The 72,089-nt window shown below is 39.1% G+C and overlaps 3 protein-coding genes across 4 annotated transcripts; 1 reads left to right on the top strand and 2 right to left on the bottom strand.

Annotated features, from left to right (window-relative positions):
* Window positions 1–24,590: 24,590 nt before the first annotated feature.
* On the bottom strand, window positions 24,591–26,970 carry LOC311287709 (C-type mannose receptor 2-like; the record flags this gene model as incomplete). The annotated part of the gene is made up of 4 exons (XM_084404724.1): window positions 24,591–24,995; window positions 25,160–25,513; window positions 26,479–26,841; window positions 26,934–26,970. 4 exons carry the CDS (start codon window positions 26,968–26,970, stop codon window positions 24,634–24,636), a joined length of 1,116 nt encoding a protein of 371 aa, XP_084260850.1. The 3' UTR covers window positions 24,591–24,633.
* Window positions 26,971–32,128: 5,158 nt separating this feature from the next.
* On the bottom strand, window positions 32,129–61,400 carry LOC311287707 (macrophage mannose receptor 1-like; the record flags this gene model as incomplete). Its single annotated transcript, XM_084404722.1, has 4 exons — window positions 32,129–32,937; window positions 33,102–33,446; window positions 60,918–61,271; window positions 61,364–61,400. 4 exons carry the CDS (start codon window positions 61,398–61,400, stop codon window positions 32,576–32,578), a joined length of 1,098 nt encoding a protein of 365 aa, XP_084260848.1. The 3' UTR covers window positions 32,129–32,575.
* Window positions 55,346–71,623, top strand: LOC311287701 (uncharacterized protein). 2 transcript variants are annotated; one of them, XM_084404715.1, is made up of 9 exons: window positions 55,346–55,394; window positions 58,221–58,430; window positions 66,933–67,135; window positions 67,274–67,370; window positions 67,886–68,021; window positions 68,518–68,853; window positions 69,915–70,074; window positions 70,911–71,064; window positions 71,524–71,623. In XM_084404715.1, the coding sequence occupies exons 3-9, from the start codon at window positions 66,937–66,939 to the stop codon at window positions 71,558–71,560; spliced, it is 1,119 nt and encodes a 372-aa protein (XP_084260841.1). In that variant the 5' UTR covers window positions 55,346–55,394; window positions 58,221–58,430; window positions 66,933–66,936; the 3' UTR covers window positions 71,561–71,623. The 2 variants fall into 2 exon arrangements, with proteins under 2 accessions (XP_084260841.1, XP_084260842.1); XM_084404716.1 differs by lacking the exons at window positions 55,346–55,394; window positions 58,221–58,430 and adding an exon at window positions 62,463–62,950.
* The last annotated feature ends 466 nt before the right edge of the window (window positions 71,624–72,089 follow it).

Here is a 72,089-nt window from a genome sequence, read left to right as displayed (position 1 = left end):
ACTTAACTGACACTGGCAAATCGATTTATAAAAGAACCCCACTCCTGGTACCAAATTTTGTTGCCAGTTAACAAAATAAATTAATTGACACTGAATCACGTTTTAGATTGGCTTTATTATTCTCTATTTATTGAATCACTTGTTTAAATTTCCTTTAAGCTTTTCAATGCTCTGAACTGAATGGTTCAACAAATAACAGGTGATTGTTTGGAATCACTCAACCTCAAATACTAGATTACACTATTCAAGTGTAGAAACTCAAAATGTATAGTTATCAAAACAATATCTTTACAGAAATACCAGTAAAGCCTTATAAAGTGTCAATTTCTTGAAGTACAAATTATTACAAATGTTAGGGCACACTTTCGGGGTGAAACAATACACTTTGAAAGCAAACAAACACGGTAGTGGCACCCTACAAAAACACAAAACCACTGTCAGCATTTTCATCATGTGCATTAAAGCACTATTTCACAAAAAAAAATCAAATATAACATACACAAGACATTATGCACCTCATTCACATTTGTTTAGCACATACACATTACATTAAGAACTTACCGAACTCTTTTATAAAGACTTCGTAATGCTGGTCACGTGCATCAATCAAACATCTCCAGCCATCTCGAACTCTAACCACCAAAATACACAGTATACATACACAGAATGAAACGAGCATAGCCTATTACACCAGATTAAATGATGATTATTACATTTACTTACATAGAACGTAAGTTATGACTATAACTATGGATCTATGAGACCGAACGATGACCGTCACCACGGTCTTACCTTGAATGACGCCATTCCTCCGCCTATCCTCGAGACCTAATATCAACAATGTCAGGTGACTGACCTTAGGGGTTGGCTATATAACATCCAGGTGAACCAACCACTTCCTCTTGCCTGGAACGCCCAGCTCGTCCCGAGTGACAAGGGATGGTGACGGTCATCGTTCGGTCTCATAGATCCATAGTTATAGTCATAACTTACGATCTATTTCGACCTCACTCAGACCGTCACCACGGTCTTACCTTGGATGACTTATACCACCAGGGTCACGAGGGACTAGTATATTTTCCCTCCCCTGTTTACTTAGCGACAGATAAAACAGCAGACCCCAAAGAATTTGGATTTGCAACATTAATTCTATAAAATCTCGTAAACGTGCATGGGCTGCTCCAAGAGGCTGCAGCACAGATGTCTGAGAGCGCTACCCCCTTCAGTGCTGCCCAGGAAGTTGCCATGCTCCTGGTAGAGTGAGCAACCAGATCACCAGGGATAGGTAGATTTTGGTTGACATAAGCTTGTGAAATTGTATCCACTATCCAATGAGATAATCGTTGCTTAGACACAGGTTTGCCTGCACACTTCTTGTCAAAACATACAAATAGTTGTGTGTGTGACTGTCGTAATTGATGAGTACGCTCAATATATGTGTGCAATGCTCTAATAGGGCATAGAGAAAAATGATCCAGCTCTTCACCTGAACAAAGGGGATCTGGATGGAAAGCATCAAGCTCAATTACCTGATTTATTGTGCTAGGTTTAAGGACCTTGGGTAGGAATGATGGGTTTGGCCAGAGAAAAACCCCTGTTTTTTCTGCCTTCCATCTCAAGCAGTCTTCACTGACTGATAAAGAGTGCAATTCACCAACTCTCTTAGCTGAACATATCGCCAGTAGGAATACTGTTTTCCATGTCAAGAACTTGAGATCTGCTTGCTCCAAAGGTTCAAAAGGTGCTTTGGCTAGTGAGTGTAAGACAATAGAAAGGTCCCAAGCAGGTGATCTCATAATTTTCCCTGGTCGCAAACGTTTTGCACCTTTGAGAAATTGAGACACCAAAGGGTGTTTGCCAATATTTGCACCATCCACTAACACATGGAAGTGTGAGATGGCTGCAATGTAGACTTTTATGGTATTAACTGATTTCTCAGAATCCATCAATGTTTGAAGAAAACGAAGAACCAAACTGGTGTCACACTTGGCCGGATCTAGTTGTTGGTCTTGACACCATGCTGAGAATATTCGCCACTTGCTAGAGTAGTTACTCCACGTAGATGGTGCCTTAGAACTATTTATTGTCCTTAATACAGCTTCATCCAAATCTTCAGAGAGGGACTGAGCAAGGGCCATACCCATAGTTGAAGGGTCTCTGGACTTGGGTGCCAGATTTGTCCCTCCGCTTGAGAGAGGAGATCTGCTCTCCTCGGTAACTGCCAAGGGTAACCTTGGACCAAACGTACAAGGGTTGGAAACCAATGCTTCTTTGGCCATCTCGGGGCCACAAGTAAAACCTTGTGACGGCCCAAAGCTACCCTGTTGAGCACAAGGTGGATCAAAGGTAGAGGAGGAAAAGCGTACAACAATTCTTCCGGCCATTCTTGAGATAGTGCATCGATCCCCAAGGGGCCTCCCTGGCTGTTCAGAGAATACCATAGATCGCAATGAGTTGTCTCTGTGGTCGCAAACAAATCGACCTTTGCCATACCGAAATGCCTCCATATTAATTTCACCACGTCGGGATGGAGACGCCACTCTCCCGGGAGAGGCCCAGTTCGAGACAGTAGGTCTGCTGCTCTGTTTGCTACTCCCGGTATGTATACTGCTCTGAGTGATGAGAGCTTCGGAAATGCCCAAGAAAGTAGTTCCTTTGTCACCTGGAGACACCGCACTGATCTGGTGCCACCCTGGTGATTGATGTGGTACACTGCAGACATGTTGTCCGTTCTCACCAAAACATGTTTGTTCTGCAACAACGGGAGAAAAGCCCTCAGGGAGAGATGGACTGCCCTGAGTTCCAGCACGTTGATGTGCTCTGTGGTCCAGGGGAATTTCCAGTGTCCCCTGATGGACCTGCCTTCCCAAACTGCTCCCCACCCTGTTAGAGAGGCATCTGTCGTTATCACAGACCGCCTCGCTGGGATGTTGCCTAGAGGAACCCCTTGTGATGGTAATGTCTTCCAAGGGTGTAACATTTGGATACACCTTCGTGTAACCTTTATCTTTACATGTCTGTGAAATTTGGGATGTAAGTGAAAGTTGTTCAACCAACGCTGTAGTGGACGGGCTCTGAGAAGGCCGAGTGGGACCACAGTTGCTGCTGCTGCAATCATGCCCAACAATCGCTGAAATTGAATTAATTTCATTCTCTTGTTCAGACGGAATGACTGAGTAAGATTGACCAACTGTACCACTCTCTGGGGTGATAGAGTTGCAGTCATCAGTTGGGAATCTAGCGAAATTCCCACAAACACTGTCTGCTGTCTGGGACTTAGATTGCTCTTTTCCCAGTTCACTTTGAACCCGAGAGACTGTACATGTTGAAGCACCATTTCTGTGTCCTTCGTGACTTGACTGCGAGGAGGAGCACAAATTAGCCAGTCGTCCAGGTATGATAGAATCTTCAGACCTGCACACTGAAGAGGACGAAGGGCTGCTGAAACCACCCTGGTGAAGACCCTTGGAGACAGAGACAGGCCAAATGGAAGGACCCTGAACTGATAAACCCGATCTTGGAAGGCAAAGCGAAGAAACGGGCAGTGATCCTGACAGATGGGTATGTGGAAATAGGCATCCTTTAAATCTATGGAAGTGAACCATTCTCCCAGTTCTATGGATTCCAGAATTTGTGTTGTAGTCAGCATTTTGAAGGGCAACACTTTTATGAATTTGTTCAGCTTTCGTAAGTCCAGAATGGGTCGAAGTCCCCCGTCCTTCTTTGGCACTAGGAAATACTTCGAATAGAACCCAGTGAGCTGTTTGCTGGTGCTTATCTGTACAATCGCTTTTTTTTGAAGTAAAACTGTGATCTCGTTGGCCAAAATTTGTGCCTGGACTGGGTCTCTGACTATGGTCATATGAACCCCTGAAAAAGTAGGAGGGCGCCGCCGGAACTGTATCCTGTATCCTGTTTTGATGGTGTCTAGAACCCAAGGATCTGATGTTACCTTCTCCCAACTGTCCAGGCACAGTTGGGAGCATTCTCCGACGACTCCGAGACTGCTATGCCTGGCCTCCCCGGGGTTTGAAACCCCTGGAAGTACGCCTCTTAAGTGGTCCTCCCCTGACTGGATTATGAGCCTGGTCGGTTTGGGGAGCCTGGTAAAAAGGTCTGGTTCCTCGATCATGGAACTGGTAACCCCTAGATCGTCCTCTGCCATACCCCCAAGTTTCTGAACGAGGAAAGTGTGGGGGCTGAAAAGAATGAGTAGCCCTATGGCCATATTTGGTAGGGCCACCAAATGTTTGCTGAACTGACTCCCTTCTGCGTCTTGCCTGATCAGCAGTATCCAGTAAAGCCTGTGAATCAGTATGAAATATCCGACCTGGAACCACTGGCATATTAGTCAGATCCTTCCTAATAGCGTCAGGTAAAGATGTCTGAGCCAACCAGATTTGTCTTCTAGCTAAAATTGCTGAAGACATAGATGCCCCTATGTCCCTGGTAAGCTGTGAATGTGTGATGAGTGCTGTGTCGATCAAATTCATCACATCACGATCTTCTTTATTAACGACTTTTCTTAAAGCAGCCAAAACTATTGCTAAAGCATTTCCTGAACGGGCTGCCCGAGTAGCTGCGTTATATGCTTGGCTCATTATCCGGTCTGTCTTTTGGCACTCCTTACCGGGACAGCGAGGATTGTCAGTAACCTTATCAGGTCCCAAAGCGGTTAAAGCTGCGATTTCTCGCTCCACTGATGGCATGTTCCCCATACCACTCTCAGGAGGGTAATCCAACTTAACAAACCGTCTACAACCTGCATTAAACTGGGGTGCAGCTTTTGGATTATTCCAGGCTTTCCTCAGCATCTGGGAATAATCCTCAGCTACAGGAATTGACACAGTAGGCTGTGCAGGGGAAATACTTGCCCATACACCTTGTGTGGGGGCTGGAGCTGTAGCTTCTCCCTGAGCATCAAGACCCAGGATCCTTGCTGCACTTAAAATGCGTGAAAGAACGTCAGAATGCAGGCTTCCTTCTGAAACCTCAGACCTGGATTCATCTTCCTCGTTTTCATCTGCATTCTCCTCACTACCATAAAGGGAGTTATTTGCATGCAGTGACACGGCATCCGTATAATCATCCCTCTTTTCTTGACGTGATGTCAACTCATCTCCAGGAGAGGGTGCAGCCCGGAGTGCAGATGGCTGTGTGCTTACTGAAGAATTACGTGTTTCAAGCTTACCAGCTAAGTCACGTAATGCTGCCAAGATTTGCAACTGAGTGTCATCCTTGGGCTCTTGAACTACCGTGACCCTCTCCCGTTTATCCGGAGGCATGTCAGAACCTGAAGACCTGATGGAATCATCAGGCTTCTTGCGTTTATGAGAGGAACTACTGGGAATAATTTCTTTATTACCACCAGTTAGAAGTTTTGCTCTTTGCACTCTTTCCTGCAAAGATAGCTCTATTGCAGCTGCACAGGGATTTTCGATATCGTCTAATACATGTTGCATACCCAAACAAGAGGGGCATTCGCGATGCCCATCTCTTGGGTGTATGCTAGTTTGGCAAAAACGACATTTTGAGTGACTCATGACAACAAGCCAGAGGTCAAATCACTCATATAATAATGGTCTATAAAAAAGGAAAATTAACAAAAGATTAACTGTAATGAATCACAGTATTTAACTAATTCTTTGAAGTTGAACTGCAAGATTCCCAAACAACTCAGCATTTAGTTAAAAAACAAAAAAACAATAATGCCATAAACAAATAGATTGTGACGAATCACAGATCATTAATCAAATCAAACACTTCCTTAATCTGTAATTCTGAAGAAATATCTGCCTGGTATTAGTTAAATACAATTAACCAGGTACAATTAATATAAAGATTGTGACGAATCACTCTTCATATTCATCTTTCAAAATAAGTCTGCGAACAGAACCACTTGAAAATCATATTAGAAAATTATCCATCATTCTACGTGCGCACACGCAGTAAATGGAAAAAAACTCTCGTCTGCTGCGAACAGCTGACCTGAGAACAATCAATAAATACCTGTAAACAAACAGAAAAAAATTAAGAAATACTCACCGACGTGCGTTCCAACGACGCGTCGAGATATGTAAATGAGGAGAAAAAAAGACTGCAATCCTGCAGGGACGTGAAGCACCTGCACGAAAACGGATTGAAACAAATCTCTCCTGTAATCAAAACAATGCGCTCTACCGCGTCGGTCTCAGATGAGGCGAGAAAGGCAAGAGGAAGTGGTTGGTTCACCTGGATGTTATATAGCCAACCCCTAAGGTCAGTCACCTGACATTGTTGATATTAGGTCTCGAGGATAGGCGGAGGAATGGCGTCATTCAAGGTAAGACCGTGGTGACGGTCTGAGTGAGGTCGAAATAGATCCTCGATTAAACCAAAGATGATAATCATCTTTGCACACGACTGAATGTGTCTCTCATGCACTGCTTTAACCGTCTTTCTCTGTATCGCGCTATTATGACGTCATCATAAGGGCTCGCTTTTCTTAAAGGGGAAGTACTCTCTAGCTTATAAATTCAGATACCACCCGGCTACAATATTATATACTGCATGAACTGCAAGTATAGTATTGTACTGAATATTGAATGGTAGGCCTGTTGAATGTCTGTATATTCAGTATTTGCATTCTGTAAAAATACTGCAGTCAAACTACAAAAGCCAAAGGGTCAAATAAAACTCTAAATGAAAAGCATGTTACCGGACACTCAATTATTGTAAGTTGTTGAACTGTAACATCAAGGTCAGTGAGAGACTGATTCTGCTTCATCATCATGTCCTCCTGCTGGCTCTGGCCTCAGGACTTTGTCCACATTACAGGAAATGTTTCCAGATGAAGGGAAAAACCCTCTAGACTGACACATCCAGCCTTCATAACACTGTCCACACCTTACTGTTCACTGTCCACACCTTACTGTCTCTCTTCCTCATCCTCTTCCTCCTCTTACTCATACTCTTCCTCCTCACACTCTGTTTGTTTCCATATATTCTATTGTTCATATCAACATTCAGTTCACCCGTGTCACCTGTGCACCTGAACTGGCTCATATTTCATACAGTTGGTTTGATCACATCATAAGAAATAAGTGTGAACAATTTTGAATCGTTATGTGTAACCGATGACAACCGTGTCGTAGTTGTGTTTAACTTTTGCCTCTTGTGTTTCACGAGTTCACCCTTACATAAATTAAACAGAGTAAAGATTATGCGTATTTGGCGTGCTGTCCGGGGGAGGGCTCCGAGCTCGGAAATTTTGCCTACTACCCCGTTGTTGTAAGAGTATTTAGGACTAGAAGTGAGGAGATGGGGTGGTGGAGGGATGCTGTTAAACTGTCAACGAACGGAGGTAAGTTTTGTAAGCAGATTGCGGCTGATGATCCAGGGAGAAGTTAAACTTGTCGTCAGATGGGAAGAGCTGGAGTTGCGACATGATAGCACAAAGTGTGAACAAATATGCTGTTAAACTGTCAACAAACAGAGGTAAGTTTGCAGTATATATACACCTCTTACCTCATTGATTGGGCTGATTAACAGAGTGTGGTCCACTCGTGTTTAATTAGGTTTAATTATCTGAACGTGCTCCTCCCGAACTTTGTTAATAAAACATAATTTAGTGCTTTGCGACAAATGTATCACAGTGCGAAATGTGTTTTAATGAGTGAGAATGTGTTTGGAGTTTTGCAGAAAGAGTGCATGAGATTTGCAAACAGTGTCTAACTTCCTGAACTTGCTTAAATAATTCATTCATTCATTCATTCATTTTTATAAAAAAATTTTCAAGAACATAACCAGGTAAAATAAGTTTGGTTAATCGGGGTAATGCTAATTTGTATCTAGTTGGCAAAAGTTATTTAACCCAGCTGATTTCTCATGTTATTTAACTATGACAATATCATTTCATATTTAAAATAAGCAGTGGAGGAAACCTCTATGCTCCGTGAAGTATTTTTCACTGTGTGAGAACATGATGTGTGGTGTGATGATGCTGTTACGCCTGTAACGACAATCAGACACATAACTATTTGTAACATTTAACAAGCTTTAAAGCCCACTCTTAGGAATGAAATATAATAATAAATAATATAAAATAATATAAAGGTAGAAAAGGCCTCAGACGCCAGGGTGAAATAAGATTGTTTTTTTGCTCTGAAAAATGTGGTCGTGTGATAAGACAGAGGCCATAGGAAAGACAGAAACAGACCTTAAAACAGACTTTCCTGCATTCAGTTATAGAGGAACTGATCTGTAAATGAACACGCATCCCAGAACATTGTGTGGAAGATTTACTGTCTTGTGTAGTGTCTTTTAATACTATAATTTTTTTGATACTGTGTATTTTACGATAGAATCAATGGTCAATGTAACCTCACCTACACCATGTTTGGTCTCTATAAATTGGTACTTTGAAGATCAAAATGATCATGTATATGATATGTCGATAGCTGCACAACATATTAGTATCACAATAATCTTTCATAGTTTCTTCATCAGCAACCAATCCAGCTGCACATGCAAATGAGCACGCTCAAAAATCCATAAATCGCCAACAGAGGAATATTCCCGCTTGGAAATTCCACCTTTCTCATTGGTCAAGCAAACCCGGAGAGGTGGGACTTTTCTCAGGCTTTATTAGAGACGAATTCAGTGACCCTCTCTCTTCTTGTAATGGGTGTATGATTGATTGAATGAATTAATAGTTGCATTTGAGTGGTCAAATACATTTTTTGTATATTTTGTATTGTAATTCACCTGCTCAGGGACTGCAGATGGAAACTAGCTTAGGCTAAATCTGGTGCAAGGCATCTTTAATTAATGTTTTTTGCACATTGTCCCTGTTGAAATAAATAAACAAACTAAACTTCTTCTGGTTTCTTCTGCTGCTTCTTCGGGTTGATGTCTGTGGGGACCCCCACCAGGGCCAATGGGTGCCGGCAGGCCTTGACGATATATCGAATAGATTTTTTTTTCAAAATCGAGAATCAAACAGCAGAGAAATGAACAGCAGCTACTGTTAGTCCCAATCGAGCGGGAGTTACATAGTTTAAATTATACATATACATTTAACCTAGCCCACTGTCGCTCAGGGTTCAAATTTTCCCTTCTAACGGCGTGAGCTCATGTGTGTCTTTTGCATCATTCAAATAAGTGAGCATCAAGTCGACAGACATATCTGTGAAAGAAAGTGACTATCATCTGGATTTGGGTTGCGTTTCCTAAAAGCATTGTAAGCTTAAGTTGATTGGTGGTAATCGTTCTATGATTTAAGCTTATGATGCTTTGGGAAAAGCAGCCCTGATGAGTGGCCGATCGTTTGGATTTAGAGATATGTAATACGGGCCATTGCATTCTCAATATTTATGACTTTAGCCTTAGATAGCTCAGATAGCTCAGATTACCCTTAGATAGCTTAGATTGTTTGTTAACACAGAAAACCGCTTGCACATTCATGTTGAACGTGCTTCTTGTATGTAAAAACAAAAGTAGCCTACCTTTACACGAAATATCACAAGAAAAGCTTGATGTGTGCTTGACTAACTAAACAAAACATTATTTAAGGCTATTTTCTATTTGTTCAGATATTGATATGAACTGCTGTATTCAAGTTTAAGCTTCATTCATAATGCTTCCTCCGTTGCAAGCCTGTGCGCTCTCTAAACTGTCCGGGTGCAGCACTGTCGCCTTCTTTGAAACGACATCATCACATTATTAAACATTTAAAAAATCGATTTGTGAATCGATTTGAATCGGTGGAAGATAGTATCGCGATTCAAACACATGGTTTGCCTGAAATCATAGTCTCAGACAATGGTGCCTCTTTCGCCTCTGCAGGATTACAGCATTAGCAGTACATACATTACAGCATTTTATCACACAAGCTCAAATGGTCAAGGTGAACGTATGGTGCAGACAACCACGTTGGCCCTGTCTTGCATCACCAAGGGCGAGTGGCGGACCAGGCTTTCTCACTTCTTGTTGTCACAGCACGTCACACCAAATTCGCCGACTAGACAACTGGCTGCCTCATTTCTTCTGCTGCTGTTTGCGTTGGTGTGCGTCTGAAAACTTCATATATCTTTCTGTTTTGAATCATTATTTACTATCATTACTTGTTGTTTATACTGCTAAATATAACTTACTCAACATCACACATTAACCTGACATAGCTAGCTTCAATCTAAGTCGTTATTGCTAGCACAACACGCTAGTAATCCGCTAGCCTGTTAGCGTGCCATCCGCGCGCTCTTTATTTATTTCTTTTTCTCGCGCCTTTTACAAGTCCATCAAACAACTTAGGTGAGTAGGATCAATCAACAAACAGGGTAAGTCATGTCATCTTCTCCTCTTATTGTTACTTGCACCTCATGCAACATGTTTAGCATATCCTTCTCTGTCAGCACAGGATTTACATGTGATAAATGCAGGGAGATAGTAAAGCTGACGGGGAAAGAAAATGATATCTGCGAGGACTTTCAGTCAGGATTTAGACCGTACCATAGTACCCGAGACAGCTCTCATTAGAGTCACAAATGATTTGCTCTTATCATCCGATCGTGGTTGTATCTCTCTATTGGTGTTACTCGATCTTAGTGCTGCATTTGACACTATTGACCACATCATTCTTTTAAATAGACTTGAAAATTATGTTGGCATTAGTGGAATTGCATTAGCATGGTTTAAATCATACTTATCTGACCATTATCAGTTTGTAGCAGTAAATGAAGAGATGTCTTATCGATCACAAGTTCAGTATGGCATACCACAAGGCTCAGTACTAGGACCGTTGCTTTTCACTCTGTACATGCTACCATTAGGAGATATCATTAGGAAGCATGGAATTAGCTTTCACTGTTATGCCGATGATACTCAGCTCTATATTTCTTCACAACCTAACGAAAACTACCAATTCACAAAATTAACGGAATTTTCCATCTTAAAAATATATCAAAATTACGCCATATGCTCTCATTGAAAAATGCGGAACAATTAGTTCATGCGTTCATGACCTCAAGGCTAGATTATTGTAATGCTCTACTGGGTGGTTGCCCTGCACGCTTAATAAACAAACTACAGCTAGTCCAAAAGGCAGCAGCTTGAGTTCTTACCAGAACCAGGAAGTATGACCATATTAGCCCAGTTCTGTCAAAACTGCATTGGCTCCCTATTAAACATTGTATACATTTTAAAATATTGCTGATTACTTACAAAGCACTAAATGGTTTAGCTCCACAGTACTTGAGTGAGCTCTTAACGCATTATAGTCCTTCACGTCTATTGCGATCTCAAAATTCCGGCCCGTTGATAATACCTAGAATATCAAAATCGACTGCTGGCGGTAGATCCTTTTCCTATTTAGCACCAACACTTTGAAACAGTCTTCCTACCATTGTCCGGGAAGCAGACACACTCTGTCAGTTCAAAGCTAGACTAAAAACACATCTCTTTGACCTAGCATACACATAACACATTATAGACTTCTATAATTCAATGTTAGGCTGCATAGATCAGGTCAGCCGGAACACTTCCCATAAATCCTGATGTACTCATTACATCATAAGAAGAATGGCATCTATGCTAATTTTTGTGTTTTTGTTTATCCCAAGGTTTTCCAGCAGCCTGCCGGATCCAGGCCGTATCCAGATCTGATGAAGGACCTGCGCCTGGACCCGATGTCATAGCGGGGTGCTAAAGTGCAAACTAGTTTCTCCTTATGGAGGATCCCTTTACCACTCTACAGATAAAGCGTTGTCAGGAAAATTCGGTTCGCGTATCTACCCCGAAGTGCTAATATCAAAAATGTTAAGGCCAGACAAGTAGTTTTTTAAGGCTTGGTTTGTAGGGAATTACAAACCTGCGCACATGTGTTCAGACGTGCATACCAATAGACTGAACTCGTAATACGCATGTGCACGCCATCAGCGTTCTCACAGGTTTTGCATTTTAAGTCTGTGTAGAGTTTCCTGTTAAAACGGTGTCGTGTTAGCGGCCCTTAAGTTAATAACTAGGGGTGGGCAAAAAAATCGATTCACATATGAATCGCGATTCAAACTTTACCGATTCAAAATCGATTCAAAATCGATTCATAGAATTCCAAAAATCGATTCTTGTTTTTTTTTTTTTTTTTTTTTTTTTTTTTTTGAAATATATATTTTTTGGTATTGTCCTGAAATGAGTCTAGCTTGCCATTCCCATAGATGGCGCAGCATCGAATTCACACTTGCACTACGCCTGCACACTCTTGTCATAGCCAAAAGAAGAAGTGCAGCAGAAGCGGAGCAGAAGGAAGGCTGGCTGTGTGGCGTGTCTGTTTTTATTTCGGCTCCCATTAGCAGGTTAGAGCTTGCACACAGCCTGCGTGACACGCGCGTCTCAGGTGTGGCCCGAGTCGTGCGGAAAACGAGTGCATGAAATAGAACCGACGCCTATTTTTCTCGCGACACGCAAGCGTGTTGGAAGCGTTTCCAGGCAAAATAGAATGTTTATATATGTCATTTTGACACGAATATTCATATTAATAAATTACATTTTGATGTTTGAAAGTCTAGGTTTTGACATAAATGCAGATATAATGTAGGCTTATTGTATTTTTTTTATTATCGATTTTCAAAAATTGCACCTGTCAATACAGAACGAAATATTCTGTAGCCTATTTTGCCGCCAATAGCCTACTCCTTAAACTACATTTAGCAGTATTGTTTGTTTGATCTGATTACAGCACTTTAAAGCTACATGTAAAAAAATATATATTTAAGTTTTAATTTAAACTTGAATTAAATGTATTTGAAAGCTGGCCAAAGCTTGGCACTTTGCACTGTTTAGTTGCAAAAGTTTTTATGAAGACAAAGTAATATAAAACTTCATTTAATTTGTTATTTCTTTTCTTCTAAATTGTATGTCTACTGCAATCACACAGGAAAAAGTCAACTACATTTACATAGGCCTACTGTGAATCGTTTTTTGAATCGAGAATCGTTTTTGAATCGAAAATCGATTTTGAATCGAATCTTGAGACTAAAAATCGGTATCGAATCGAATCGTGAAATTTTCTGAATCGTGCACCCCTATTAATAACTAATGATCGTTGCGACGGAAGTGAATCAATCAAATTAACTTTAGCTGGAAAAGAACTTTATTCAAGAACTGCTATAAAGCCCAAACAATCTCTGTTACTTTAAACTATCCTTGTATCTCTGTAAAGCCGCTTTGGAACAATCTACATTGTTACAAGCGCTATATAAATGAAGATGACTTGACTTGACTTGACAAAGTCCTGCTGAGTTGCTCATGAATCAGTGACTCACCACTGCCGTGGATCGTCTGCTTCCTGACCGTGGTGGTGATATGATTCGCAGACAGGAGCTGAATGCTGAAAAATGCCCTGGCACAGTAAGAGAATTTAGACTAAATTACTTGGTCTACATGAGAAGCCACACCAGAGATTCAAAGTGGATGCCAGGAATCATCGTAGATGTCACAGGCCCTTTGTTATACAAGGTCAGGACTGGTGATGGGCTGATGCACAGATGACATGTTGATCAGTTGCTGGACAGGACGGCACCCTTGGCTGACCCATCAAGGCCCAAAGCAGATTGCTACACTGTCCATCCGTCTGGGTCGGCAGAGGCTGAAATGCTTGAATTACAGCCGCTCACATTAGATGTGGAAAACCCTGATGATGACTTTACTGGAGCTGAGGGCATGTCTGAGTCTCCTCCTTCTCGGAGGTACCCAGTGAGAGAGCGTCGCCCTCCAAGAAGATTTTCAGGTTTTGTGGACTGTGGGATAGGGCTGTAATGTATTTGCTGACTATTTCAATAGTGGGTTTCCTTTAAGAGGCAGTAGGATTGAAAATAATCAAAGATATTTGAAAATGAACAAAGACATTTGCTTCTACTGTTTCAACCCCCTCTTTCTTACCCCAAGGACCATTTAGAATTCCTAAATACACTGCCGTGCAAAGGCAAAAGACCGTAACTTTGTTTTTGGTCGAAAATGAGTTATTTATATTTTTGCCACATTTAAGACCTCCTTTATTATGTGGATGAGTATCTTGAATCAATTCCGTTGTTTTTTCGAGAAAATCATGAGTTGTCTTAACAGTAACTTCCAAAAGCCCATGAGAAAAAAGCCCACTTTGGCTTTGTTTTGGAACGCTCAAATTGAGTTACGGTACTCTGCCTTTGTTTAGCCGCGCGTCAATATGAAGTTATTGTGCCGGTGTTCTATCAAATAATGCTACCTACCAGATTGTACGGTTATCTGCCTTTGTTTTACGGTCCATTAAAATTTTTAATTACGGTGTAGCCTGCGTACTTTGTACAGCTGCCATCAGTCCCTGTAACTTCTGATGTCCTCAGAGCTTTGTCCTGCACAAATGCGGTCAGAACAATTAGTATGGTCTGAAACCACTCCATCAAAAAATGTGCGATATCGATCGCAAAGGATTATGCAGAGTTGACAGAAATTTTTTACACATGCTATAGCAGATGAATACAACAAAGAACTAAAGCCCTGCCTCACACAGTTCGGGTACCGGACCTGGTTGAAACACCCATGCATCTAGCTGGCAGAGTGCCAAAACCTTCAGCACCGCCTTAAACACGGTAGAGCTAACGCTGGACTAATCTATGGAGGTATTTTGTCATGTCAAATGTATTAATAATGCCATCAGAATGCAACCAAAGCACAGGACAGCAATAAGTAGATGGCTATAATAATTGTAAATCATACAAAACAAATGCCATGATCACTAGATTTTATACAGGTGTTACAATAATGATTTTGTTAATGGTGATCAGCAACCAAATATTGATAATGTGGAAGTTACTGCCTTTTGCCTTGGCATGACTTCTCACTTTTTGCTGACAATACAAAGGCAGAGTACAGTAACTTTAAAATAGTGCTCAAAAGTCAAGTTTGAGCTCAAGATTTTTTATGTATATAATTTTCATTACTAAAACATCTATTTGCCAGATTTCCAGGGTCCTACCTATAATTAATTTGGCGGGACAACTAAAAATATTTTTTCTCAGTTCCACACTCTAGCAAGTTAAGGTCTTTTGCCTTTGTAGGGCAGTACAGAGGTGCTGATAGTGCTCAAGGTCTGAAGGTAACGATGTGTGTACATCGGGGATCTATGAATTGTCACACCTTTAGTACGATGGGAAAAGTTGTAATAATCTGATTGGTCAGTTTGAACATCTCACATTTGTCCTCACAAACTCTCAGGCCTGGCAACAAGCCTCTTAGAGACACAATAATTATCATTATGTGCGTCTTCATCAAATCACACGCTCCGGGTTTACGTGGATCTCACGGACAGAGTCTTGCCAGTCTGATCTTGGTCAGAGGATGCAGGGTTTGCTAATACCTCTTTAGTCGGTTGCCTACGTCTCACTCGTACAAAAAAGTTTAGTTTATTTAGCCACTTCCATACTTAAGCAACTTGCCAAGTCAGTGATAGACAGAAATCAAAAGGTCTTCAGATCACTTGCCTACTGTTCCGTTCATATGCGCATTTAGTTTGACCTATCCTGGACACAGATCTGCGGTAGCACCAGCCTCCTCATAATCTACTGGTCATAATGATTTCAGGAGAGTCCAGACTAAAACAAATATAACATTTTATTTGTCAGGTAAAAAATTTATCATGTAATTTACACAAGTAAACAATTAGAAGCCAATTCAGAAATTATAAATGCATGACATCAACTGCTCAAAGATGACTCTATAGCCCTATTCGGACGGGACTAGTTTCACAGGGGGACGTTAGAGAAATTTCTGTTTCACAGACGTACTTTGAGATTTTAATCCTGTCTGAATTTTCTCACACGACCTCAAACAAATTGCCTACTGTTTTTCGTCAAACTTGGCGGTCCTCAGAGAAATCTAATCCTGTCCGAATGCGAATGTCTGTGATTGCCGAACATTTTTTTTTTCCAAAACGCTTTTTTCTTGTGTGTTTTGGTCAACGTGAACTACCGTACAATCTCTCGCTATCGCGCCGGCATTCAAGTTTCTGCTTTTTGCGCACCGATAATGGATGTAGATGTGTTCGGTACACTGCGAAGAATTAAAAAAATGAAATCAACAAGAAGTGCCAAATCACGTAAACTGTTAAGACTGGCTACTGTAATATCAGTTTCAGGTAAGATTACTTTCATTTCTGCACTTAATTACATAACGTGTAAATTATATAAGTTAAAACTTTTTATTCCAGTGGGTTTATTATAAGAACCCAGTTCTATAAAATCATGATGATAAATGTATGTTTAGTTTTTTTATACTACAATTTTTATAAAATGTTTACAAAACACTAAATACGTTAGGACGGTTTACTTTATATTTCAAAGTGCTTCATTTTAAAAGTACTTAATTTCAAAATACATTTGATCAAATTTCATACGCAATCCACGCATTCTGAACACGTGATCTTCTGCAATGCCCACATGTAAAACACAGACACTCCTACCTCGGTAATAAACACGGAGATGTTAGTCCCGTCCGAATCCGTACATGAAATCACAGACGTAGGTTGATAAGAATTGTAACTCAAACGAACTAGTCCCGTCCGAATAGGGCTTAAGAGTAAGAAATGCACACCTGACAGAGACACACAGTGGTGTGTGAGTGTGTTACGAGTGTAAGACTCGGGAAGACACTGACACAGCACTGCAGGGGGGGTTTCTGGTTACATATTCCCAAAGACTGTTCTGCCACTTCCCCAGTACCCAGTACCCAGTACTCAAGTTCCCAGACCAGATCAAAAGGTTGTAAATATTTTACTACACAAACACCTGGTTTCGGGGGAGAGGATTCTCAGATATCTTGAAGAGACACCACCCAAAAAGTGGCAATGAAATTTTACCAAATGCACTGAGACATAAAAAAAAAAAAAAAAAAAGATTCACAAGACACATCATATGTGATTTATAAACATTCTCACTGAACTTTCTGTGACTTGAATCAGGGGGAAAGGAAGGGATGAGGGAAAGGGGGATGCATAGATAAGGAAGGAGAATAGTTTGGACAAGACAGGGTTCTGTGCTCTTTCTTTGAGATCTTCTCTCCAGTGGTGTGTTTTATTGCTTTATTGCAGGGGTTTGATCTCAGCTTTTGCTTAAGCAGGAAAATCAAGTCTCACAAGGCCAAAGTCTGGGGAGGGTATTCCTGTTTTAACCCCTAGGGTTGAATATGTGTTTTTTTGCCAGAGTGATTCGGGCGCTGGCTGAGTGAAGATGCTTGTTCTATGCTGCCTTGTGTTCAGCAAAAGTTCCCAAAGTTACAACCGTCTCCTCCTCCTCCTATCTTACACCAAGTAAGCAAATCGAAGAAGATCTGAAAAACCAGTGGCTTGACCCACAGCAGGCAAGAGTAATCGCCATAGACTGAAAAGCATGGAGACAAGCGATCAAACAAGTTCGAAATCCTGCGGCATCTACAGCAGCATACTGGTTGCGAGGTCGTCCTCCCCCAGATGACAGCTAAGGATCAAAGAAAGAGAGGAAAAAGAATAATGCACAATGGACGAGCAGCAAATCACCTCTCTGAAATCACACATTCACATTCACATTCACAGTCATTCACTTTGAAAATTAATGATTTCAGGTCACTTTGTTATTGTAGATCACCATCAGTTTGAACAAGGGGGGGATCTGATATGTCTAATCGTAGAGTTTTCAATATGATAATAGTCAATAATAGTAAAATATATTAATTTAATTAAGCTAAGAAACAACAACAGGAGCCAGTAACAATAGCAGTTAAATGATGTGAATTTGGGGAGAAAAAGGAAAACAAAACTCCAGGAAACAGGTATCCAACAAACAGTTAAAACAAATTACTCAGGTAAGATCATCCATAAATTGGTAACAATTCAGTAATTCTTTTTCAACAAAGATGGTGCAAAAGGTGAATCCACAAAACTTACAACAACAAGTCCAGACAATAACTGAGTGAAAGTGAGCAGATTAAATGCAAGACCAAACCAATCAAAGAAAAGAGAAACAGGTGTGACTACCTAAACAATATAACCAAGGAGACAAATTATTAAAACTAGGCAACAGAACAGGGGTCTGGATTGTTCTCGCCTCTGGTACTCCACGGATCTATTGCCTATCACTCATTCACCACCACCGGGTAGCCCGTCAAGGTCCCTGCGCCACTCTTCTGCCACCGTGTTTGTGTGTTAGTCCTGACCTGACTTTCCTGTTTATTTCCAAATAAACCTTTTACTTGCATCTGGCATCCTCTATTGATTCGTGACAGAACGATCTGACCACACATGGATGCAGCAAGTGTATCAGCGGTCACCCTGGATGAATTAATCTCCCGCAGTATTACACGAATGGATGCAGTCTCACAAACACGGGTCGGGCGGTGCATGCTCTGGTGGCGCAGGTGTCCGAGCTCACCCAACAACTCCAACTTCTGAGAGGTCCCGCTGCGCCACCCACACCGTCAGTTCAACCCACACCACCGGAGCCGAATCTTCAGCCAGAACCACACCTACCTCTTCCTGAGGCTTATTCAGGAGAACCCAGCTACTGCAGAGCCTTCCTAACTAGAGGCTCCATGCATTTCTTGCTGAATCCCAGAACCTTCAACAGTGAATGGTCTAAAGTGGCATTCGTTCTGACTCTACTGACTGGAAGAGCGGCGATCCATGCTGCACCTCGTTCCAGGCACTCTCCGAGGAGATGAAACGAGTGTTTGACCGGGCGGTGGCGGGAAGAGAGGCGGCCAGGATACTCGCCGACCTTCGCCAAGGAGACCGCTCCGTATCAGACTACTCCATCGAGTTCCGCACCTTGGCGGCAGAGTGCCAACGGAACGAGGAGGCGCAGTGGGACGTATTCCTGCGTGGGCTGGCTGACCGTGTCCAAAGAGAGATCTACATCCTGGACCTCCCAACGAGTTTGAATGGCCTGATCGAGCTGGCTCTGAAGGTGGATAATCGGTTGACACGGATGGAACAATGCCTACTTCCAAACAGACAACCTGGGGGCGCTGAGGGCCCATGAACCAGCGGCGGGGACACGGTCTGCCCCGTCTTCGATCACGAGCCCATGCAGGTGGGTAGAGCTCGGCTTTCCCGGGAGGAGAAGCAGAGGCGGAGATCCCAGGGACTCTGCCTCTACTGTGGGGGAGTGGGCCACTTCCTACACGCCTGTCCAGTAAAAGGGTCAAGCCCGGTATTAACAATGAGCCTACAATCGGGTGGGATCTCTGCCGAGAAGACCTCATTGTCCACGCTCCTCCCGGTAAGACTAAGATGGTCTACCCAGACACACAACTGTCAAGCCCTATTGGATTCTTGAGTGGAGGGTAATTTCATGGACCTTAAGCTTGCTCACAGACTTCAGATTCCGATCACATCTCTCACATGCTCTCAAAGGTCAAGAACTCCCCAACATTTCGCTCACCACCGGACCCATCACACTCACCACATCAGGCAATCATACTGATCATACTGTCAACCTTGTCATTTCTACTCATGGACTCTCCACTTGCACCCGTTGTTCTTGGTCTCCCCTGGGTAACACAACACAACCCCAGAGTGGACTGGCACCAGAGCTCCATTTTACACATGGAGTAATCAGTGTTATGAGTCCTGTCTAGTGTCTGCTTGTTCGTCTGTGTCTGGTTCTGAGTTTCAGGAGGAGGCAGTGGATTTATCAAATGTGCCAGTTGAGTACCTTGACCTGAAGGAAGTGTTCAGTAAATCCCGTGCTTCTCGTGTGCTGGTGTGTGGTGGGCGTTCTGGCGCAATATGGCTGCCGTCGCATCATCCAAGTGGATGCTGCACATTGGTGGTGGTTGAGGAGATTCCCCCTTTCATGTAAAGCGCTTTGAGTACCTAGAAAAGCGCTATTTAAATGTAATGAATTATTATTATTATTATTCTTCTCTTCCTCTGCATCGCCCCTATGACTGTGCCATAGATTTACTGCCAGCTAAGTCTCCGCCTAAAGGCAAGTTATATTCGCTTTCTGCTCCAGAAAGGGAGGCCATGGAGAAATATATTTCTGATTCTCTAGCAACGAGTGCTTCAAAGATTGCCAGAGAATGGGCTTTTTTTCACAGGGCTACCGTCATCCTGAATTTTGAGGCCCTATGACTTTTCGGCACAGAGTTAGAGATGCAGTGACTTGAGACAAAAAACAGGTGGTTAGGGGTAAGAATAGGCACTTCGTGGACAATGAGAAAGACTATGGTGAAGTTTAGGTGGTTAGGGGGCACAATAGGCACTTTGTGGCAATGAAGAAGAGGATAGGTGGTTAGGGCTCAAAATAGGCACTTCGTGGACAATGAGGAAGACTACGGTGAAGGTTAGGTGGTTAGGGGGCACCATAGGCACTTCGTGGCAATGAAGAAGAGGATAGGTGGTTAGGGGTCAAAATAGGCACTTCGTGAACAATGAGGAAGACTACGGTGAAGTTTAGGTGGTTAGGGGGCACAATAGGCACTTTGTGGCAATGAAGAAGAGGATAGGTGGTAAGGGGTCAAAATAGGCACTTTGTGGACAATGAGGAAGACTATGGTGAAGTTTAGGTGGTTAGAGGGCACCATAGGCACTTTGTGGTAATGAAGAAGAGGATAGGTGGTTAGGGGTCAAAATAGGCACTTTGTGGTACTGAGGAAGACTACGGTGAAGAATAGGCAGTTAGGGGGATCCATAAGCACTTGCTGGCCGTCCCGGTAGTGCACTGGCACCCCCAGAGGCGTCCATATGGAGCCTTTCCCGTTTGCCTGCATGAGGAGATCTCTCCTCATCGGAATCGGCCACGGGGCTGATTTCAGCAGTTGTGTCAACTCGGAGAACCAGAGCCGGTTCCTCCAGAGAGGGGCTATAAGAAGCACTGCACATTTGCTTTCCCTGATCCATTTGATGACCTGAGGTAGCATCACGACCGGGGGAAAAGCATACAGCGGACGATTCGACCATTCGAACACAAGCCTTAGTAAGGATACGGTGCTCCGGATTGGCTCAGCAGAACAGAGGTTGAAGGCGGCGAAGGAAGCCGTGGCTGGTTCCGCTGGATGCTCGTCAACGGCGGCGAAGGCTTCTAATCCTGAGTTTCAGCAAAGTGGTGGTTCGCTGAAAGAGATTTTAATCTGAAGACTCTGATGGACAATGGGCTCAATTTATAGCCTCTGGCCACGCCCATCTTGGCGGGCTCTGAAGTCTGTGTTTATCACTCTGGGATCCACTAAATCTTTACTCTGATTCCCACTTCAACTTTCTCTCTCTGACGACAACACTCCAGGCTGATGCATCCAAAGTTTCCAAGTGCACACAATCACAGTTCCTGATAGATTATGATTATCATTTAGTGCAAGGAGTTTCTGGAGAAATGTTCCATGCTGATGTCTCATCTGATCTGTTCTCTCATCTGTTCATGCTGACAGCGGCGGCGCCGGCGCGACCTGTGGGCAGGCCTAATGAATATGCCGCTACTGTTGGCTCTCAGGGGTGTCAGTCACTGCAGCACAATCAGTGATTGGATGAATCGCGTGTTATTGCCCAGTGGTGTGGTCGAGTGCATCAAGTTAAGAAAAAAACAAATGAACTAATTGAAAAATTACAATTTGTCCAGAACAGAGCAACACGACTCACTTTAAACTGTAATAGAAGGGCTATATACTAAGAATGCACTGGTGAAGGATTGTCTCTCTGCTTTATTTTATAAGAAATATTTCTGTGTCTAGAGTTCCTAATGTCCTAGCTGTACTCTCAACTTTAGTATAGTAGTACTAGTTATAATTTTAACACCAGGCATGCATAAAAGGGATGTTTTTTATTTCCTGTTTCGAAAACCACTGCAGAACAACGGATTGTAATGTATAGAGGAATGAAAATATGGAATGATTTACCATTGATATTACATATTGTTACAAGAAAAAATAGTTTTAAAAAAATATTTAAAGGAACATTTAATGACTATGGTAAATTGTTTATTTTGGATATTTGGAATGAATGTTGGGTTAGTATGTTTCATTGACTTGACTTTTTATTGTTGTTGATTAAATGTAGTTTTGTATTTTTTACTTGTTGGGACCCCAGGAAGAGTAGCCACTGCCTAGGTAGTGGCTAATGGGGATACAAATAAATTTAGATCATAGATGGAAAAGACCATTTACAGCCGACACAGACAATTTACTAAGGAAACATTTTTTTTTTTTGACAGTCCACGTCCTGCCTGATCTCCACCACTTTTATTAGGTGTCCTCTAAGTCTGCCCATACATACAGTATGTGTTTCAAATTTGTTGTAAATACCTATACTTAATTTTGAAGTATAGACACTTATATTTTTGAGAGCATAAAAATGATCCATGGGTGACATTGATTGGATTATTATTATTTATTTTAATTTTTTTGTCAGTTCCAATCATAATTTTGACATTTGGGCTTTATTGTTTAGCAAATGACCTATGTTTTCAAATGTCCTGTGGTGTTTTTGTTTCGATCGGACTAACAGTTTTGAAGAGAATTGCAAGTTTTTTAAGCGCTAAATGACACTGTTACACAAACTATAAGGCAAAACCTGGCATTTTTGGTATCGTTGGACTCGGGAAGGATTCAGGATTTCATCGGACTAACGGTTGGGTGCAGTTATAGCCATTTTCATGACTTTGCTCCCTGTAATAATGCCACCAAGTGGCCAATCATCGCAAATTTTTTCATGTGACCTCAGATTGAGCTCATGAACATGTGTCCCGAGTTTAGCAAAAATATCTCTTTCTGTTCACAAGTTACAGCTAAAAGTAAAAGTGGCCCTGGTCACATCAAACATTTTGGTTCCCCTTAGCAACCGTGAATTAAAAGTTCAAAATCTTTTGATGATTATTGATAGTCACTGTCCAGAGAATATTTCTGCAGTGTTTTGGTTCTGATCAGGCCAAAAACATATGAGTTGTTCGCAAAAGTAGGTTTTTCAAAAAAACGTAATTTACTCGAAATTGGCGCCTGAAGGGTGAGCAAATTCAAGGCATGCATCTTGTCCACCTTGAGCCAAGGATTCCAATGATAGACACTTGAGCCTACGCCTAACGGTTTAGGAGTTATGAGCCATTTCATACTTTTGACCGCTGTAGCGCCCCCGTCAGGCCGATTGGGGCGGGCCTTGGTGACGTTGGAGGCGGTGTGAGTACTAAGGTTGCAATTTAAGTCATATTTGTTTTTGTTCTAATCATGACCTCCCTCATTTGAATCCCATTTGAAACCATTGGCTCATTTGCATAAGCGATTGCCATTACGATAACGAAGCTGCACACAAACCTCAGTAGTTCGATTTTGGATTAATCAAGTATGTCGTCCTGCCACAGCCTGCAACGCAGCGTCTTGATTGGTTCTTGCGTCTATCATCACCGCTAGTGTATTTGGAGTGTTGAAAGTGAACAACATTTGAAAACTGTCCCAAACAGGATAAATCTGCCTCCGAAGGGCACTTTAGAGTAAGAACAATCATGGCCTCCATATTGGTTTAAAACAAACTAACAAATTAGTCAATAAATAAATAATAAAAACCTCATTGGTTCTGGCATCTTCCATCAATGCATATGATATGCTTTGGAAAACCACTGTATGCAGATGACGGGCTATATGGGTTGTAACATCAAACATGTAACCAAAGTCAGACAGACAGTTGAAATTGGGCTAATAAATGGAGTTTCAGACTATCAGTGGCAAAAACTCAACTGGTTTGTTTCACAAAAAATAAGATAATAAACAAGAAGCTTTATGGACAAATACAGGTTCCAATAATTAGACATTTAGAAGTCTGGATAATAAAATAAAGGGATGTCGCATCATTAATAACTAACATGATCTATCAATGGAAAAAGTTATTTTGATTTTGACTCTTTGACCCACTGAAGGTTTCTGTGATTCACACCATGGCTAAGACACATTAAGGGAAGCATTTAAACAATTTAATGAATGCACTTTAGAAATTCAGAATCGAATCATTAATTTAATTGTATCTCATTGTGAATCGTCTCGAATTTAATCATTCTGAATTTGTGAAAATCACTCTTGAATCGAAAACCTATGAATCATCAAATCGAATCGCTGTCGACCCAAAGATTCACACCACTAATTTATTTCAGGAAACTGAAATATGCATGTTTTGTAGGTGACATCATATCCTAAATATCAACCAAACACACCAGCAATCAAATATACATTTTACATATTTATTACATATAACTGACAGTTTATTGTGACATCACTTCAGCCATTCTAAGAATAAACCAAATTTAATTCCCCTGAGACACAAATAATGATTATTCTTAAGAGCTGCTGCTCAGAATCATATTCAACAGTTATTGATACAGATAAGATTAGTGAAAAACAGTGAAAAACAACCAGATATGCAAAAAGAGTCTTAAAACACACATATATTGTGTCAGTATTTTAGACATCTAAAGAACATTCATTGATGTCAGAAATCTTTAATAAGATCACATTATGTTATGATAATTAACACAGAGTAATATTACAGACTATTAAAATATAATTAGAAGATTCACTCAGAAATTACCAAAAAACTAATTAAACCTAAAAAAGAAAATAAGAAAAGGGATGAAAACAGTGAATGTAAGTAAACACACAAACATTGACGTCTTCTCACTCCTAAGATCTGCTGCAGATGAAGTTGAGTTTGTGAGTCTCAGGAAGGCTGATCCAGCGCTGATCTCCTCCAGACTGAACTGCTCCTTTTCTCTTCGTAAGGCTGCAGTTTTCCGGTGTCGTTCCGTTCCCTGGAGCCCAGTTCTGATAGCACACGATCTCTCCGCTCAACCAGAGCCACATGTTCATTTGGCAGTAGTTGTGTAAACCCAACCACACCGCCTCAGTAGACGCACGTTTAACCACATTCGTCACCTCCTCCTGCATCTCGACTGAATGAACCGAGACCAGATCCGTATAATTCTGTCTGCAGTATCTCAGAGCTTCAGGCCACGTCAGATTCTCTTTGATCAGAATCGGTTTATCTGGACACAAAACAAACCACAAGCAAAAACTAGAGAGAGACTGATCAAAAACAACATGCAGAACAAACACTGTGGAGGAATCTGTCATGTCAGATATGTAGCGTGAACTTTAAGATATCTGGAGGTGATGGATGGATTGTGTGTGTTTGTGAGGATCTGCTCACCTTCATGACACACAAAAGGAATTTGGACGTCGCAAGAGCCGTCATACCATTTACCCAGAGTGAACCGGTTATTCGGATTGAGCAATGTACAGTTTTCAACACCTCCACCATTATTAGGTTCACCAAAAGCCCAGTATCTGAATGAGGAGTCACTCTGATCTGACCACTGCCATGAGTCTCTGAACAGACCGATCCAGACATCATTAGATATGTGACTATCACTGATGAACTTCTGAATCTGTTGATTCTCATTCTGGTTCCTCACACTGACCAGATCAATGTGATTCTGTCTGCAGTAACTCTGAGCATCTCTCCAGTTCTTCGTCTGATTGACAAAGACGAGTCCTGTGTTCACTTTAAGAAAAACAAATGGAAATAGATTCATAAATCAGTTTGTTCATCATCCTTATGCTGGTTTATGGTTTTTAATGTGAATAAAACAGCGAAGCATCAGAAACACGTGTCATTCAAAGACTGTTTCTACAGCTGATGATATATTAAATATTCAAATTATATTCATGATGATTTTGCTGATACCATCAAGTATCCATTGTGAATTTTTGTGATAATTTTATTGCAACTATATTTCTCCATCATGTTTTGTTACACATTTCTCTAGAATACTGTATTCAGACACACAGAGCTGAATGAGAGACACATCAAACAGATGAAGATGTTAAACTGCAGGTTAATGTTTGTTAACTAGTCCTAGAAATAAATCAGCAAAAAAATCTATTCAAAAGGTTGAATTGTAGTTGAATTGTAGACTAATAATACATACAAATGAATAATGTTGCAATAATAACACTATTAGTGTTTGTCTTGTTTCTAGTCTGATCGTTTTTTTCACATTGTAATGGACAATTTGTCTTTGTGAGTTCAGTTAAAGTTCATCTAACAATGACGATTTTTACAGGTTTGTGTTAAGATATTTTTTATTATTTTTTTTATTGTAATACGTGTAACAAGTGAACACAATACAATCACACTGAAAATAACTGAATTTTGTTCATAAATATCAAGATGGGGCAAGATGTTGTACATCTATTATATGTTGAAATTTTATGCATTCATTAATTCATTACAATTTACAGTATGTTTGTCAAAACAATGGTTTGATATTTTTCTATTTAAAATTAAAAAAATAAAAAAAATTATGAAAATATAATTCTCTAGGCTCATAATGGCAAATTCCCACAGTTATGAACAACAAATATCTAAATGTTCAATATCAGTTTATTTTGACATTTTTATTCACATTATATTGTGCATATTTTTATAAATGAATGTTTATTGTGATTGTATGGAGCTGCACTTACTGTTAGATGAACTGCAGATGAACTTCAGGCTGTTACTACATGACACATCATTCCATTCTCCATTTCTCATGAAAGCACACTCATCTCCTCCATCAGGTTGTCCAGATCCCCAGTTCAGATAGAGCGCAGGTTCACCTGAAGACCACTGCCATTTATCAACACTCGTCCTCTTCAGCCCAATCCGGACATTCTGAACACCTCCATCATTCACACTCTTCTTCAGCTCGTTCATGTCGTTCATGTTGTCAACGGTGGCCAGATCTGTGTATTTCTCTCTGCAGAATCTCTGAGCTTCAGTCCAGGTCTTGTCCACATTTATAAAGTGATACTGACGCTGAACACATTCAGATACGGAGCAGAGAGCTGTGAAAGAGAGCGTTTGATTTAATGCTTTTCATAACAGGGTCAAACCTGATGAAACTATAAACCATAAATAATACAACAAACACACTCACCAATGAGAAGAAGAATCAAATATAGAGTTTGGTCCATTTCTGAGGAAGAAACACATTGAAAAACTCAAAAACTCAAGTTAAAACAAAAAACAAAAAAACTTTTTAACATGATCATGTAATAAAAACATTTTAGCAGCATAACTCGATTCACAATTATTCAGACAATATTCACATTTGAAAGTCAAATTGTATTTGAAGAATGAACATGTTCTTACTTTAGAGGTTGTGTGTTTCTGTCCTGAGTCTGATGTTTCTGTCTGCAGATTTAAACTACGTGATTATTATATCTGCTCTCATCCCTCATTCAGCTCATCACGTCATTTGTTTATTACTTCAAAACCCCTATTTCATATTTTACTTCCTCCTTGTGTATTCGTCCAACTCTTTCCCCTTATTTGCATCTTGACGTCTGTGTCAGTCTGTATCAGTCTATATGAATATGGACCTTAATCAGACAATTATATACATATTAACATTAATAATTGAAATGTGAACATTAATAACTAAACAGTTTCTCTAATGTTATTGCTGGACTGTATAACTCGTGTATCATCCCTGTTCAATTTGATGTATGTTTGTGTTTCTCTGTTTTTGGTCACTTTTTATCTGTTTGTGTGTGAACTGAACAACCCACTAATGATCTGATTGATGAGGGTTGAGTTCATTAGTGACGACTGGTGATACTGGTTACTGAGAGCCTTTAAAACCCCTGTTTGAGACTCCAGTCAAAGAGAAAGAAACGTGTGTGAGATGAAGGAGTGAGTTTGACTATTGAGAGTTTGTGTTGAGAAGAGGGTTTGAAAACTATTTTTCTTATATTTCTTCTTTTCTTCTTCTTCTGAGAGCCGAGATCGCTGGTGTTGAGGAGGAGACACGACAGACATTCACAACAGAGACGAGATAAAGACATTAAAGTGCTCATATCATGCTTTCATTCCCCTGAAGTCCATTTCTAATGTTAGTAAAGGTTGTTGGACTCTCATTATCTCACTGAAATAATATCATCATCTTCTGCTGCTGCTGTTTCAGAATAAACGTGTCTTTATTTCCTCTGTCTAAATACTTGATTGTGATTGGCTGGAATGAAGCCAATTAAATTTTTTGTGAAAATTCTTATTTTGTTTCATTTCATACTCCTGCTGTTTACTGTTTTTTTGTTTGTCTATAAAACCTGAACACATCTGCATGTAAACGCATCCTCATCACTCATTTGTTTATGTCCACATTTAGACTTTCAGGCTGGACAATATTTCCATCTCTGACGTGAAACAGGAGAAACAGTGAGCGTTATTGTTCTTGTCGTATTTCATTATATTTCATTCATTTGTATTCATTTAGTTTTACTGCAACAACAGGAAAGTTACTCTATAACTGTGTCCCAATTCAGATCTGAATCCTTCGAAGTCCACGAAGGTCGAAACAAAAGCTGTTAAACAGGACACTCTAACATATGGAGGATTTCCTGTTTACATCACCAGCTGTTCCCGCCCACCGCTCCTGTCGCCTAGCAACTGTGATAAATATGCCATCAGGATACAGCAGAGATGTTTCTGACAGACTTTTAAATATAAAGATGGAGCCATGTTTAGTTTTTTAGAAGCCACCCGGCATATTTCAGGCTGAGACAAGACCATAGACAGTTTCTTATGTTATTTAACTATGAACAGTTTGTTTTATATTTGAAATAAGCATTGGTGGAACACATCTCTAACAACACCACATCCATCAGGACGAACCACGGCCCAGATGCAGCAGTGGGTTTCCAATTAATTTGCCAACTATGGAATTTTTTATTTTAAAAGTATATTTTCATGTTAACTATTGTGCAGTGGTGAAAAGAAAAATTGTACTTAAGTAAAAGTATTGCTACTTAATAAATAATTTGCCTGAGTACAAGTAGAAGTACTGAAAAATAACATAACTCAAGTGAGAGTAAATAAGTAGTTTGCTGAAAAACTACTCAAGTTACTACGTTACAAAGTAGGGGTGAGCGGGGCACAAACTAACGTGGGGTTTATTGTAACACACATGGTTGAAAACTTTTCACACATGTCAGCATGACGAAACTTAGTGTATTTACCTGCCATACCAACACTATATAGAGAAAAAATGTGCCAAAATATAAAAAATCTTTGGAAGATATCACTGAACATTTATTTAACCATAGCAAGTACATTTCTTACTTAAGTAAAATTTTCATCTCTGTTTTTTGTGTTTATGTAAAATTAGACAAATCTGATATTATTTTAATCCTGTGTACGGCAGTCGTCCATGAGGGGCTGTCGCCTTTACTCTCGCTTTGTGTTTATTTATTTTCTGATTATTAAAATGCGACGAATGTTTGCCGGTTGCCGCCTCCTTCTTCCCATAACAACATACTTTGCATGAAATACGAGCAGAAAAGGAGCGATGACCGAAGGTGGCTGTCTGAGGAGGTGGAGCTGGAGCGATTGAGACGGAGAGCTCGCTGCCGTGCTCCTGGGTCGAGGAGGGATGACTGCAGTCCGAGAGTATGGGTTAGCATACTTGGCCTTCACCTTTTACTTTCACTGTTTTTAAAAAGAGAAAATGTTTTAAGTATCACTGAAATTAAATGGAAGAAAAGCATGAAATCAAACCCTGAAGGTGTTCAGTATGTCTGGATTGGGCTGAAGAGGATGGATGTTGATAAATGGCAGTGGTCTTCAGGTGAACCTGCGCTTTATCTGAACTGGGGACCTTATGAACCTGGGGCCGGTTGCATCAGCTGGACGTTACAAAGTTGGGTGTAAGCTCTACGCTGGACTTAGTTATGTCCAGCTTTCCGATGAATATTTACTCCTGTTGCACCATCTAAAACTACGACTAGGCGCAGATGCGCTCTGTAGACGATGCACGTACACGCTGACATGTTCTACCGCACTGATAGTTGAGACGCCGTCCTTGTTACGGTTACAACAAATGTGAATTTATTGGCTCTAAAGAATGGATGAAAAATGACTGCTGAGCCAGAAAAAAGAAAATTTTATTACCCAGACTACAAAAAAGAAAGAAATATTGAGCTATTCAGTAAATATATGCATAGTTTGGTATGCATGCATTGGCATAAAATCGAAGAGAAATTAGCACCTGCAGTGTTGGGGAAAGAGCTCCTTTTCATGTCTGTTACGTGTTGCAGCTGCGGTGATAACTCATTGATTAATTCTAACCCTGCTAAAGCGAAAACGTTAAATAAGTTATCTGCCTTCATATATATCTAGAGGATTGGTGCAGTCTTTAATTACTCTTTCACGCTGGAAAGCCCACTGATAGTGTAGCGTGTATACCAGATGCGCCATCATCTCAGCATTTTTATTTATCTGTATTTTCACCATGGAAACAAGTCAAGACTTCTCACGTTACACGTACCTTTGACTAGGCGTAAGATTTAGTCTCAGACATGCGCTACGCCCAGATGGTGCAACAGATATTAATTCTACGCAGGACTTAAAACACATTTTACGTTAAGTTTAATATTACGACCGGGTGTACGTTCAGCTGGTGCAACCGGCCCCTGGAGGGTCTGGTTGAGACCTCCTTTGAACCTCTAGAGTTGATGCCTGACAAGCTTCCGACTCTATGGTTTTCCTTATTGCTAAGCACTTCTTTAAAAAGAAACAGCGATTTGCAGGCTCTGTTGGTCTAGCCATCCTGCCTAAACTTTGCCCCAGGAATGGTTAAAGTAATCTTGCATTCTCATCCTGACTATCTGCCTAAGGTCCCCTTCTCGACCGAACGTCCGGTCACTCTTGAGGCCTTCTCTCCTCCGCCGTTCACAAAGCCGGATCGGGAGAGTCTTCACAGAATGTGTCCAGTCGGTGCTCTTCAGACCTACGTCCACCGCACTAGCTAGTGGCGTAAGTCAGAGCAACTATTTGTTTGTCATGGGGGCCGTAACAGAGGCGGCCGCCACAAAACAGACAATTTTACATAGGGTGAGGGATGCTATTGCCCTTGCCTATGAGGCACACAGTCAAGCTTTGCCAGTAGGCATCACGGCTCATTCTACTAGGGGGGTCTCTTCTTCCCAAGTGGCCTTTTTTTGGGAAGTGCCTAGACATAAACTTAGATAAACATGTGTAAAACACTATTTTTCTAAGTTATTGTTATCAAATTTTAAACTGGGCTTGGCAAGGCTTCACGCTGTGATCCCACTGTGTTTTCCAGCTAATAGCTCCCAGCTATAGTTATCTGCAGGCATCTGTTTACAAAAAAAAATGTTGGCGGAAAGGTTTCTCCCCCTTTTTTTAGTGTGTTCAAAGTTCTATTACTCAAAACCAGTAAGACTTACAGTGATTCAGTGATACAGAGACCAAAACCATGCATATACTCCAAATGTTTCAAGAACAGCATGCAATTTATTTTGGGTATGCCTTTTTTAGGCGTTTTAGAGGAAATATTACAGAAACGCTAAGAACCAACTTATACATAAAAATACAGTAAAATCAGCGCTAACCCTACAGAAAGACCATATCAATCAGTCAACCAACAGATGAGGTGATACTTTTTCACTTTGTTGTATTTTTGCTGTCATCCAAGTTTTGTCAGATCCTGTTTAAACCACATTTAGGCATCTAAATATATGATTTCTGGGAGATTTTGTGTTGGTCTGGCTGTGTCATTTTCCCTGTGTAAAAATGCTTTATGAATGTTTCCTTTTTCTCTTGATTTAGGATGAATCTGGGGGATAAAAAGTACCTGCTAGGGATGGTGACTCCCTTGCAGGCCAAAACAATAATTAAAGCCTTTTTAAGTCTTGGCTTATGTAAATTTCTACAAATAGCATATTTTTATAGATAAAGTGATGTATCATCATTAAGAACTAAGATCTATCAATGGAAAAAAAAAGGGGTTTGATTTTGACTCTCTGACCCACTGAAGGTTTCTGTGTGATTCACACCATGAATAAGAAATGCTAAGGGAAGCATTTAAATAATTTTATGAATGCACTTTAGCAATTCAGAATCGAATCATTAATTGAATTGTATCTCATTGTGAATCGTCTCAAATCGAATCATTCTGAATTTGTCAAAATCACTCATGAAATCGATTCGCTTCAAATCGACCCAAAGATTCACAACACTAATTTAATCCAGGAAACTGAAATGTGTATGTTTTGTAAGTGATCATCATATCCTCAATATCAACCAATCAAATATAAATGTTACATATTTATTACATTTATTTGACTGTTTAATGTGACATCACTTCACTTCTGCCTTTCTAAGAATAGAACAGATTTAATTCTCCTGAGACACAAATAATGATTATTCTTAAGAGCTGCTGCTCAGAATCATATTCAACAGTTATTGATACAGATAAGATTAGTGAAAAACATAAAGACACATAAACACACCAGATATGCAAAGAGATTCTTAAAACACACGTATATTGTGTTAATATTTTAGATATCTATAGAATAGTAATCACTGATGTAATAAAAAATTGATTAGATCACATTATGTCATGATAATCAACATACAAAAACAAAACAAAAAAAACAATTACTGGATTCACTCAGAAATTATTAAAGAACAAATCAAACATATGAAATTGAATAAGAAAAATAAAGAATGAAAACAGTGAATGTAAGTAAACACGCAAACATTGATGTCTTCTCACTCCTAAGATCTGCTGCAGATGAAGTTGAGTTTGTGAGTCTCAGGAAGGCTGATCCAGCGCTGATCTCCTCCAGACTGAACTGCTCCTTTTCTCTTCGTAAGGCTGCAGTTTTCCGGTGTCGTTCCGTTCCCTGGAGCCCAGTTCTGATAGCACACGATCTCTCCGCTCAACCAGAGCCACATGTTCATTTGGCAGTAGTTGTGTAAACCCAACCACACCGCCTCAGTAGACGCACCTTTAACCACATTCATCACCTCCTCCTGCATCTCGACTGAATGAACCGAGACCAGATCCGTATAATTCTGTCTGCAGTATCTCAGAGCTTCAGGCCACGTCAGAGTCTCTTTGATCAGAATTAGTTTATCTGGACACAAAACAAACCACAAGCAAAAACTAGAGAGAGACTGATCAAAAACAACATGCAGAACAAACACTGTGGAGGAATCTGTCATGTCAGACATGTAGCGTGAACTTTAAGATATCTGGAGGTGATGGATGGATTGTGTGTGTTTGTGAGGATCTGCTCACCTTCATGACACACAAAAGGAAGTTGGCGGTTGCAAGAGACGTCATACCATTGACCCTGAGTGCTCGGAATGAGCATTGCACAGTTTTCAACACCTCCAGCATTATTAGGTTCACCAGAAGCCCAGTATCTGAATGAGGAGTCACTCTGATCTGACCACTGCCATGAGTCTCTGAACAGACCGATCCAGACACCATTAGATATGTGATTATCATTGATGAACTTCTGAATCTGTTGATTCTCATTCTGGTTCCTCACACTGACCAGATCAATGTGATTCTGTCTGCAGTAACTCTGCGCGTCTCTCCAGTTCTTCATCTGATCGACAAAGACGAGTCCTGCGTTCACTTTAAGAAAAACAAATGGAAAAAGATTCAAGAATCAGTTTGTTCATAATTCTGATTCTGATTTACAGTTTTTTATGTGATTAAGAACAGTGGTGGAAGCATCAGAAACACGTGTCTTTCAAAGACTGTTTCTACAGCTGATGATACATTGAATATTGAAGATTATTTTAAAGAAATAACATGAGGTAACATTTGTGAATATCTTGATGATTTTAAAGCACTTTCTATTTGTCCATTATGTTTCCTTACAGTCTCTATGAAATACTGGATTCAGACACAAAGAGCTGAATGAGAGAAACAGAGGAAGAAGTTACACTGTAACTAAATATGTTAGTTAAACTAACCAAAACTTACCAAAACTTTACTTTGACTGTAGACTAAACTTCTAAATTAACAGTTGCAGTTTAATGGACTATTTCTACATGGACTTCTAGATAAAGCTGTATGAGCTCTATCACTGCTGTATATTTAATATGAATATCAACATATCATTACCATCTAGATAAATATCAATCTCTTTCTCTGTGTATTTTTTTTATTTATTTTCTCCGGTTACACTTTATTTTAAGGGTTCAGAATAATGCATTAGTTAACTATAATACTTGTTCACAATTAAGCATTGCACTTAATGATTAACTGTACATTTTAAGGATCCTGAATTATTCATTAGTTAAGCAATAATTAATGATTAACTTGTTCAGAATTATGCATTAATTAAGCATGGACACAATAGTAATCAATGATTAACTTAACATAATATTTTCACTTTTCTGCTCAGCTACTGTTCGGACGCTCTCGCTTACTGCTCCGCGCTTTGCTCTATCGCTTTTACATTTTATCTCCTATTTTTTTTTAATATATATTTTTTTTTTTTTCCTTTATTTTATTTCCTTTTATCACCTAATTTTAACTTCAGCAAATCAGCACAGTGCTCATACGACAAAGTTTACTTCAAAAACTGAGAATTCTTTTACCCGACCAGCTTACATTCCGGGAAAGGAAAACACAACTGCCTAAAAGGATAAGAGAAAATGCCTCTTCTGAAATCTACTTGCTGCACCAACTGCCACAGACTTTTACAAAGGATTGCAGTTCTTGAAACAAAGTTACTTACGGGACCACCAAACCAGACGGAGCACACAACAGAGCTTCGTCATGGACACCCTCAGCATACTGGTGAGTCCCATGAAACTAGTGCTCCTCGACAGGTAGAGAAACAAGCCGATCGACTTACTAATCGATGGCACACACAGGGAGGGAGACCCAAAGGCACTCGAGACATCAGATTGTCACGAGCATCACATATTGCCGCAGTAGCATCCTCTACCCCAGATACAGCTCTGACAAGGATTGCAAAGACTGGTCTCCCACCACTGCCTATACATCTTGAGAACAGATTTGAAGTGCTAATGAATGTAAATGAGGAATCCCCAAATGTGATGAATGTGATCGAACACAGACTGAATAGGCCAGTAGCTAACACTGATGCTAACTGGCGCTCAAGGTCAAGCAGACAGCGGGACTCAGCTCAGAGCGCAGCCGGGCCCAGGACTCTGATAGTGGGGGACTCCATAATCAGAAACATTAGCAGCAGGGATACAACTATGTGCTGCCTTCCACAAGCAACAACTTCTGATGTAAACAGGGAACTTCAGAACATTCTGATGGAACATAAGACTGCAAATCGACTCATCATTCATGTGGGGAAGAATGATATTCATAAAGAGCAGTCAGAACCCCTTAAAAAGGATTTCATTGATCTTTTTGAAACACTTAAAAGACTGAAAGTTCAAACATTCATCAGTGGACCACTCCCAGCAAGAGGAACAAACAGGTTTTCACGGTTGCTTGGGCTTAATACATGGCTGCAAAAAACCTGCAATATAAAAGGAGTGAACTTTATTGACAATTTCAATCTTTTCTGGAGTCAGAGACAACTTTTTCATCGGGATGGCCATCACCCAAACAAACTTGGTTCAAGAGTGTTAAAGGACAATATCTACTTCTCCCTCAATCATCCTTCTGCAGTGTGTGCCAATCCACTCAATCTGAACGGCACACACACACCTGGACACAGTATGAATGACCACGGGACTTCACTTCAGCAGCAAAATGGACATGATAACACCAATCCGCCACAACAACCTCTGCTCACGGACACAATCTCAGCTGAGCCCTGCCCACAGAGCTCACCACAGACAGCCATATCAGAACTGCTTGAAGATTCAACACCCAAGGACGACTTCCTGGAAAACAGCCAGGGAACCCAGGACAGCATATCACAGCCTCTGATAACAGCAGAGCAACAGTCCCTTTCACCAGACACTCTCTCCCTCTCTCCAGCCTCACCCCTTCTGTGCTTCTCACAGAAAATGGAAGAACTGGTGCATGCTGGAACCAGACTATCCCACTCTTTTGCTGCGAGCCCCCAGTTACCTACCAAAAAAAGACCAGCACCATTACCCCCAGCTTCGAAACCTGCAGCAAAGCCTGCGGGCCCAGCTCGCCCTATCCCTCCTGTGAGAACTCTTCGGTCTCTAACACAACGTCAGGGCCCACACCCTCCTCCATCTGCTCGAGGTGAACCAAAAACAACTGATACCAGCTCTCAGTGATGTGTGTCGGGTCCCCGTTTTGAAAACAAAAACTTTCTCAAATGTTTACAGAACAAGCGGGAACCCAGTGTGCCTGTATCTTCCTCTATTGCTGTTCTATTACAAGATAGAAAGTCTAAGGCCTTCAATAGCCGTACAGCAAACCAAACTAATCTGGTGCCTCTTACACGTCAAACTAAGATTGCTGTGGGGAAAAGTAAGACTGTGAAGTTAGGACTCTTAAACATCCGCTCACTTAAAAATAAATCACTTCTAGTCAACGACTTAATAACCACAAACAATCTGGATTTTATTCTTCTAAATGAAACCTGGCTAGAAGACAGCTGCAGTGCAACAGTCCTCAATGAAGCAGCCCCTCCTAACTTTACTTTTATGAGTGTCTGCAGAGCTGTTAAGAGAGGTGGGGGTCTAGCTGCTCTTTTTAAAGATATCTATCAATGTAAGCAAAAATCATTTGGGAATTACTTGTCTTTCGAATATCTGGGTATTTTGTTAAAAGGTGCTCCACGCATTTTACTTATCATTATTTACAGGCCACCAAAATACTCTCCAACCTTTGCTGAGGACTTTACAGAACTAGTATCGAAAATTACATCAGAGTTTGACTGTTTTGCCATTGCTGGAGATTTTAACATCCACATAGATGAAACCAAAATGGCAAAAGAAATCAAAACTGTTTTAAAAACTTTTGATCTGACTCAGCATGTACATGGACCCACACACAATCGTGGACACACTCTAGATTTACTTATCAGTAAGGGTCTAAACATTTCATCGATTGTTATTAAGGATGTAGCACTGTCTGATCATTTCTGTATTTTCTTTGATATATTGATCTCTCCTGCCACTGAAGCTAGATCTGTGTCTGTCAAGAAGAGATGCTTAAATGAGAACACTAGTGTACTATTTATGAAGGCTATATCCTTAACACCAAGCATATCTGCGGACTCTGTTGATTTTCTCCTTGATTCTTTTAACTCAAAAGTCAAAGGTGTAATTGATGATATTGCTCCTGTGAAAGTCAGGAAGAAGAGTGGCAGACAAAAGGCACCTTGGAGAAACTCAACAGCAGTGCAAAATATGAAAAGACAATGCAGAAAAGCTGAGCGCATATGGCGGAAGACAAAACTTGTAGTCCATTATAACATCTACAAAGACAGCCTTCATGCTTTCAATATGGAACTAGGCAAAGCTAGACAGACTTTCTTCTCAAATATTATAAACAGCAATTTAAACAACACACGCACTCTTTTTGCTACTGTAGAGAGACTGACAAACCCCCCAAGCCAGATTCCCAGTGAAATGCTCTCAGACAGCAAGTGCAGTGAGTTTGCTTCTTTCTTCTCTGAGAAAATCAACAATATCAGAAAGGTGATCAGCACATCCTTGAGTTGCACTGGGGTCAGACAGATCAGACCACCTGAGAAAGTAGTTACTATGTCTGACTTCAAAGAAATTGATGGCACAATTTTGGAAGAAACCGTACAGCACCTTAAAACATCAACATGTGCTCTTGACACACTTCCCACATCATTTTTCAAAAGTGTGTTTAACAGTTTAGAAGCAGATCTTCTAGACGTGGTAAATACCTCACTTCTCTCTGGGAGTTTTCCAAACTCCCTGAAAACTGCAGTTGTCAAGCCCCTCCTGAAAAAGAGCAATCTAGATAAGACCATATTAAGCAACTATAGACCGATCTCAAATCTTCCTTTCATAGGCAAGATCATTGAAAAAGTTGTCTTCAATCAGCTGAATAAATTCTTATGCTCGAATGGATACTTTGACAATTTTCAATCTGGTTTCCGACCACATCACAGCACAGAGACAGCGCTCATAAAGATAATAAATGATATTCGCTTAAATACTGATTCAGGCAAATTATCGGTGCTGGTACTACTCGACCTCAGTGCTGCATTTGACACTGTTGATCATAACATACTTCTGGACAGGCTGGAAAACTGGGTGGGGCTTTCTGGGATAGTCCTAAAATGGTTCAGGTCATACTTAGATGGGAGAGGTTATTATGTGAGTATAGGAGACCATAGGTCTGAGTGGACATCCATGACATGCGGAGTCCCTCAAGGCTCAATTCTTGCGCCACTCCTGTTCAACCTGTACATGCTTCCAATGAGCCAAATAATGAGAAAGAACCAAATTGCTTACCACAGCTATGCAGACGACACACAGATTTACTTAGCCCTATCGCCTAACGACTACAGCCCCATTGACTCCCTGTACTAGTGCATTGATGAAGTCACCAGTTGGATGTGTCAAAACTTTCTTCAATTAAACAAAGACAAAACTGAAGTCATTGCGTTTGGAAACAAAGATGAAGTTCTCAAGGTGAATGCATACCTTCACTCTAGGGGTCAAACAACTAAAAATCAAGTCAGGAATCTTGGTGTGACACTAGAGTCAGACCTTAGTTTCAGTAGTCATGTCAAAGCGATAACAAAATCAGCGTACTATCATCTAAAAAATATTGCAAGAATTAGATGCTTTGTTTCCAGACAAGACTTAGAGAAACTTGTTCATGCTTTCATCACCAGCAGGGTGGATTACTGTAATGGACTCCTCACTGGCCTTCCCAAAAAGACCATAAGACAGTTGCAGCTCATACAGAATGCTGCCGCTAGGATTCTGAGCAGAACCAGAAAATATGAACACATCACACCAGTCCTCAGGTCTTTACACTGGCTCCCGGTTAGATTTAGGATTGATTTTAAAGTATTACTACTGGTATTTAAATCATTCAATGGCCTAGGACCTCAATACATTGCAGATATGCTCACTGAATATAAACCCAACAGATCACTCAGATCATTAGGATCATATCAGCTAGAAATACCAAGGGTTCACTCTAAGCATGGCGAGTCCGCTTTTAGCTATTATGCCAGCCGCAGCTGGAACCAGCTTCCAGAGGAGATCAGATGTGCTCCTACTGTAGTCACATTCAAATCCAGACTCAAAACACATCTGTTTAGCTTTGCATTTAATGAATGAGCACTGTGCCAATGTTCGTCCGACTGTTTGAACTGTACTGTATTTTCTGTATAAACTGTTTTAATTATTCTTATTCTTTTTATTATTTTAATTTCTTCTATGTAAAGCACTTTGAATTGCCACTGTGTATGAAATGTGCTATATAAATAAACTTGCCTTGCCTTGCCTTGCCTTGCCTAATAGTAAGGACATATTAGCCATTATTTACAAATTATTAAACATTTGAAAGATACACATTTGTTATGACCCCCTATTCTAAAGTGAAAGGTATATTCTCATTAGTTATGGCACTTATTGAGTGATATTCAAGTTTATTGACCAGAATAAGTAAATAAATAAAGGCTAAACTGCCACTAATACAGTACTACTAAAGAAAATGTTACCCTTTGTTCTAAAGATAGGTTCTTATTTGAGTTATTCTGCAACGTGATCTCACAAAAATGTGTATTTTCATGTAAAATGTGGTTCTACAACACGTTAATTACGTTTTCATGCACTGAAACGTACAATACTGACAGCACTAAAAATATTTTGCTCTGTTTGTGACTTCCGCTGCAGACTCGTTTCAAAGGATTATGTTTAACAGAACTGCACTTTAAAACCTTAATTTCTTTTTTCATGCAATAACAACAAATACAAAAACAAGACAATGATAAACAATACAGAGCAATACAGAGGGTTGCATTACAAAAACATACAGAATATTAAACTAGCTTAAATGATTGACACCATTGCAGAGTCTTACATGCAGAAGAGTTTTTAGAGTTCCTCAAAGAATATAGATATAAATTAAAAAAAGGAGTTTTCTTTGAAAATTTACATTTGTGAATATAAAATTTGTGAATATAATTTTTTTTTTTTTGCAATACACACATTCTCATAAAGGGGGAAATACTATTATCAAATTTTAGCAAATTTATAATTAACTGGGTAGAAATTGTGAATAATTTTAATAGACTTCAACCACTTTATTAGATCTTTCTTCTTTCTTTTTCTTTCGGCTGCTCCCATTAGGGGTCGCCACAGCGGATCATCCGACTCCATACCACCCTGTCCTCTACATCTGCCTCTTTTACCCCAACTACCTGCATGTCTTCCCTCACCACATCCATGAACCTCCTCCTTGATCTTCCTCTTTTCCTCCTTCCTGGTGGCTCCATCCTCAGCATTCTCCTACCAATAAAATTCATGTCCCTCCTCTGCACAAACCATCTCAATCTCGCCTCCCTCACCTTGTCACCAAAACGTCCAACATGCGCTGTCCCTCTAATTAACTCATTTCTAATCTTGTCCGTCCTTGTCACTCCCAACGAAAACCTTAACATCTTCAGCTCTGCTACCTCCAGCTCCGCCTCCTGCCTTTTACTCAATGCCACTGTCTCTAATCCATACAGCATCGCAGGTCTCACCACAGTCCTATAAACTTTTCCTTTCATTCTTGCAGATACTCTACTATCACAAATCACTCCTGTCACTCTTCTCCACCCACTCCACCCTGCCTGCACTCTTTTCTTCACTTCCCTAACACACTCTTCATTACTTTGCACTGTTGACCCCAGGTACCTGAACTCCTCCACCTTCTTCACCTCTTCTCCCTGTAACCGCACCACTCCACTGCCCTCCCTCTCATTTACGCACATGTACTCTGTCTTACTCCTACTGACTTTCATTCCCCTCCTCTCCAGCACGTACCTCCACCTCTCCAGGCTCTTCTCAACCTGCTCACTACTCTCACCACAAATCACAATATCATCCGCAAACATCATAGTCCAGGGAGACTCCTGTCTGACCTCGTCCGTCAACCTGTCCATCACCACTGCAAACAGGAAAGGGCTCAGGGCCAATCCTTGATGCAGTCCAACCTTCACCTTGAACCAGTCTGTCGTTCCTACTGCACACTTCACTGCAGTCACACTGTCCTCATACATGTCCTGCACCACCCTAACATACTTCTCTGACACACCTGACTTCCTCATACAATACCACAACTCCTCTCTTGGCACTCTGTCGTACGCTTTCTCTAAATCCACAAATACATAATGCAGCTCCTTCTGTCCTTCTCTATACTTCTCCATCAACGTTCTCAAAGCAAATAAGGCATCTGTGGTGCTCTTCCTCGGCATGAAACCATACTGTTGCTCACAGATGGTCACCTCTTCTCTCAGCCTGGCTTCCACTACTCTTTCCCATAACTTTATGGTGTGACTGATCAACTTAATTCCCCTGTAGTTACTGCAGTTCTGCACATCTCCCTTATGCTTAAAGATCGGTACCAGCACACTCCTTCTCCATTCCTCAGGCATCCTCTCACCTTCCAAAATCTTGTTAAACAATCTGGTTAAAAACTCCACTGCCATCTCTCCTAAACATCTCCATGCTTCTACCGGTATGTCATCTGGTCCAACCGACTTTCCACTCTTCATCCTCTTAATCGCTGCTCTCACTTCCTCCTTACTAATCCTATCCACTTCCTGCTTTACTAACACCACATCATCCAACCTTCTCTCTCTCTCATTTTCCTCGTTCATTAGCTGCTCAAAATACTCCCTCCATCTTCTCAACAAACTCTCCTCACTAGTCAACACATTTCCATCTCCATCCTTTATTGCTCTAACTTACAACACATCCTTCCCAGCTCGATCTCTCTGCCTGGCCAATCGGTACAAATCCTTTTCTCCTTCCTTAGTGTTCAACCTCTCATACAGCTCCTCGTATGCCTTTTCCTTGGCTTTCGCCACATCCCTCTTTACCTGTTGCCGCATCTCCTTGTACTCCTGCCTACTTTTCTCATCACCCTGTCGATCCCACTTCTGTTTTGCTAACCTCTTTCCCCTTATGCTCCCCTGCACTTCCTCATTCCACCACCACGTCTCCTTGTCTTCCTTACTATTTCCAGATGTCACACCAAGTACCTTTCTAGCTGCCTCCCTCGTCACTCCTGCGGTAGTTTCCCAATCATCCAGCACCTCTTCACCACCACCGAGCCTCTGTCTGACCTCTTCCCTGAACCTCACACTACAGTCTTCCTCCTTCAGTTTCCACCATCTTATTCTTCTTTCAGTCCTTACTCTCCTCCTCTTCTTCTTCGCCTCCAAAACCATCCTACAGACCACCATCCGATGCTGTCTAGCTACACTGTCACCTGCCAACACCTTACAGTCTCCAATCTCCTTCAGGTTGCATCTCCTACATAGAATATAGTCCACCTGTGTGCACCTTCCTCCACTCTTATAGGTCACCCTATGATCCTCCTTCTTCTTAAAATACGTATTCACCACTGCCATTTCCATCCTTTTAGCAAAATCTACCACCATCTGCCCTTCCACATTTCTCTCCATTAGGCCATACCTACCCATAACCTTCTCATCACCTCTGCTCCCCTCACCTACATGTCCATTAAAGTCTTCCCCAATCACCAATCGTTCATTTCTAGGTACACCATCTACCACTTCATCTAATTCACTCCAGAATCTTTCCTTCTCCTCCATCTCACAGCCGACTTGTGGAGCATAGGCACTGATGACATTTATCATCATCCCTTCAACTTCCACCTTCACGATCATCACCCTATCAGAAACTCTCTTCACCTCCACTACACTCTTACTGTACTCTTCCTTCAGAATCACCCCTACACCATTTCTCTTTCCATCCACACCATGATAGAACAGTTTAAACCCACCTCCAATGTTTCTGGCCTTACTCCCTTTCCACTTGGTCTCCTGAACACACAACATACAGTATCTACCCTTCTCCTCTCCATCATATCAGCTAACTCTCTCCCTTTACCAGTCATAGTGCCAACATTTAAAGTACCAACCCAAACCTCCACTCTCCTACACTTCTCCTCTTCCTGTCGCCTCTGTAGACGTCGTCGTCCTCCTCTCCTCCTCCTCCTTCGGCCAACAGTAGCCCAATTTCCACCGGTACCCTGATGTCTAACGACACCTGTGGCGGTCGTTGTTAACCCGGGCCTCGACCGATCCGGTATGAAATTCTTATTCGTGACCCGCATATTTGATTTGGCACATGTTTTACGCTGGAAGCCCTTCCTAACGCAACCCTCCCCATTTATCCGGGCTTGGGACCGGCACTAAGAGTGCACTGGCTTGTGCCTCCCTAATGGCTGGGTTCATCCACTTTATTAAATAAACATTTTTTTTTTTTTTTTTTTATCTTCCCATACTATATCATCAAATGTGTTATTCCAAAAGCTTACACAAGCAGGTAAAGAAATCTGAGCTCTGTTAAGAATTGAGCGAATTTTCTTGTTTGACAAGCAGCTGAGGAGACTGATCAACAAATAGATTAGTGCTGTCAAATATAGGTGGAGAGCATAGAGGGACGGGGACAGGACCTTTAGGGACAGGTTTGACTAAAGGTTTCACACAATCAGGAATTGCACCCAAAAACAATGGCATATTCTCTTGGGGGGACTGGAAAAGAGAATTCTTGCATAAAGTGTTCATAAGAGAGCAAGACACCCCTTTCATCTAAAAATGTTTTATTAACCCATTTATTTAAAAAAAAAAGAGATTTATTTTTATATGTAATATTTTGGTTGTTCCAGATAAAATAGTTATGTGGAGAAAAATTATAATTATATATTAGGGACCTGCATATTAAAGCCTGTTTATGAAAACTTGAAAGAGTTAAAGGTATTTTAGAAATGTTATAGTTGCAGCGCAACAAAAAAATGCAAACGTCCAACTGAACTGAAAAAAAATGATTTGGGATAATATTCCAAGAAGATGTAGGGTTGTTCAAGAAAGATTTTATCCACTTAACCTTGAAAGAATGTTGAGAGTGGAAAAGTCCACTAAGTCAAAACCACCCATTGTCTGATCAGCTATCATAACACTCTTTTTAATTCAATTATTTTTAGATTTCCAAACGAAGTTTACTACCATTTTTTCCAGCATTCTACAAATCTCCACAGAAACATTGCAGGATACATAACCCGAGATAACCCATCTGCTTTGGAAAGCAACACTCTACCTGTTATAGACAGATCACGCTGTAACCAAGAATTACATTTGCGTTGAATAGAAAGAATAAGAGGTTCAAAGTTCAGTTTTGATCTGTTTTTCTGATCTTTACATATAATTATACCCAAGTATTTAACTTCGAATTTGACTGGAATGTCACAGACTTTAACATCAGTGGAATGTTTAATAGATAAAATAGATATTTGTGAATATAAGAACTAAACCAGAAGCAGATGAAAAGAGATCAATTATATTTAAGGCTACAGAAAAAACAGAGTTGTGTCATCAGCCAATTGGCTTATTAATATTGATCGGTTTGCAACAGAGATATTTTCAAATTACTATTTTGAATGTCGATGGCTAATAATTGCATAGGAAGCAGAAAAAGATACGCCGATATTGGGCAGCCTTGACGAATACCTCTATCTATATTAAATCTATGAGTAGTACCATGCTGTAATTTAGCATTGAAGCATTGGCGTTATTGTAAAAAGTTTGAATTGCATTGAAAAAGTTGGGGCCAAAACCAAAAATATTCAAAGATTTAAGAATAAAAGGAAACGCAACAGAATCAAAAGCTTTATAAAAATCAAGAAAAACCAAGAAACCGTCATCAGGGATCAGATCCGAGTAATCTAAAATATCAAAAACAAGTCTAATGTTATTTGAAATAAGTCTGTCTTTCATGAATTCAATTATATTATCTAAAACACATTTAAGATAAAGCAAAAATCATGGCTAGTATTTTGTAATCATTATTTAACAAGCTTATAGGTCGCCAATTTTCAAGTTGAGCAGGGTCCTTTTGAGGTTTAGGGATCACATTTAACACCCTGAGTTATAGAGCTCGGGAGAGTTCCCTTATGTAGGCTTTCTAAATGCACTTGGAGAAGAAATGGAGAAAGAAAATTTGAGAATTTCTTATAGAATTCTGTGGTCAGACCATAATTTCCAGGAGATTTATTTAGTTTCAGCTTATCGATCGCCTCAGAAATATATTTAATTCGAATAGGGGATTCACAAAGACTTTTGCCAATCTCATCAATTTTGGAAATACGGTCTGAGTCAAGAGAATTAATATAAAACCAAATTTTGTTGAGAGTGTCTAGAACGATAAAGATTTTTATTTAAAAAAATTCACAATAATTATAAATTTCTTTATGATTGTTACAGAGGAGGCTCCCGTACCGCCTCCTCCGCACCACCGGAGGGATCCGTCTCCGGAATATTAACTCATCCTTACCAAACTCAAATTCCCATCATGCCTCTCACATGGGATGATTGCGCAACACACCTGCACCTCATTCACACACATAAAAGCCACTTACACACATCACTTAACTGCGAAGTCTTGATTTGCCCTGGCCGTCATTTCTGAGCGTTTTCTACCCGTGTTTACGTTGTACTTTGACCTTGGACTGTTTATCGCGTTTCTGATTATTCTCTGCCTGCCCCGACTTGGATTGTATTTGACCTTTTGCCTGTTAATCTGGTTTGTCTCTGTCTTGCCTTCATTGCTCTGTCTGCTGTTGATTTATCTGCCTGTCTGACTATTCTAAATAAAAGCTGCAAATGGATCTAACCGAGTCTGACGTGTTGCAACAATGATCTTTTAAAACCACTCCTTTATGTTAAGACTATTTATAGAATTGAGATGATTACATTGTTTCTCTAACTTAAAAAAATAATTGGATTTCCGTTCTCCCTCTTCCATCCAACTCCATCTTGAACGAACAACAGCACCCTTTGTTATAAGTTATCTAATGAGTTCTGAATTTCAGCCAATTCTAATTTCTGGACAACTGATACATTTACAAAGGGGATGCAGTAGAGACAGACAATTATTTTAACAATGTTAAGTTCCTCTAATTTGTATTGCTTGGCTTTTTGAGATCCAACTTTGAATAACATTAACCTACTATTGTATTTTAATAGCTCCCAATTAGTACCAAAATTATTTATAGCTTGAGCTTTATTAAAAAAAAGAAATGAATCTTAGAAATTACAGATTGACAAGTTTCCTCATCCTCTAACAAAGCAGAGTTTAGTTTCCAATATGAATTATATGTTCTTGAGTAAGATGGGTTATCAAAAGACAGAATAATATACATATGATCGGACAGTGGAGAAGGCAAAATTTCAACCTTTTTGACGTAATCCGATAAAGAGGGAGATATTAACCAGAAGTCAATCCTTAGACCTCAATGAACCAGAGCTGTGTCAGTCAGACCAAAACGGGAAATCAATGATGATCCTGATGATCCATTAGATATTCTAGGTGGTGATCTATCCAAAGAGCTGTTTATAGTTTGGTTAAAGTCCCCACCCAAAATAATAAGCAAATTAGAATATTTAAAATAGTTTAAATATGTTTCTATTGAATTAAACAATTTTAAGTTATTTTTTGCAGTGTTAAATCCATAAATGTTACCCAGGACAAAGATACAATCATTTAAGGTAACTAATAAAAAAAAGACAATTCCTTTGTCAAGGATGTCGGCTCTTTCATTAAGCCCACCGGCAACTATAGTTGCCGCAGTAGTACATGGTTGTCATTTTCCTTTTGTAAATATTTTTCTAGATGTTGTCCATGTTTTATTTCTCAATGAAATGCAAGCAAACAACCAAATAAAGGATTTCAAGAAGAAAAAAAAAGGTATTCACTTCCTCCCTGTCACATGAGGCTGTCAACTTCCTACCCCTATTTCCAGGAAGCAGGGCGAAGGCAAACCCTCCCAAAGAAAGGTCATTTTCATGTTACTAATAAGTATTTTTTTTGACATATATATATCTACATAATCATGAAGGTCTCTAGAATCAGCCAAACAAAACAAATCTTACAAGAGATCTATAGTTTTTTGTATACTTAGTCAAAAGTCCAAGCGGCAACTATAGTTGCCGGTGGGCAAATGCCTTGTAAGTACATATATCATGGCAAAATGGGGTATACTGTGTTAATAGGTTAATAAATCAAGTTTATTGGTCTTGTTTAGTGCATAAACATAACTTAACCCTTTAAATGACATCTCTATATAGATATTTTTCTTCATTCTATTTATTTGTATTTATTTATTTTCATTTAGCTTTTTGATACACAATGCCCTGTTATGGCTGCACTTTGTTCTGCACTATGTTCCACAACTTTAACCCTTGTGCGCTGTTCGTTTGCGGTTTACAGTCAGGCTGTTTGGGATCTGAGAGACCCCAGGCAACAAAATGTTATTTTGTAACAATATATATATTTTAAACAAATGTAATTTTACTCAGTTTATTAATGTTTTTACTCTACATTTGGACATTTTTACTCCACAAAATGTTCAAAAAAAGAAAAGAAAAATTCTCCAAAAATGTGCCTTATAAAATACCCACATTTCTAACTTTCATTCATGGGGATAACATGGATAATTTGACATGGTTTCAGGGATTAAAGTGAAAAAAATTCTTCTGACTGAAATTTTTTTTTTAGGCCAAGTCATATTCCTTTAACTTTTTAAATAGTCGAGACCAATAGCATTTTAAGGGGAGACGTTTTAAACCGCTTTAATATTGCCAGTAGGCGTATTTTAAAAGCTATATTTTAATCTATGAAAACCAGGCATGGAACATACTAATATAATTAATAATTTGCATATATATATATATATATATATATATATGCAAATTATAACACGTTTACACAAAATTTGTTAACACACAAGTAAGTTACTTTTCCCCTTTACTTAACATAAATTGTAAGAATATGACTAATAGTAAAGACTAGTACTAATAAATACAGTGCTATGCATAAGTTTAGACACCCATGCTAAAGTTGACTAAAAAGAGGAATAAAAAATCATCTTTTGGAAATTGAACTTAAAGGTATAGCGGAGGATCTTTCCGAATTTTAGATAAGTCCCGCCCTCTCCACTTTTTGAAAAGTTTGATTGATTCACCAGAATGATTGACAATTAGGAGGACCAATAGTATAGGGCAGTGGTTCTCAAACCTGTCCTGGCGTACCCCCAACACTGCACGTTTTCTTTGTCTCCCTAATAAAACACACCTGATTCAACTCATCAGCTCATTCACCCATGTTATAATGAGCTGATGAGTTGAATCAGGTGTGTTTGATTAGGGCGACAAAGAAAACGTGCAGTGTTGGGGGTACGCCAGGACAGGTTTGAGAACCACTGGTATAGGGTATCCACCCGGAAGTAAAAAGATCCTCCGCTATACCTTTAATGCCTTAATTTAAAAAAATAGGAAAAATCCAACCTTTAAGGACACCAATTTTCTTTGTGAATGAATAATGTATCGTAAATAAATAAATGTTCTTCCTTAAAATACAGGGTGCATAAGTTTGGACACCCCTATGTTAAATTCCCATAGAGGCAGGCAGATTTTTATTTTTAAGTATTTTTTTTATTTATTTTTTAGGATACTATGAATCCTGATAAAGTTCCCTTGGCCTTTGGAATTAAAATAGCCCCACATCATCACATAGCATTCACCATACCTAGAGATACTTTCCATAAGATCATCTCTCAATGCAAATCAAACCAGCTATTAGGCTAACTGAAATACAACCATGCCAATCTCTAGGTATGGTGAAGGCTATGTGATGATGTGGGGCTATTTTAATTCCAAAGGCCAAGGGAACTTTATCAGGATGCATAGTATCCTGGATCCATGAAGTAACTGGCCTTTAAAAATAAAAATCTGCCTGCCTCTATGGGAATTTAACATAGGGGTGTCCAAACTTATGCACCCTGTATTTTAAGGAAGAACATTTATTTATTTACGATACATTATTTATTCACAAAGAAAATTGGTGTCCTTTAAGGTTGGATTTTTCCTAATTTTTCAAATTAAGGCATTAAGTTCAGTTTCCAAAAGATGATTTTTTATTCCTCTTTTTAGTCAACTTTAGTATGGGTGTCTAAACTTATGCATAGCACTGTAAACATTAGGCCTAGGCTAAAGCTATTAAATAGCAGTCCCAAACTAGTTTTTGTTAATACAATGTTGGTATGAGCCACTACAGTAATTTATAAATATAAAAAATAACACAAAGAAAAATAGTGGCATTTTGGGGTTATATGCAAACGACAGTTACCATGGTGAATACACAATATTAACAATAACTGTTAATGAAACATGGAAACTGGTGAATAGAATGAGAATCATACCTGCATTACTTTTATTTCGTGTAATTTACAACGTAACGGCGTTGCATGCTCGTAGTTTCTTTTGCACTTGATCAGTGAAGCAATACAGGATGAATTTGCGCGTGCAATTGAGTGTGCGCTACGAGAACAGGATAACGACTGACAGGACAAGAAAGTCCGTTTTTCTGAGGTGAAAAACTTTATTTCAGCGTACACTTATGTCACTGCCTGCCTGGTAGTTCCTATTGTGCTGGGTTTTCTGAAGTAGTCATGATTCGCCTCATAACATAACATGCTCTAAACACGCACGCAGTGTGGAAAAGGAGGAGCGGAGGCGCGGGGAGCAAGGATCACAGCGCAAATTTTAACTATATCGATGTGATATGGTCTAATTCCATATCGCATTTAAAAAATATATCGATATATTTTTTATATCGATATCGCCCAGCCCTACCTGCATTATAAGTGTGTCACTGAAATATAGTTCTACCTCAGCGCTCAGCTGTAGCCTGACATGCACTTTCCGTGAGCGGTAATTGAAAACCCGGAGTGGACTATGAGCGAAGTGATTACAGAGTGCTTAGAGTGGAGAGAGGAACGTGCCTTTGCTCCACTCCAGGCTTTGATCACATCCCCCTCAGCAGGGTGAATACACCTCGTCTTTCCTTAATTTAAGACCTATTCAAACTAAAATTAAGATATTTATTACACTATTTGAGAAATGAAAGCCTATTTACGGCCTTAAAATTATGAAAAGTGAATTTAAGACTTTAAGGACAGACTGGAACCCGCAATGACGGAAATCCGTCATAGACTTGCTGCAATTAACGGAAATCCGTCATAGCGACGGAGAACTTTAATCCCTGTGGTTTAGTGTAAGATTTTTGGCCAAATCTTGGAAAATGCAGTTTTAAAAGTAAAAAAAAAATAATCACTTTAACCAGTAGATGGCTGCAGAGCTCTAAAAGTACTAAAAGTTTCAAACTAAAAGACATCTTTTCACAAGTTTTTCCAGTTAGATTCATATCTACATATAATGAAATCACAATTATAACAATAAAAGTTACTTTCTGTCAAAGTTTAGCAGTTTTTGTACTGAAAAAAAAATCAGTTTTTCAATAATGTTCCATTATGATTAGAATCAAACCTGATCAGGATGTTACAAAGAGAAAAGTTGGAGATTTTAGAGTTTATCATTTATTTCAAACATCTGTTTTTCATATAATTCTACAAATTTAAAGTGTGCCACTTCATTTCTGTCTGTGTGTTCTGTGTTGTTTCTGATTTTGAGGATGAATTTTGTCCATTGATCAAATTCATTTGATTCTAATCATAATATAACATTGTGCCTAAACTTTGACAAAAAGTTACTTTTATTATTATAATTGTGATTTCATTATATGTAGATATGAGTACAACTGGAAAAACTTGTGAAAAGATGTCTTTCAGTTAGTCAAAAAGCAAATAGCAAATAGTGGTGCTCTGCAGCCATCTACTGGTTAAAGTGATAAATTGTTACTTTTAGAACAGCATTTTCCAAAAGATGGGCAAAAATCTTTTAAAAACACTTAATCATGTCAAATGATCCATGTTATCCCCATGAATGAAAGTCAGAAATGTGGGTCAAAAAGACCCTTAACAGCGCACAATGGTTAAGGCAAATGGATTTGTTGTGTTTTCATATTTAAGAGATTATAAGCTAGATGCAGGGTTTTTTTTGGGTCTGCATCAAATGTTTTTTTTTTATTTTTATTTTTTATTTTTTTTTTTTATTTATATAGCACACATAATACAACAGAAGTTGCCCAAGGTGCTTTACAGACAATATAATAAAAATACGTATAAAAAAAAAAAAAAAAAAAAAAAAAAAAACTGTACATAGAAACAAGCAATTGAAAGTAAAACATAAGACAAGACAACTATACTATAACACACAAAAAAAAAAGGGCCAGGCCACTTCAGACTGCACCCCATGCAACATCTAATAAATGGGTTTTTAACAACGTCTTAAAGACAGCCAACGACTTTGCTGATCTGACATAGAGCGGAAGGTTATTCCACAGTGTAGGACCGACTCGAGAAAACGCTCTGTCACCTTTCCGTTTAGAGTTTGTTCTGACAGTCACAAGGAGATTTAAATTTTCCGATCTCAATGACCTAGACGGAATATATACCGACAACAACTCAGAAAGGTATGGTGGTGCCAATTTATGTAGTGCTTTAAAAACCAAGACAATGATCTTATAATGCACTCTATACTCGACTGGCAGCCAATTTAAGGATCTCAAAAGCGGTGTAACATGATCCATTTTCTTCGCTGACTTAATCAACCTGGCTGCAGCATGTTTTGCAAGCGTGCCAGAGCTTTTTTGTCAATCCCAGCATACAGTGAATTACAATAATCCATTCTCGAGAAAACGACCGCAGAAATAGCTCTTTCAAACTCTGTTGGAGATAAAAATGGTTTGGTTTTTGCTAAAAGTTTTAAGTGAAAAAAACTCGATTTAACCACCGAATTTATTTGTTTATCCATCTTTAGCTCCGAGTCCAAGATAACACCAAGGCTTTTGACCTTTTCAGAGACTTCAACTGCCAGGGGAGTATCTTTTAGTCGCTCAGACACTAAGTGGGACTTTGAGCCGAAGACTATAACCTCAGTTTTCTCATCATTCAGTTTTAAAAAATTAGCTGCCAGCCAGTCTTTTACCTCCTCAATACAGGCTAATAAGTTACCGAAAGTATAACTGTTTGACTGTTTTACCGAAAAATAAATCTGAACGTCATCCGCATAGCAGTGAAAAGACATATTGTGTTTCCGAAAAATAGACCCAAGGGGAAGCATATATACTGTAAAGAGAACAAAATAGGAGCTAAAATCGAACCCTGGGGAACCCCACACGATAACCGAGACCTCCCGGACATGCAATCTTTTACACACACAGAAACAGATCTATCAGCAAGATATGAATAAAACCACTTAAGGACATTTCCCTTTAGGCCAACCCAAGCCTCTAGACGCTGCAGTAAAATATTGTGGTCCACCAAATCAAATGCAGCACTGAGATCAAGAATCATCAATACAGAATTTTCCCCTTTGTCCAAAGTCAAGAAAATGTCATTGAGCACCTTCACCAGTGCTGTCTCAGTGCTGTGCCTTGACTTGAATCCAGATTGAAACACCTCAGTTATGGAGTTCAACCACAGGTGGTCTTGAAGTTGCTTGAAAACAGCTTTTTCTAGCACCTTAGCTAAAAACGGTAGATTTGAAATCGGCCTAAAATTATTTGGGTTGTCCATAGGGAGGTTTGGTCGTTTTAACAAAGGAGACACAACAGCATGTTTAAAGTCAGTTGGACAGACACCCTGACTTAAGCATTTGTTAATTAAGTTTAGTATATTAATATTTACAGTTTCTATGATCTGCTTAAAAAGCCGAGGTGGTATAATGTCTTCTTTTGAAGAGGATGGTTTCAAGTGTGCAACAATATCTGCTAAAGCGGACCGAGTCAGGGGATAAAAATCACTCCACTCCCTAGGAGAAGTCAAAGGTAACGGAGAGGGAGCATCCGCCCCTACCTGTGGTATATGAGCCCGGATGTTCTCAACCTTCCCTTTGAAAAATTTTTGAAACTCTTCACAGGTAATAGTTAAGGAGTCCGAATGCAAATTTTGTAAAGGATTTATAGCCGCATTGATTGTGTCAAATAACACTTTGGGATCGTTAGCATTCTTTAAAATCGTCTCCGAAAAAAAATTGTGCTTAGCATCCTTTGATCCCTTCTGAAATGCAACCAATGATTCTCTGAACAAATCGTAATGCACTTGCATTTTAGATTTTCTCCATCTCCTCTCCGCCTGCCTAGACAATCGTCTCAAGGTGCGAATGTCATCATTTACCCATGGCAGGGAAGTATGATTAGTCTGTTTGACTGTGAGCGGGGCAATAACATCAAGAATTTCGGAGCAGACAGATTTGAATTTCAAGAGATGTTCATCAACACTTAAAGAGCAGAGTGTAGTTTCAGAGCATGTGGTTGCAAATTTTCTGTCATAGAGTTCTGTAAACTCACCACTCGTCGCAGAAGTAATTTTTCTAACCAACTTTTTTGTCCGAGGCCTCATTACAGATTTTGCAATCGACAGATTAAAAAACACTGATTTGTGATCAGAAAAAGGCACGTCCTCAACATTTAAGTCCTGAATGGCCAGGTTATGAGATAAAACCAGATCCAACATATGACCCAATCTATGAGTAGGCCCATTTACCCACTGTATTAAGTCATACGAGTCCATCACATTCACAAACTCCTTTGAGACTGCATCCTTAGCACAGCAGAGATGTACATTCAGGTCCCCAAGGATTACAAAACGATCAAACTGCGTTGTCAGTCTGCCTAAAAGATCTGAAATTTCTGAAATAAAATCTTTGTTTATCTTGGGAGGGCGATACACCAGTGCAATAGTAATAGGATTTGTTGACATAATCTGAAACACTTGGAGTTCAAAGCTATTGTAGCGGGCCAGCACTATTTGTTGACATTTAAAATCATCCCTAAAAATAGTCATAATGCCACCTCCACGCCCGGTTTCTCGCGGTGTGTTAAAGTATAAGCAGTCTTGCGGCAAAAGTTCTGACATCGGTGAAACATCTCCTACCTTCATCCACGTCTCAGCCAAAAGCAAGAAGTCCAGCTTGTTTTCCGCCATAAAGTCGTTCAGGATAAAGGTTTTGTTTCCAACCGCCTGTACATTCAGTAACGCCATGTTCAATCGCGCTTCGCTGCTGGTCGTCTGCTGCTCACGGCATAGGGGCCGAAGATTATGCTGGTTAACCCTTCTCTCGAAGACCCGAACCACCGCGGTGCGGCCAGGAGCAGCCACTCTTTCGGGGATAGCCGGCACAAGCCACCTACCCACAGCATCCCACGACCGCCAAGTGATGTTCCGCCCCTTTGTTTCAACCGAAGTTTGTCTGGAGGACCCAATACAGATCCGATCTCCAAGAATCCGCTTCAATCTGATAATAATTCCGCCACGCTTCCCACGCTTTCTGCCGCGTCTGCACCGCTTAGCAACGAAGGGTAGTCGCCGCAGGCAGCACGGAATATCCTCCAGCAGTGGTGGTGGAGGAAGACGCGAATCTTTATAGTCATTTTTAAAGAAGGTCTCAACCGAAGCTTGGATGGATAACAGCTGAGACCGGTCATAGACCAGCAAAGCGGAGGTATGTTGAAAAATACCCGTTATTTGCAATAACATAAAAGCTAAAACATAGACAGACAACACCATAGGTAGACGGCATGCCACATACACCGGCGCCATCTTTCATTCAATGTTCTTCGACTTTTATACATAATAAATTTGTTTATGAATAAAGATTGATCTGTTGAAAGCAGTTATTTTGAGATAAATGCCAAATGTTCTCCTCCTATTCATATTTTACATTGAAGGGGTGCATACAACATATTTGCCCACCGGCAACTATAGTTGCCGCACATTCAAATATGATTTTCAAGAAAGAAAAAAAAAACCTGGGGAAAATAAATGCAGAACATGTTCACATAGGACACTATTAACAGGATTATATGCATGAAACCATTCAGAAAAATTTGGGCACAAATGGGTTAATGACGGACTTGAGAGATGTTATTATCATCATGGCTAAAGGGGAATGCAGATCTTCATCATCATCATCATCATCATTCCTGCCTTTTTTGTGCGATGGTTCCGTTGTCGGAGTTTCAGGTAGAGGAACAACTGCACCAGAGCAAGAGTCGAAGTCCACAGTAACACAGGGCTCTCAAGTGTCACGCGTTTCGGTCTTTTGTCATGCACTCCCGCCACACATTGTATTTCTCACGCGGAAAAACTATTTATAATATATTCAATATGCCGCAGCGTCCAACATTTCTCTCTGGCCCCGCCGCTCTCACTAGTATGGATCCGGCAGGAATCAAGCGCATCCCCCCTGGAATTTTTAGTAGCCTGCCACTCATCAGCCAATGAAAAAAAGAAAAAGAAAGGGGCTACATAATAGCCAATCAGAAAATAGCACTATTGTATCTGGGCAAGATTTAACGCAACAACCAATAAAAAAAAAAAGGCATATCCTGGAATTAATCACGTGATTCTGCCCGAAAGTTTCGTTCACCCACAGAGGAAACCACTGGAGCTCCGGAGCATCACTTTGAGCACAGAGTAAGTCATGATCTCCTGTTTTAATGTTACAACAAATTCACAACTTGTTTGACACAAACAGTGACAACTTGACTGCTGTTAGAGAATGTTTCCCAGATAATTAGCATCAGTTTTTCATGAGTGTCTGTAACTTAGCCAACAGTTTTACAGCCTGTTCACTGACAACATCTGCTCAGATCAAGTAGTCTAGGCCTATTTTCGTTATCACACGATGACTGACATATTGTCACATTATAAACATCTCTCTCTCCAAATAGGCTTACTAATATTTATTAGCACTAATTGTATTAGCACTAATTTTATTACTTTAATTGTATTTTTATTTAATAAATTAAAGTGGATTGCATAGTCGATGTTATAGGTCACTTTTATAATTATATCCTGGCCATGTATGGACTTCACAGGGTATTTCGCCATCTTAAGTGAGATTCCAATCCGAAGGGAACCAACATGTTCAGTTCGAAGGGCACTGCAAACTGCGTAGGGAATAAGGGAACATCGATACATCACTTCACAGGAAGTGGAGAGCGAAAATCAACCAACTGTCATTGTGCACCGCATAACCAGTCTGAACTAACCATAGAGCAGAGCCATTGGAAGAGATTTTAAATTGTAATTTCTAACGCTCTGAGTTTAGGTATGCATTTGAGTATTCATAAATATTGTTTATTATTATACAAACTAGAGTATTTATGAATGGTTGGGGTGATGAGTGTCACATTTCCATAGTCTATTGTATGAATATCTACAAAAATTAATCATTTTTATTTCACTTTATTTACCTCAGGAATGTTTGCCAATTGCTATGCAGCTGCGGGTGGGAAAGAAACCGCATGAGATGAGACCTCTACAATTATTAAGACCATATTAAGAGCACATTTATATATATAGATAACCAAATCCAAAATTATTTTCATATTAAATGACGGTTACAGTACAGCTTATGTTTAGTCATAAAGTAGTCTGATAAACTAATACAATGTTTTGATTTTTATTCATTAGGTAGGCTACGTGTTTTGTAAATATATGGCCTATTAGATGATTTTAAATTTGAAAGTAAAGTAAAATTACAATATTTATTTAAGTTATATCATAATCTGCGCCACCCTGTTGTTGCCTTTCTTTGATGACGTTTCAGGGCATTCCAAATGAGCGATTATTGTCAGCGAAGTCCACTTCAACTGATGTACCGTGTTCAGGGAGTAGTGAACAGTGAACAGTGAACACTGCGTAGGGACCCTGTCGAATGGAACGCTCCTATTGGCTCTTGCCTGCTTCGTCACAGATTGCGACATGCCGTGAAGTGAAGCGGGATACCATTTTCATGGATTAATAACTTAAATTCTGCTCTATACCTGAAACAAAACTATTATATATCACCAGAGAGGACTGCGACTGCAACACATCGACTTTCGGACTACTATTGGTACCGCTTTTGACATTTTCGTAATAAAGAAATTATTGTGATTACAGTTTTCTGTCTGTTGTAACATCTGGTCAACAAAGGTCTATAAAACTTTCCCCAAAAACTAACATCCCAAATGCCCTGTTACAGGACACATTGAGACTGATAAGAGTTTTACGTGAGAAATGTATTAACATATATCTAATTTTCCATCTTCCATCAATCTCATGATTCTCCTTTTATGTGGTTTGGCCTATGTCTTCATTTTCTCTTCTAAACTCTTTTGGATTAATGTTTCAGACTTTGTTGCATACTATGGTTTACCAAAATCATAAGTGTGCCATGTTTAGTCTCTATAAACTCCAATCTTCATCCCCCATTTGTTTTGTCCCATTTACATTACATTTTGCTAACTTTGTGATGCATTAGTATTTTAAGAATCTTGAAGATTCTTTTCTTAAAGGGGTCATATAACTTTTACAGGTTGATTGCACTGAAATGTCTGTTGGCAGTGCCTGTACACAACCATCCTATCATGATTAAAATCCATCCAGTGGTTTTGTTTTAATCTCCTTATATGTTTGACCATCTATGAAATCAAGCCGTTCGATATTGTGACGTCATAAGATCGTACGCCCCTCCCGCGATTGTGATTGACAGCCGTGCTTCAACACAAGACCCGCCCTGAGCAAGCTGTGACAGCCGTCGTCATAGTAGTCCGCCATTGTTGATATGCTGGAGTAGAATGGCGTCTAAGCGATTGTGGTGTTCTGTTCTTAGATGTAATAAGGAACACAGCAGTCATTTGGATGTTCCTAAATCTGAGCCGTTATAGATGCAGTGGCTGAGTTTTGTTTTTGAAGCGATATGCCCAAAGGATTGATGCGGGGATTCCCTCACGGGGATTCCCCACGATCGTCTGTGCTTTCATGTTTGCGCGAATCATTTCACACCAGACAGCTTCACAAACGAGAAAAAACGGATCGGTACCAACGTGTTACTGCTGAACCTCCAGAAGATGTGAGTGTAATGTTTTATTAACCTTTATATTAGTATTTATATTAATCTTTGCGAAATTTGCAAACCTTGCTGCAGGCTTCACGATGAATGCATCTAAGGTTTACACTCAGGGTACATTACAGCATGTTTTCTATGTACGACGTTCTCAATATAATTCATAATCCCACGTTTATAATGAACAACGCGTGGTTATTGTGTTACAAACGGTGTACGCACAGAACAGAGGGGCGGAGTGAGCAAAGCTCATTATCATTTAAAGACACATGCACTGAAACGGCGTGCTGAAAACAGAGCTGTTTTTGAGCAGGTAAAACTTCTTATTGGCACACACACCTCCAGAGGGTGTGACATCTTCACGCTTCAAAAATCACATCACAAGATCATGTTTTTTACTCTCTTAGTCCTTCCTGAGAAGCCCTATGTGAAGATGATGCTGAACTAGAAGCCTCTAAGGATCCAACAAGCTTGTGCCAGGCTGCGGCCTTGTCTTTCCATTCACCAAAGATACTCTGACTCCCACTGGTTCTCTCTCATCAAGACAACATCAGCAAAGATCAACTGAAGCCTCAACAGATTGCATCAGGACAGTTTAATTCAAATGGGCAAGACATGCAAGTATCAAACTTAGTCTCATTATTTGATACATTAAGTATCCTTACCCCTTTTAAAGAAGGGTGTGTTAGAACTAAACTGATGGTTTGCTCAAGGCTGTTGATCTGCTGAATTTCAAACAATGCTATAACTTCTTGCTTTCCTGTATTCTGCTTCAGCTCTCTTCCCCTTGGTAAACTGTATGCATGTATGTGTGTGTATGTTAGAGTAGTTTACGTGTTTAGTCTAGTTAATAAAGTCTTGTTCATGTCACACGTAAAGTTGTCCGTGTCTCAAGCTCATATACTGGAGTCTCTAATCATAGATCTTGTCTACTTGCTCTTAGTAGTACTGCACAGTAAGAAAGACATCTCCCATGCCCCGGAAATGTACGTTTCTTAGAATTAATAAACAATTAATCCTGAGTGTTCACGGGACAAACAGATTAATTGATTGTAATATTAATTTACAACATTAAGCTTAAATGTCACTGTCCCACAGGTGGGACGTTTGCCCGTATATATTTAAAACAATAATATCTTAGTAAAAACCTAAAGTAATATTGACAAACTATATATCATTTGAAAGCTTACAATCTCTAGTTTTCATATTTGGTGGCTGTTTTTTTAAATAAATTACAGAGGAGCAGTAATTTATCAATTTGCAACAAGAATATTTCATATTCATTAGGCGTGTTTAGGCCTTTATTTTGAAATAGAAATAAACATGAAAAATCATGAAAGATTGGTAGAAACCTCAGTTTGTTTTCATGCCAAGAGTTCAAAAGATAACACCAATTACATTTTATGAGAAAAAAAGGTCTGAAAATGTTTAGAATATAAAGAAAAATATTATGGATTCTCGATTTGTGATGCAGCAGCGAGCTGTAAAGCTCATATGTGCTCTTTTTATGATTATTAGAGGTTGAAATCAAATCAAATACTGCCAAAACACCCATACTATTTCTGAATAGGATGAATACTTCATAAATTGTATGAAATTATGGAAATACATGGTTCAGATCACTCAAAACATATATGAAAATGGAGACGCCCTTATATGGTCAGTAAGGAAGCTGGCTGTCCATCTAGTGAAAAAGTTTGGTACTGCGCCCAAATAAAATCTTACTGAAAGCTCAATTTTTGAGATATCAACCTAAAATTTGGAACACAACTTGTTTAGATGTTTGGCTTTACTTTTCTAGCAGTTTTAGAGTAAAATATATTTTGTAATATATATATTTGATATAAAATTTAAATAATTATATTTTTACATTCTATATTTTCATAAACTCAAACTTATATAACTTTTTTTCTGTTTCACTTTCATAATTTATTTCACTTCTACAATAATCTGGCAAATGTCTTCTTAAAAACAAGACCAACCATATGTCTATATTCCAAAGCATTCTTGAATTACAACCATGTAAGTTTGTATAGTGTTTTTTTTTGTCTATGCGAAAAAAGGGGGGGTGACAGTTAAAGGGTTAATTATATAAACTGATCCAAATATTCACAATCGATTATAACAAGTTATGATTGGTTATTAATATTTCTTGACAGCTAATTTGCTACACTGTTATGTTTTTCTATATAACTCTATATTTAAAAAATATTGTGTATCATTTTATATTCTCAAAAAAATGGTTTAGTTTGGCTTTAGGGATATAACATTTATCTATAAAATGGTAAAAGGGAAATTATACAGATATATTTATGATATAAAAGATTTGTAAATAATATGTAACGCTTTTTTGCTGTAAAAGTGCAATCTGTTTATGTTTAAATGTTGCCAAAACGACCATGTTGTACCTTTCACCATTAATCCAAGCGTACAAAAAAAGTATGTTTTGTGTCAGTAAAAGTTGAGGCCACCCAATAAGTGCCATAACTAATGAGGACATAACTTTCACCTAAGAATCGGGGGTCAAATTGTCTTTATTACACTATTTTAGCAATTTATAACGGCAAAACCAGCAGTAATTAAACATAATTACTAGTTTATTGTTCATTTAACTTAATAGAATGGCACAGAAATTTAACTGCATGGCTACACAAAAATAATATATGGTTTATTGTTTTGTAAATAATGGCTAAAAGGTGTTTACTGTACATTCAATTAATGATTAATTACTAGATTTTTGTTTATTTATAGCATAAATGTGTATCTTTCAAATGTTTAATAATTTGTAAATAATAGCTAATATGCCCTTACTATATGTTAAGATAATCATTAATTGTGTCCATGCTTAACTAATGCGTAATAGTGAACAAGTAAATTATTAATTACTATTTTATTAATGCTTAATTAAGGATCCTTAATATAAAGTGTTACCAAATGTTGTGTCTATACAGAAATTGACATTGAAAGTCTGACGAATATCTACAGTCTCTTTTATATTCGTGATCAAAATAAAAAGTAATAGTTTTTAGTATTGCATTAAAATTTGATATATAGGGTGCATCTATAAATGAACGGTTGTCGTAGTTATAAATAGCTTCACTCACTGTTGTTGCAGATGAAATAACGAGTATCACTACATGAAATATCCTCCCATTGTCCATTTGACATGATTCCACAATAACTGCTTTCGGGTTGTCCAAGTCTCCAGTTCAGATAGAGCGCAGGTTCACCTGAAGACCACTGCCATTTATCAACACTCGTCCTATTCAGCCCAATCCAGATATACTGATCACCTCCATCATTCACACTCTTCTTCAGCTCGTTCATGTCGTTCATGTTGTCAACGGTGGCCAGATCTGTGTAATTCTCTCTGCAGAATCTCTGAGCTTCAGTCCAGGTCTTGTTCACGTTTATAAAGTGATACTGACGCTGAACACATTCAGATACGGAGCAGAGAGCTGTGAAAGAGAGCGTTTGATTTAATGCTTTTCATAACAGGGTCAAACCTGATGAAACTATAAACCATAAATAATACAACAAACACACTCACCAATGAGAAGAAGAATCAAATATAGAGTTTGGTCCATTTCTGAGGAAAGAAACACATAAAAAAAATAAAAAAACCTTGTTTTAACATGATCATGTAATAAAAACATTTTAGCAGCATAACACAATTCATAATCTTTTAGACAATATTAACATCAGAAAGTCTAATTGTGTTTGAAGAATGAACATGTTATTACTTTAGAGGTCGTGTGTTTCTGTCCTGAGTCTGATGTTTCTGTCTGCAGATTTAAACTACGTGATTATTATATCTGCTCTCATCTAGGGCTGTGTATTGGCAAGAATCTGGCGATACGATACGTATCACGATACATGGGCCACGATTCAATATATTGCAATATATTTCGATACTGTGCATAAGGCGATATATTGGGATTTTTTTAAAAGTAGGACTATAATTTTAGAAAAAGTAATATTTAAAAAAAGACATGATGTGCATAAAAGTCAAATAAGTTTACTTTAGGTAAACAATTCAGTACACAGAAAATCACTCTGCCAGTTTGGGATTGTGGTTCACCTGTTCTTAGGCCGGCGACACACTGCTGCGTGGCGTTTGCGTGGCGTTTTCAATGTCTTTGCACACCAGAAACGTGTCTGATGCGGCGCTGCTGCTGCTAGGTGACATATGATAAGCCTCATTGGTGATATATTCGACATATGGGGAGAGAGTTGTGGAAGGCCTATACTTCATGTTAAACATAAATATATAGCATCAAAGACAACGGCAGTGTTGACGGCAAAATAGGCTACAGAATATTTCGTTCTGTATTGACACTTTGACAGGTGCAGTATTTGAAAATCGATAATATATTTTTTTAAATTACATTTATATTTACATTTATGTCAAAACCTAGAGACTTTCAAACATCAAAATGACATTTATTAATATGTATTCGTGTCAAAATGACATATAAACATCTTTTCCTATTCTATTTTGCCTGGAAACGCTTCCAACCCAGCCAACATGTCCATGTGGGCCCCACATGGGTTTTCTCTGGGTTATATGGGTGTCATGTGGGCATGGGCTCAGAGTGGGCACTTTGATGGGGTTACTATGGGCCCCAGTTTGGTTTAGGTAGTGGGCTCCAGCTAGGCTGCCCATTATTGTTTATTTGTGGGTCTTGTCTGGGCCCCAATTGGGCTATATTAGACTAAATTTGTATTACTAATTTTGGTTTGTATTTATTTTAAAAGTACCTGCCATAATTGTGTATTGAAAATGAAAAACATTTAAAAATATTTGACTAAGTTTTTTTAATTTGATATAATACAAAATGCACATCATGTTTGTCAAATAATTATTTTTGTGTGTGTGTGTGTGTGTGTGTGTGTAAATTTCATGGCCTTATAAAACACTTATTTTGTATTATGTGCAAAAAAGTGCTTAAAACTATATTTTCTAAAAGAGTAAAGCACTTGCATCATACTGTCCCCTCCCCCACAAGCTATAATGATTGCCTCCTCCCGCCTTTACATTCAAACTAACAAAAAAAAAAAAACCAACGGTCTCCTTCTCTCCTGGACAAGTTTCTTCTAGACATCACCGTCAAATCTCCTGTTTAACACTACCAAGGTAAGATATGTATACGTTTTATTTTGTATTAACTTTGTTTTACTTAACATTTTATAAAACTAGATATTTCGGAATCAATAGAGCTAACATTTAACGAACATTAACGAAGGTTAGCGAGCCGAGCTCAAACAACTAGTTAAGCTAACTAAAATGAAGTTGGTTAACCAGCAAATTTTATACAATAATGTGTTCGCGCCGACTTTTCACCCTTTTACACGCTTTACCGTATTTTTCATAATCGTTCGGTCTCATAATAATGACCGAGGCAGTATATCGTGCAAGAATGCGTCATTGCGCTTCTAGGCCTGTGCTTCGCAGCCGGTGAAAACCCGGCTTAAAGTCCCATAAAATGATGCATACTACCCGTACACTCAGTTTAAGTATTCAGGAAAGTTTTATTTGAGGGACAGATCGAAATTGTTCGTCGTAGTTAAAGAAACATTAATAATTTGTGCTCATTCATGAACGATTCGTTTTTTGAATCGGTTCTTTTTAGTGAACCTGTTGAATAAAATCACAAAACTGTCAGAATGACTCATTTGAAGTCAATCAATTGACTCGCTGATTAGTGATCCGGTCAAGCAGTTCCTAATGCGATGTCTCCACATACAGAATGGATTGATACTGCTAGATGTAAGTTATCTTAATTATGTTATCTCAATTAATCAGTAGGCATATGTCGGTATTGATCGTTTAAAAAGTATCCTAAACTAATGTCATAGTTGTGCTGTGCCTTTAGGTTAATCAGGTAAAAAGAGATAAGTAATTTATTTTAATCTTTTCATTTTTGTACATTATTAACAATGGTAATGCATGAAGAAACATTACGCTGATGTACAGTACAGGTCAAAATTTGGAAACATTACGATTTTTTATATTTTTGAAAGAAGTCTCTAATGCTTATCAAGGCTGTGTTTATTTGATCAAAAATACAGAAAAAACAGTAATATTGTGAAATATTATTACAACTTAAAATAATAGTTTTCTATTTGAATATACTTTAAAAAATAATTTATTCCAGTGATGCAAAGCTGAATTTTCAGCATCATTACTCCAGTCTATCACATGATCCTTCAGAAATCATTCTAATATTCTGATTTATTATGAGTGTTGTAAACAGTTCTGCTGCCTAAAATATTTGATGAATAAAAGGTTAAAAAGAACTGCATTTATTCAAAATAAAAAATAAATATTTTCTAATAATATAAATCTTCTTTACTATCACTTTTTATCAATTTAACACATCCTTGCTGAATAAAAGTATTGATTTTTTTTTTAAAAAGAAAGAAAAAAATGACTGACCCCAAATTACTGACCAGTAGTCTATATTGTTGTTACAAAAGATTTCTATTTTGAAAACATTTTTGTATTTTATTTTTTTACTTTTTATTTATCAAAGTATCCTAAAAAAGTATCACAGGTTATGAAAAAATATTAAGCAGCAGAACTGTTTCCAACTTTGATAATGAATCATCATATTAGAATGATTTCTAAAGGATCATGTGATAGACTGGAGTAATGATCCTGAAAATTCAGCTTTGATCACAGAAATAAATGATAATTTAAAGTATAATAAATTGAAAACCAATTCTTTTAAATTGTAATAATATATCACATCATTAAATTTCTGTATTTTTGATCAAATAAATGCAGGCTTGATGAGCAGAAGAAACTTCTTTCAAAAACAATAAAAATAGTAATGTTTCCAAACTTTTGACCTGTACTGTACATTTTCACTTATCACAGGACTCATGTTGTTTTAAATCATTTGTTAATTATTTTTAATTCTGCTTTTTAATCTACTGCTGTTAAATTTCAGATTCCTTTTTATTTAATTTTTTGAGAAAATGGAGAATGACTGCTCGCAGCGGACAAAAAGGCGAAGAATACAGTCTAAAGTGGCAGAGCACATAGATCTAGTCAAAGATTATGTTTCGTCTTGTACTAACAGAGCTGTGTCTCCTACACTAATAGACGAGTTAGACAGTGAAACATACTATGATTCTTTTGAGACCCTTGATGGGCTTTTGCATCCTTCTGACAGAAACTCTGCTGCTTCACTTGAGGACGCTGACAATTCATTTGATTACAGTGATGATGATGACGACGATGATAGGCCCTCGGTTCAGATTTGTACCACAAATCCCAACATGGATCGTTTTGAGTACCCATGCCCATCTCTGAATAATGACAGCGATGACAAAGAAACCAGTGATTCTGACCCTTCAGATGATATTAAAGGTTTTGCAGAATGGGCAACACAGTTTAATATTTCTCACTCTGCGCTGTCAGCTTTGCAGAAAATACTGAGGAGCAAAGGTCTAAACATTCCAATGGATCCAAGGACTTTGCTTTCCACAGATCACGAATGTCAAGTAAAATACATTGCAGGTGGATGCTACTACCATTTTGGAGTTGCAAATGCATTAATGGCAGAGTTGAATTCTACATGTGACTTAAATGAACTGATTGATTCCCTTACACTTCATGTAAATATAGATGGGTTGCCCCTTTTTAGAAGTTCTGCAGTGAACCTGTGGCCCATTCTTGGTCGGATTAAGGAACTTGAGAATTCTAGTGTATTTTTAATCGGATTGTATTCAGGTTCTGGCAAACCGTCTTCAGTGCATGACTATCTAAAGGAATTTGTTGATGATTTGAAAGTTGTCATTCAAGAAGGATTACATTTTAATGGGAAACATTACAAAATTGCACCGCCCGAGGCCTTTATCTGTGATGCACCGGCCAGGGCTTTCCTCAAGTGTGTTAAAGGTCACTCGGGGTACAACGCCTGTGAACGTTGTAAACAGACAGGTGTGTATGTGAAAGGTAGAATGACATATCCAGACAGGACTGCAGAGCTTAGAAGTGACTATGAGTTTGAAGAAATGATTGATGAAGATCACCACACAGGAGTTTCTCCACTAAAAGGTTTAGGTGTTGGTCTAGTTTCAAGCTTTGTGTTAGACTACATGCATCTTGTGTGTTTAGGTGTTGTAAGAAAGCTTATTTATTTGTGGATTAAGGGTCCTTTAAATTGTAGAGTGTCAGCACATATTCTTTCTGTAATTTCACAACACATGACCTCAGTTAGGCTGCACATACCAAAGACCTTCTCCAGGAAACCCAGATCTTTGTTTGAAGTGGCCATGTGGAAAGCCACAGAATTCAGATTATTTCTATTGTATACTGGACCTGTTGTGTTGCGTAATAATTTACCACAAAATTTATACCAACATTTCATGCTCCTGTCTGTAGCAATGAGAATTCTTCTCAGTCCGGATTTATGTTCAGAATTTTCTGAATATGCAAATCAGTTACTTCAAGATTTTGTTGACATTTTTTCCAAAATATATGGTCCTGAGTTTATTGTGTATAATGTACATAACTTAATTCATCTAGCGGAGGATGCAAGGAAACATGGACCTCTTGATCTAATTTCATGTTTCCCATTTGAGAACTTTTTAGGTAAAGTCAAAAAGATGGTACGGAGGCCACAGCATCCGGTGCAGCAAGTTGTAAAACGTGTACATGAAAAACAAAAAGTGAAGGCAAATATACAGGTGGATAGTTTACTAAGTCAACATAAAAAACTCCATCTCTCTGGACCATTACCTCAAGGATTTGAAGCGTGCAAGCAGTTCAAACAGTACTACGGAGAAAATATTTTCATTTCATGTGGAATAGGTGACAATTGTTTTGTTTTGAATGGACAAGTGTGCCTTGTAAGCAATATATTGTACAGTTTGTCTGGGGACACATATGTAGTGTGTGATTCTTTTTCAAATGTGGACATTTTTTATGATTACCCTATTGACTCTTCAGCTCTGGGAATCAAACTTGTACATGGATTACGTGGACAACTGCAAGTTTTTCCTGTGGCTGAGTGCACAAAAAAAATGGTCCTTTTACCATATAATGGAGCATTTGTAGCCTTGCCTCTGCTACATGACTGCTAATATTGTGGATTACATTTGTTTAGTAAAATGCTGCCCTTTGTGGTTGTGGAATTTCTGGATTCACGGACTGTGGCTATTATACCAAGAAATTGGTTTACCGGGCCAGAGGAAGAGGAGTGTTACTGGCCACCTTCCTCCACTGTCAATGTTGATCGATGTGTTAGAGAGGGAAGAGAACCACAAGAAGATTGGACGAAATTCCAAGTGCGAGTTTTGGGAAAAGCTGGTAAGTGGTAATGTTATAATTTTAGATTAATCGATTTTTTGTAATACCCATGTTATAGTAACTTAAAATGTGTGTGGAAAATGTTTACGTGAATGGAAAAGCTTAAATGTTCAGTTAATCTTTTTCACATTTCCTTAGCTGACTACACAGCTGCCAGAACAAAGCTGCGTAAAGCTGAAGTGACTTCAGATCTTCAGACAGATCCAGAACCAGAAAGAGCCAAGCGTAAAAGAAAGTAAGATTAATTATGTTGTACAATCATGATTATTCAGATGCGTGGTTTTACATTAGGAATACAGATACTGAATGATTATATAAATGGAATGTTCACCCCAAAACTATGGGTGTCTCTCAAGCAGTATGTAGTTTAGTAGTCAGGGCACTGATCAAAGAATCTGCCTTTTTAGAGGTCATCGGTAACACTTTACTATACGGGTGCACTAATATGCATTAATTCATGCTAAACTAATGCACAGATAATCATGTTTAATAGTGGTGATTGACTATTAATAGTCAACACATGATTATCTGTGCATGAAAGCATGAACTAATGCATATCAGTGCACCTGTATTGTAAAGGCCATTTCAATTGTCAAGAATCAAAATCCTTCTACTGCACTGAAATGACCGGTCGCAAAATTCACCTCAAAACCAGGTTCTTGTATAAAATTTGCTCTTTTGATATTATGTCTACCCTTATGCTTCTTAGTCTATATGTAGTGACGGTAAAACATTTTCCCTGTGTTTTAGACGCAAATTTATTGATCCCGACTCAGACAGTGAAGAAGGTCCAGAAATGGCTGCTCCACCACCCCCAAGAAGGCTTCTAATAAAAGGACTTGGGAATCAGCGAACCGCTACACCACCTCCACCTCATCTTTTAAAAGTCAAGTCACCTTCATTTATATAGTGCTTTTACAAAACAGATAGTTTCAAAGCAGCTTTACAGTGATAATAGGAAATTAATAGAACAGAGATTGTTTTGGCTGTACAGTAGTTTTAGAAGAAAAAGTTATTGTTCATCTAAATTAAGTTTTTGATTGATTAATTTCCATTTTAAAAATTATTAACTTAGCTTACACAACACCGTTTTCAACTGGAACCCCCCCCCCCCCCCCCCCCGATAAACTTTTAATTCGTTCTGGCCGTTTATTTACATGATAATGATTAATAGGTTACAAAGTGCAAGTTTTTAAAAACAATACAGTTATAATCTCCGTGTAAACTTCAAAACGTTAATAGCTTAGGGTCTAACATGCATGTTGTAGATTTAGATGATTTAAGGAGTTTTGACAATTCTTCCTAAAGCAGTGATTTTTTTTTTTCCTCAGGGAGACTACAATGCATGCGATGCTGTATCTTATTTTCTTTCTCTTTTACAGGAAGCACAAACGCCAGGTCGCAGCACCCCAGCACAGACAAGTTCTACTAGTACTCCCTGCAGACCACTTCAGCCCAGTTCAGTCCAGGTCAGACCACTTCAGCCCAGTGGAACAGCAGTGAGGGATGGAATGTTCGTTCGTGTACTGACAATACTGGAAGAAATTAAAGATTGCCAAAAGGTACAGGGTAGCATGATACAGTGTCTTCTGCAGCAGAGAGAACAAAACTGTGTGGTTCCTGTCTTGCCTGAGGGAGTCCCCTTTCCATTGAAGAGTTTTACTGAAGTGGATGATCTGGAGTTGAAGCTCTGTGAGTCTGACTTCCAGAAAAATTTGGTAAGTGTTCTAGGTGTGTGCGATAAATTAAATCGTTGACAATTAAATGCCTCCACGATCTCTCTACAGAGAGTGTTGTGTTGTGATGCAGTGCACATTCTATCAGTTGTAGTTTTACCCCCAATTTCCACCGGCTGCGTTACGGCTCCGGCACGGCGGCGGAGTCAATAGGTTTCCATTAAAGTCAATGAGTGTATTTCCACTGAATGCGGTACAGCTGCGTTCCGACTCCGGCGATCCGCAGCCCTCCGGAGTAGATACGCAGAGCTTCTATTTTTGCCGGATGCCGGAGAGCTCCGCAGCAATTCAGCACTTATATTGCGCGATCATACGTGAATTTGCGAGATCTCGTGGGTCCTTGTGACTTCAGCTGTCAGTCATGACCGCAGCCGTTCCGCAACAAATACGGACCTGGTGGGTATTGACGGACGACGGAACACGGAGCTGTCACGCAGCGGAGCCGTTCCGCATCTGGTGGAAATTGGGGGTTATACTAGTCTAGATGGTCTCCCACGGACTAATCACTCCTGAGTTTTTTTCAGAATGGTCCTAGAGCAGTGTAAAACCAACTAGCCTAAATCGCGTCAACTTCAGGGTCCTTAGCACCGTCGGGTCCTAACAATATGCAAGTGACTTACTGCCTGACTAAATAACAACGGGGAATTAACTATTACACATATGCAAAGAACTATATGAATATATTAATGACTGTAAACATATTAATGACTGGCCTTCATTTTAGTACAATTATAACAAGCTCACTCTTCACTTGTTCCTGAAAAGGAGAAAATAAATGGGGAAATTTTTTAGCTGAACTGCTCTGTAAATTGCAAAATAGTCTTAAACACCATAAAAAAATAATAATTGTGGATCGTGATCCTGCCTGAAAAAAAATTGTGATACATTTTTGCCATATTCCCCACATAACCAAAGTTGTAGATGCAGAGGGTGGTTCTGTGTACATACTAGGTTAAGTTAACCCACTCTGTTTCCCTTAATGAACTGTTACCACTACATTTGTAATTTTGTTTCTTCTATATTTCTTTTCATCTCAACTTCAGGTCTCTGTCCTTGGGGACATTGGAGGGAGGAGCCTTGATGAGTGTGTCCGTAGAACTATGGCATTTTTGATGACGAATGACCTTGCCCGTCAATTGAACCTCACAGGGCGCCATGGAAAACGCTCGTTCAGGAGCCTACGTCTGTTTGATACTTTGCATGGTATATACATTTCAACATCCTTCATTTACATAGATTAGTAAAAACGCAAACGGTTTGGGGTCATTTTGTGTCAAATCAACCAGAAGTTCCTAGCTCAATGTTGATTTTGATCATTTTGTTTTCTGGTGATAAAAATGATTACTTAAAGGGAACCCTGAAGATTTGTATGGATTTTTAGATTACATCTGCGAATGTAAATTAGATATACAAAAACACTCTAAGGGCCCTATCTTGCACCCAGCACAATTGACTTTGTACACCGATGCATGTATCATATCATGTATCATTCCTATTTTGCACCCAACGCACAGCGGGCTTTTCCCTCCACAGACACACGTTGGTAAATTAGGGAATGAACTTTCGATCCCGGGGGCGGTTCAGCGAAAAGAGGAGGCGTGTTCCGGCGCAAACATTCCCTGGTGCTATTTTAAGGGCGCATGCTTGGCCATAATGTTGTGTGTGCACAACACGCATATACTTTGCTTCTCTCATCTACACAGATGCAGCAGTTTTCATTTTTGCAAATCATACATTATTACAAGATAAAGTATTAAAACAAGAGGGAAATCATTGTTGTGTCCATGACGATGATACTTGCGTTTCTGATCGTTAAAATAGGGCCCTAGACGTCAGGTTTATTTTTATAAAAAAAATTTTTTACGTTTGATGTTTGAATGAACAATATAAAAAAAATCACCAAATGTTTATGAAAATAAATAAAAACTGAGTTATCTATCTTGAACTTTTCATATATTAGCTGTATTGCGCTCAATATAGTGGTGTATTGCTGCAGTAGCACCCTTTCATTAAAATTAATTTATTATTTTGGTTCACAGGTAGCCTGAAACAGAACACTTTCTTGAGAACTGTCAGCAAGAAAGAGGTGGAGACAGCCCTCGGTAAATGGTTTACAAATGCTAGGGATAGAGATGGCAACCGTGCCTTGAGAGCCCAGCCAAACCTTGTGCGGAGAGCAGCACAGTCAGAGGTGTAAGTTACATAATTTATAACAAATAAAGGGAAAGCTAAATTGTTTGTTTTTCATTCAGTTAGTAGTCATTTTTAACATCTGTTAAGTTAAGTTAACCAATCAGAATCAAATATTCAACAGCACTGATTTTTAGGGGGCAAACTGCAAAGGAAGACCCTTATTGTATTTGTTAGGGGCCAATCATTGAGGGTGCATAGGCACCTATTAATTTTGGTAGTGTTCTTATTGTTATTAATGATCTTTATTATATTCCAATTTTCTTATTAGGGGTTCAAGCACCAAAATCTAGAATATCTATTGTATTTGCTCAGATTATTTTGGGGGGTATGAGCGTGAAGCATGATTATAATTTAGATTATACTCATGCATTTATTTAATGTTCATGTAAAACTGATTTTTTTGAAGTTCTGCTAAGATTTTTAAAGTATTTATTTGTCTTTTCTTTCTTTACTCTTTAGGTTTGAAGCTGAGGATTCTGTACTGGCACAGGACTGATCACTTTTATTTGAGGTTTCATCTTGAAGACAGTAACTTCAATAAAAGAAATGTTGATTTACACATTCTGAATTGAAGTCATTTTTTTTCCTGCAATTCAAATATTTTGTAATTTCTTAGATATTAAAATGTTAAAGTAACACAAATTGATGCATTTTTGGTTTGGGCAGGTACTGGTTAACAAAACAGTAACAAAGTTGGAGTGATTTGAAAGTTAATTTTGTAGTATAGCACATTTACTTAATCAGGTTTACTTAATAAATGGGGCCCACTGTGGTCCAGTGAGATCACCCATAAGGGCCCCATAAGGGTAATGTATGGGACCCACTTTCGGCCCATTAATATTATATAATTTGGGACCCAAGTGGGCCCATAAAATGAACTCCTACATGGGCCCAACTTGGAGCCCACTGTGTACCCATCATTAGCCCATATGGGCTAACACACATGGGGCCCATGTGGAGCCGATGGACAAATTTATCTGGGCCCCATTTGGGTGGCCCATGCAGGGCCCAAGTTACAGCCCATC

Source organism: Rutilus rutilus (genome assembly GCF_951802725.1).
Source record: "Rutilus rutilus genome assembly, chromosome: 3".
Lineage (NCBI taxonomy): Eukaryota > Metazoa > Chordata > Actinopteri > Cypriniformes > Leuciscidae > Rutilus > Rutilus rutilus.
Note: the sequence above shows the minus strand (reverse complement) of the source record. Positions and strands in the feature narration are given on the sequence as shown.

What these genes read in the sequence shown, in the direction of transcription:
- LOC311287701 (XM_084404715.1), top strand. Translation starts at nt 66,937, where the DNA reads ATGCTGCCCTTTGTGGTTGTGGAATTTCTGGATTCACGGACTGTGGCT. An exon ending in CTGACTTCCAGAAAAATTTG is followed by an intron (nt 68,854 to 69,914) that starts GTAAGTGTTCTA and finishes TCTCAACTTCAG; the next exon opens with GTCTCTGTCCTTGGGGACAT. An exon ending in AGAGCAGCACAGTCAGAGGT is followed by an intron (nt 71,065 to 71,523) that starts GTAAGTTACATA and finishes TTTACTCTTTAG; the next exon opens with GTTTGAAGCTGAGGATTCTG.